Source organism: Salvia splendens, chromosome 7 (assembly GCF_004379255.2).
Source record: "Salvia splendens isolate huo1 chromosome 7, SspV2, whole genome shotgun sequence".
NCBI lineage: Eukaryota > Viridiplantae > Streptophyta > Magnoliopsida > Lamiales > Lamiaceae > Salvia > Salvia splendens.
The window spans coordinates 3,470,885-3,529,600 of NC_056038.1; the positions used below are offsets into that span (position 1 = coordinate 3,470,885).

Here is a 58,716-nt window from a genome sequence, read left to right on the forward strand (position 1 = left end):
ATTGGCCACCCACGAAGGATACTTCACTTCGAATAACACATCCGCCTTCAATAATTGACGGACTTCGTCATGGATGACTTGACTTCGTTCTGCCGCAAAGAGTCTTTGCTTCTGTTTTATCGGCCGGACCGAAGGATCAATATTTAAACGATGAGTGATTACCTCGGGGGGCACTCCGGTCATGTCCAACGGAGACCATGCAAAGACGTCTTTGTACTCCTTGAGGAGCTGGATGGTTTTTTCCCGAAGTAGAGGCGTTCCCGCGAAGCCGATCTTAACCGTTCTGGATGGATCGTCTTCGTACAGCTGAACTGTCATCGAATTCGGCTCCGGTATGACTTCGGTCATTGCCTCTGACTCCGGCTGCTGTGATTGCTATGCTTGGTGGTGCCGATCTGACTGCTCGGCACTTCTAAGCGCAATTTGCAGACATTCCTTTGCTCTCTTTTGGTCACCTCGGATGACCGCTATCCCTCCCTTAGTAGGGATCTTGATGGTGAGGTGATAAGTGGAGCAAATGGCCCGAACTGTGTTGAGCCAGTCTCTTCCCAGGATGACGTTGTACGGGGACCGAGCTTTCACCACGAAAAACTCAATCATCGTACTGGAGCTAGTAGGCGCTTTCCCCACCGTGATCGGAAGGCTGATAATACCTTCAGGGCGGGTGTCCTCCTGGGCGAAGCTCTTCAGGGGAAGCGGAGCCGGGCTGAGCCGAGCTGGGTCCACTTCTAGTTTGTCGAAGCACTCTTTAAAAAGAATGCTGACTGATGCTCCTGTATCCACAAACACCCTGTGGATCAGTTTGTTTGCCACTCCGGCTTGGATGACAATGGCGTCTTGGTGAGGAGAGATGGCCGGGACGGGATCAGCATCCGAGAACGTAATCACTTCGTCCTGCTTCAGCCTTTTATGCGTTGGCTCCTCTCGATTGGAGCCTCTGCGCTCTGACTTCAGGGACGATTTGGTCTTCCCGGCAGGGAGAGCGTCAATAGTCAGGATTACTCCATCATATTGCGGCTCGTCATCGTCTTCGGGATCCGGCTGCTTTTTCGGATCCTGAGGGGCGCAGTTCGCACCTCTCTGCTTCTTATTCTTCTTTGACTGCTTGCTTTGGTATTTTTTTAATGTCCCTGCCCTCACAAGAACATCGATACCTGCAGCCAAGTTTCTGCACTCCTCGGTATCGTGACCGTGGTCTTGATGGTAGGAGCAGTAGTTATCCTGGGGTCGGCGCGCGGCTGATTTCGTCATCCGCTTTGGCTTTTCGAACAGGTCAGAGTGCAGTTCGAAAATTTCCGCTCTCGGCTTGTTCAGCGGTACGAACTGAGCGGACGGCTTCTCGGGATTGAGACGGGGTCCCAATCTGTCTTGCACCGGAGTCCTTTGAATCCTTTCGAAAGGAGTTCGGCGAGGATGTCCCTGATCGCCAAAAGGAGTTCGGCGAGGATGTCCCTGATCGCTATGATCGGGCTTCCTCCTGTCTCCTCGGGACGATGAGCTGTCTAACGACCGTTTGCGACGGTCTGCCTCATCGGCCCGGGAGTACTGGTCCGCAATGTCCCACATTTCCTGAGCTGTCTGCGGACCGCACTCAACGAGCTTCCTGTAGAGAGCTCCGGGCAGGATTCCATTTTGGAATGCCGAGATGACAAGCAGATCGTTGAGATCGTCTACTTGCAGGCATTCCTTGTGGAATCTTGTCATAAAGTCGCTGATTTTTTCGTCGCGACCTTGACGAATGGAAAGCAGCTGAGCCGAAGTGATTCGGGCTTCCGCTTTCTGAAAGAACCTCCTGTGGAAGGCATCCATTAGATCTCGGTAAGATCTGATGCTGCCCTGGGGGAGGCTATCGAACCATCTTCTCGCGTTCCCGATGAGCAGCTCGGGAAACAGCTTGCACATGTGGACCTCGTTGAGACCCTGGTTCGCCATGTTATACTGATAGCGCCCCAAGAAATCGTGAGGGTCCACGAGCCCGTCGTAAGTCATCGACGGAGTTCGGTAGTTCTGTGGTAGGGGAGTTCGGGTGATGTCGTCCGAGAACGGAGTCTTCAGTGCTCCGTACACGGCGAATCCGATATCTCGTCGGTATGGAGGAGATTGAGTTCTCCTGTGATTCCGGTACCGAGGAAGAACAGGAATATGTCGGGGTTGAGGATTCTTCTTCCTGGAAGACACGGCACTACTGCGGTAGTGACTTTCATGTCTGGATGAGGAAGGAGAATCCTCCGTTTTCGTCTTCGGCTCTTGGCTCTTTTGCAGGAAGGCTAAGAACTCATCCTGCTTCTCAGCCAAGAACAGCTTGACAGCCTCATTCAAATCAGGCTGCTGGGAAGACTCAGTGGGACGATTTTTGGAGCGGCCTGTTCCTTCGCCATGAGAACTGGTGGTGGATTTATCCCTAGGCTGTTTTCCAGACCTATGGGATGGATTGGCTTCCTCCTGGTTCTCACGGGCAGGAATGCGGGTACTCTGCGATCTGGTATGCATTTTTTGGGTGGAAAAAATGGATCAAAAATTCGCTTTATCACAAATTTTGTTCTCTGATTCCCACAGACGGCGCCAGTGATGGATCCGCGAATTTCTGATGTTTGTAAATGCTGGTAGAGAATGAAGATTATGACACGAAGAATTTACGTGGTTCGATTTACTGAAGTAAATCTACGTCCACGGGAAAAAGGGAGGGCAAGATTGTATTGCTTGATCTGTTTTCTACAGCTTACAAATACAAACTTGCTATTTGCTATATGGTGTTTTATCTCTAGAGAGCTTAACCTTCTCATATCAGATCTAAGTTCTATTTATATCTTGGACTAAGATCGTGGCTTGCATCACCACCCTAAGTCGTGGATGTCGTGTAGGTCATGGCCTAAGATCGTGGATGTAGCGTAGGTCATGGCCTACGATCGTGGCCTGAGTTGACATCACGTGGTAGTGGGTGTGTTGGACATCCTGTATGGGTCCACTAACTCCTTGTTCGGTCGAATACTGAGACCGAACTGCTTTGGTTGCCGATCTGAGAGTAGAGCTTGATGCCGACCTGAGAGCAGAGCTTGATTGGTTGGCTTTTACCGAGCTGTAGGCTGAGGCCGAACTCTTTGGTAATGCCGAACTCATACTCCTGCTTTGGTTGCCGACCTGAGAGCAGAGCTTGATAGGTTGGCTTTTACCGAGCTGTAGGCTGAGGCCGAACTCTTTGGTAATGCCGAACTCATACTCTTCCTTGGGCTGATGGGCCGTCATTGCTGTTGGGCTTGTTTAGTACGCACCCCATCAATGGCTAACTTGTAATCATCGGCAAATACAACCTCTGAATATATGTAATAAAATACGATTCCCCTATGATAATTGGTATGAAGGTGTCAGAAAGATTAATGAAATACTAATAATGAGAACACCAATAAATCAAAATGAGAAGATGATTCTGTGATATAATATTTGGATGCAATGGTGGCCGGTGGGTTTAAATTATTTCTGTTTTGGAATCTGGGTTATTTGCAGAGAGAGATGTTGGAAATTGAGTTAAATGGAAATAAAGGAATCAATCATATCAGTGATTAATGGCCTCTAATTATTTAATGATAAAAAAAATAATACTTTCCGTCACAGCCCATGATGTTGCCTCCATATAACTATTGGTCTTATTGAAGAGCAAGGTCTTTGGATATGCGGAAAATGGTGGCAACAAAACCCACAAAATTTAAATCTGACTATTCTTTCTCATCTTCTTATGGATAGGGTCTTAGTTAATTATCCTTTTATTTTATTTTTATTATTTTTATTATTATTATCATCATCATTATGGAGAAGTATATAACTGCTTAGATGTTTTGCTTGTAAAATTTAAGTAGACTTGTGTTGCTTCTTGACTTACACAAGTGGCGTTATTCAAATAGCTCGTCCAACATCTCCACCAATTTGCCTACTGCAAATGCTTTCACATAAAATCATCAATAAAACTCTACATACTCCACATTTCGAATGCCCACATATGAAAAATATTGGTTATGAACATTGATATGATCTCTTTTTACTCCACTCAAAAAAGGTCAAACAAAATCGTAAATAGTAGTAGTATTATTCATAATTATTCTGTTAGTTCAAGGTAAATTATTAGGATTATAATATTAAAACACACGAAAAAACAATACGTCTCCACTGAAAAGCAAAACTCAATCTAGGTCCAAGAAGAACAAAAATAGAAGTTCTCAATCATTGAAGGAATTTAATGCATATAGATACAACATACAAGGCTAAGGCTGTGTAGCAAGCAGTCGAGCCTAACACTCATCATACAACTTTTTAACATAAACCATAGATAATTTCTAACAAGGGAGAATGAATTCAGCTTCACCTGAAAACGAATCGAGGGCTTAAATCAACAGCGCTGTTAGTATCCTGACAGCTGATCACCATTCCTATATCAGATGGGAAAAACACAACTTTCTCTCAGCAACTAATCAACTGTTCAGTAGAGTATCCCCACATTAACTTGAGCTGGGCCACAAAGAGGCAAGCCTAGCTGCCAGTTTTGCGCTCTTGTAGTCGTCTCTAAGCTGAATAAACCTGATTTTTGCAGCCATTTTAATTCGTTATAACAGGAAACAGTGATAAGTGAAAATTTAATAGCCATCAAATAAACATGTACTCCATATTAGTAGAAGTTACGGAAGTGTGGCAGAATAAGCCTAGTGAATGAGAATCCTACAGTAGGATTGGAGAATGCTTAGATACTCAACCCAACTTTGGGGCGATAAATAATCATCCAATTTGGATGATTAAAGTACATGTCGAGTTATCCAAAACATTTGATTGAATTGGATTATTTTATAAATTTTGCATCATCCTTGAAGTGATAGGATAGATTGATATAACAAGATTGAGTAATTAAACCATTATAATATCAATCTATGAAGGAAAATGGTGGATTAGCTTGGATTATTTGTATTTCATCATATCACTCCATGTAAACACCCACCAAAAGAATCATGTAAACAAAAAAGACATATACATAATACATGTGCAGTTATGCAATATCCAGTCATTTTGTTTTAGATATTGCTAAGAATAGTTGTTACCTTTGTGCATCCTTTCTGATGCTTGGAGTTCCCTCGAACAAAGTTGAAAGACTTTCGGGAGCAACAATAAAGACATTGGCCATGCTGGAGAGAATATTTGGCATTTTATAATTAGAAAATGTTGATTCAAAATAAATAAATACCATACTCTCAAGTCTGAACTTGCTTCCTTTTTGGTGTATCAACGAGAAATTTAAGTGACAACAAGTCAACAATGAAGTTACTTACATGCCCAGCAACTCAAACTTTTCATCTACTGTGGGAGCATTAAAACTGCGAACAAATTCACCATATTCTGTGATATCACGCTTAAGCCGCAGCCCTCCACTGCAGACACGGGAACAGATTAGGCAAGTGATAAATGACAGATGATATATATTTAGAAGAGGGACAGTAAAGGTAATTTAATCAAGTAAAGTAGATCTGTTTGCAAATCCTCAAACTGAATCCTCCCATTGCTAATCTGCAAGGTCAAATATTGCCACAATGTAGCATTCTAGTTCTCTCATTTTGTATCGATGGTATGATTTGGTTGAGAGCATTGACGGAGATGCTATTAACACTTCAGATGCAGAGAATAAAAAAAAGAATGTTATTCCTGTCGACTCAATTTACCCTTTCATGCTCAGGGCCATAATTAACGATTCTTGATCATAAAGTTTCAGGTTTCGTTTCTAATAAGCGATGACTTTTTACAAGTCCAATTTGTTAAAGGATTGGAGCTTGCTCATTGGATAAGCTTAGGCAAAGTGGCAAACCCATCTCAATATAATGAAAACTATGTCTCCTGAACACACCATTACACAGCGAGTAAAGCAACCATCTTGTAGATAGTCCTTCCTCCGTCTCATGTTACTCGCACTTTTCATTTTAGGCCGTAAATTTGGGATTGATTTTTTAGTGTAATTAAATTAGAATTTTAAGTGTAATGAGACATCACTTAATAAATGAGCTCTTAACTTAATCTAACATATTAATTAAATGCATTAATTCTAAGTTCTAACTTAAACTATAAATAGTGTAAGGAGTTTGTGACAAGCCGAAAAGCAACAGTGCAAGTAACATGGGACGGAGGGAGTACTACTTATTTAACCTTCAGAACTTATTAATTCCACATCTAATAGATTATAGAACACAACCTCTTTGAATAAGTGTCTGAAACAGGTACTCAGTAGAAGGTTCCTAGATGAAATATCCCACCAATTCACTAAAAGAGCTTCTCTAAAATGGGTAACCGGTTATAAGGGATGAGGCATGAGAATGGTATTGAGGAATGAAAAAAAGGTGGTTTATATATATGCCTATCAGTCAAGAACATGAAAAAAAATGTACAAATACAGAAGACAGCTCTTGACATGTGATCCAGGCATAAATCAAGACATACCTTGGGTTAAAAGTGAACTTCAGCCAATGATTCAGCATCCCCTTGTGCAAGCGATTCCCCTGAAAGCCAACAATTAAGTTACAATTCAAAAATGCCGTTGAATCCGATGACATACTGATGCACAAACAGTACATAAACTTCACATTTAATGAAATTGATTGGTACGGCATGCCACTAGTTCAATTGGTACAAGAGTTAAATATTCCATTGCAACTTATAACACTACTACCGTTCTATGACATAGCTCGGAGAAAATTATAGTTAGAAACATTCCCCAATAAAAGATATTTACTAGTATATAGCAGTAAGAAGATGATATATCATGAAAAAAGTTAAGGAAAATCTCATCTTTGAGATCTAACTACAAGCCAGATCAAGGGAAAATATAATCTCTTAGGCAAATATATATTTTTGTTACCTAAACATTAACTTCTTGTCTAAGGTCTCAACAGATCCACAATATTATTGCTATATTTAGCGGCCAACCTATAAAGTGATGTCTTAACTTAATATATCTTGTAATGCCCATTTTATTTATCATGTTCCCTCTTCATTCACTTTTCTTAGAATTGCTGCCTCGAAAACAATCGGATATATGCTCAAGTACAGTGAACTATGATTACATGCATACATAATGTAGAAAGGATGAGGGAAATGAAAACCATGGCATCATCCAAAACCCAGTGTTGCTTAAAGAACATATTCATACCAGCTCTGTCAGGAATGCTTGTTTGTTAAGACCTTCAAGAGCAGTGAAAGCAGACTCAAGAACCCGGGATAGATAAGCAACAACCCTGATATAAAAAAGAGATGAGTGAAATGTAATTTTATAAAATGGCATATGTAGTGGCCCCGAACTATGAAAATGCAACAGGAAGATAAACTTGGAAGATAAAGATCCTAACAGATATTAAAGAAATGCTATATCCAGAAATTTACTGCATTAACTAAATATGATTATGATTTTAAACCTTGTGCATGCAGTTGTTGGTCGGTGATCAGGAGCAATGCCATCATCAGGTGAACGATAATCTGTTGCTTTTTGTTCAGCTGATAGCAGTCTCTCAACCTGCACGAAGGTCAACATCAATTAGTTCAAAACTTCAAAATCAGTTTACTTGGAGAAATCCAGTGAAATACAATGCAACGAAATGAAGTGTAAAGGAACTTAAAGATCAGGAAGAAGTAACTACAAACCTCAGCTATCACTGTTTCAATGCACTGCTGGAGCCCCTTGTAAGCAGCACCTTCTGCACTGGACATTGCTGTAGCCATTTCTTCGCAGGAAGCGGCATGAGCACCATCCACAGGCAATAGAAGCCGAGAAATAGTGTTTGCAAAGTACTGCAAACGAGAGTTTAATGTTAATGAGAATTATACCAAATTTTAGGATTAACATCAGCAATGATAAACAAACACACAGCCTACTGACTTGCTGAACAATAGCTACACTACTTCCACAACGCTGTACAGCAACCATAAAAGATCTGAAACTGCTTTCTCCAGCTGCAGCAGCAGCTTCCGCCTGTTAGCATTACAAGATCTCACAATGGTTAAATTGATTAACAGAGCATACCTCAGAAAGCACCACCCCTCCCATCTCTTACAGAGAGAATACAAACAACATAATAAGGTAATAGAGAAAGTGATTACAGCTGAAGCAGCAGCAGCTGCAACTCTTCGACTCATACTAGTTCCTATAACAAACCGCTCCCTCAACGCGGCAGCTTCAGTCAGGCTGTCTCGAGATCTTTCCAAACCTTCAGTAATATATAGGCTGACCTGAAGTAGGTGAAAGGATGACAGATGGAACAAAAAATTAATTATTGGAACTCCTATAAAAGATAAGTAGGGGAAAAAAGGAGTGAGACTCCCAATGTCACCTGGTCCAAGAGACAAGTGAACACAGCCCGTACATTAGCAGCAAGTGCAGCAGGCTGCAGAATGACAAGGGGATATTCAATGATCAAGAACCTATTGTAATTAACTACAGAAACTAATAAGAACAAGATCTAGGACCTTAAATTTGAAAAATAGTTTATGATGTTAGTAGAGGACATTAAACTAAAGCTAGAATAACAATTAAGAAATATTGATACTGAACCTTTAAAACTCAGATGATATGGAAGCTTCAGAATAGAAGATTTATATACCTGTGATGAAAACAAAGTACATCTAGAAACAGCTTCTTCGTTCCAGCGTACGAACTCAGTCACCACAGTGACAGATATCTGCTGCTGTGAAGATGATACGGAAGCTCCTTTTGAACGTCCAATAGTCCCACTTGATTCCAATGACTGCTGGCTTTCAGCTCTCAGTTCCTCCATCTTAATAATACAAAACATAATTATTATTTGAAAGTTAGTGTAGGAATGTAGACATCAAACGAAATTGAGTCAATAAAATATAGGAGGCCTAAGAAATGAAGATATGGAATTTTGTAGTCCATGTATACCTTTGATTTATACATTTGTCTGAGAGAAGACTGCTCATACTCTATGTAAATATCTTTATGTGGAAGAAATAAGGACTCTGTTAAGCCTGGGAAACAGAAAAAAACAAAGATCACATAACTGTATTGATAAATGTTGATAATATCATATATCTGCAGCTCTAGTGCAGAGCATGCAAAAATATTCCAGAAGATGTTAAACCTCACGATTAATGGAGGGAAATAACAATTAAGATCCAAGAAGTGGTTGAAAGTTACTGGTTGTGTTTTTTCAGAAATGATTTATGCTTGCCTACATTGCTCATGAACTCTACGTTAATTTCTCTATCTAAATGTATGTTCTGCAGATACGAATATTCAAATTTATAGTTTCTAGAGTGCTTATGGGTTGCATGGCTTCAATACATATTTCTGAGCAAGGTCTCCTTCCTTAAGCTTTGAGCCAGTGAAACCTTGATGCTCCCAAACATGGAAAGTTGAGGACATTTTACCAGATAAATTTAGATTAGACAATATCAAGCAGATAAAGTGAATCATAGGGTCGTCAATAGACCATTCTATGTCTGTTCAATATATTAAGTAAAGCCTAATGTTGCAGTTAACTCAAATGATGAAGTCACTCAACTAAACAAGTATTATCAGGAAATTTCATATATACCTTCAATATCCAAGTCACCACATCCTACGCCACGTAAATCTCGAGCAAGATCCTGTGTCTTTTCATATGCCACTGCTAGTAGTCTCAGATACTGTTGGTAATTAACTATACTTGTTAACATTGCTCAAAACATTAATTTGTAAGAAGCAATTAGCAGCTAAAAATAGAACTTTACCAATATTAGCCCACCGTCTTCCATGGGAGGTGGATTAAGAAGGGATGGTTTCACCAATAGCTTCTCAAGGAGTTTAGGAATTCGGTCTTCCAAGACACGCTGAAATTCATAAGAAATCTCAAAATCAATTTTTAAAAATTTAAAATGTATACAATTTCGCAGTTTGCTGACTAGCCTGACTTAACAAATAAAAAATTCGCAGTTTACATAAATGGAATAACTTAGTCATTCTAGAAACCAGGAAGGCAGGAATTATTTCTTGAACCAGGATGTATTTCTTGATTGGCTTTATTTTTGCATGCATTTTGATACTATCTGCCAAAGCAGTCGCATTAATAATTTTAGAGCTCTTGGATTGTTCATTTAGTTAGGTATTATTTTTTTTCCGCCAATTGTTTCAATGTATGGCCTATCAGCCCAGCAAGCACAAGTTTATAAGAGATAGATTATTCTCTTGAGAAAAAATTACTGATATGCATTGAACTATCAGGAAAATGGCAAAAAGAGATTCCTAATAGATATAGGTTATTTTAGTCAGGCAAAAAAGAGATTCCTAATAGATGTGTATATAGTAGCATAAATCAAAGTAAAAAAACTCAAACCTATCAAATGCAGAGTGACTGAAAAATACCTGAACCAATATTAGCATGACATCATTTGGTGACGGAAACACTGCAGTTATTGTTGCAGCTTCTTTCCGTACAGTATCTGGTTGTCAATCAGGTGAATATGAGAGGAGCATATCATAACCTGAAACTTTCATGAAATAGGGTGGAATTCAAACCTGTAATTTCTTTGTACAGAGAAGAGAGCCCGCGTGCAACATTGCTTGGACTAGGTTGAGAGCCAGGGTCACCAAGAACCAATTTGGCATCTTCATTCATGACCTCCAAATCAAACATTGGGCGTAGACCCACATAGTGTTGCATAGCACTGTTTCCCCGGTTGAACTGAATTCCAAAACTAATATGTGAAGATTGGCATGAAGTCTTGTCCAGAGAGTCAGAGACTACAAGTTCTCTCTATCTCTCTTTTTATTTATCTAAAGTATTTGTATTTTTGGAATCCATTTGTTAAGATACACTATAAGAAGAAAGTTTCACAAAGCACAAACATATGGAAGTAATCAAAGATCAAACATAAGTACTAAAAGTTGATCAACACACTACCTAGTGCCTCCCCCCATTCCTGGAGGCCGCCTGGCAAAACAAATGAAAGAAAAACAGAAGAGAAGGACTAGACTGTTTTCTTATTTCAAAATCAAGGTTTGGTTCCTCGACTTGAAAACTGAATAAGTGTATCCAGCATGATCATGGTAAGACAATAACGTGCAAGTGAAATAAAACCAGCTACCTGTGACAAAATCTTAGCGCATTCTGCCATTGTGGACAGTTCCCGCTTTTGTGATGCAGCATCAAATCTGGCCAACAATCTGTTTTCCAGTTCTGGATGTCCATTTTTAAACAGAAGAAGTGTCATGTGTTTAGACATAAGATTATCAGATTGAAATTGAGAAACTAGATTGATGCATTAAGTACCCTTCAAGCAACTTATCACTATACGAAACACGTCTCATGTCTTTATACCAACATAGAGTAGGCATGTGAATCTAACTTAAATATGTAAAAGTCAATTCAAAATAGCATTCCAGGAAACCAAATAACAAAATGAAATACGAAAACAAGAATCTATACATGGAAAATCAGAGCATGATTGAATTTGAAGTAAGAAGGAATTTATCACTTTGACTTGACCTGAGTCATGTCCTACTGTAGTGTGAAGGATACTACACACTTTCTTATGCCCAAGGTGACATACAACAAGCCAATGGATTCGCCCACTTAAGTATAATCACTGCACCGGGGGGGGGGGGGGATGCAGCTTATGTTGTAAATGGTTCTCCTTTTTAAATATGAGTATCTGATTCCGATCTGATGTTGAAAATGAAGCTACGGTGAATACCAACATGACTTCCAGTCTACCCTTTACTAGAACCCTAATTAATATATGACTGATTTTGCTCTTGGAATGCATATCCTACGACTATGCATAGCTGCTGCTGGAATCATAGAACATGTTTAAACACGCTTTAGTTTGAACAAATTAATAGGTTGTCACCTCATCCTTCTCGCAACATTACATGGCAAAAAATACAATATAGGGGGCACATGTCCATGAATATTATGGCAGAAACTTCCAGTATACCCTTTACAATTGCTTTGCATCAGACTTTTTCAGGAAACTGGTTTGATTTTGTATACAAGCATAAACTTAATGCTTCTTCATTCTAGTTCAAGCCTATGATCATTTATCAAGTTGGCAAGTTGCTAATATTGTCCATAGTGTTAGATTAATAAATTAGACAAGATATCACACCGTTGCAATATTCTTGGAGATTAGCAACTGCCACTTCTAATCCTCTGCTTGCTGTCGCATTTCCTGTGACTGATGAGTCAATGCCTTGCCTTCCAATATCTTCCTCCGCAAATGATCCTGAAATGAAACTTGTTGGTGGACTTTTCACAGCATTACAAAAAATTACTTACAGAAAGACAGCATTACAGAAATCAAGATTTATTATTTCTATTGTCAAAACACAAAAGTACTATTTTCCAGGTAGTTCAGATATTTCTAAGCATTTCCACCTTATGGTGTTCCAGAAAGTATCACAGGGACCAAAATTTGATTCGACTCTGAAACACAAGTTTGTGTATTTCATGATAAACATAGCCTAGTTTATAATTCAAGCACTGATGAAAAAGATAATTTTCCAAGAAATGAAGGTCTTACAACTTCAAGAATGGCTAGAGAAAAGAATAGAACAGCCTGCTAAAAAATATTATCTTTTTAGTATCTTACTCAATTTCTGTGCTATGGAAGCTGCCTCTGCTACCCGGCTATCATCAGAAAATAAAGGTGATAGTTCCATTAGGTCACCAGGACTGCTATTAAACTCCATCAAGTACTGCATGAATGATCACATGCTACTCAAACGGAATACTGGATAGCCTATTACCTCATGCAGATAATTAAAAGGAACTTGAAGCCAAGCATAAAAAAAATACCTTGATGAGATCTATAGTCTGACTGGAAGTTTCTCGCTGAGCATCAGCACTCTGAAAAAAACAAGAAAGCTATAAATATGACACAAGGAAGAAATGAGCAATGCAACAATTTGAAATAGCATCAGTAGAAAAAAAATTATCTAGTATTGGACTAGCTTCAGTATCAGTATATTTAAAAACATTATATGATGAAGAAAATAAACATAAATGCTTGGGAAACAGGATTAGAATCTTTATGCAGACTTTACCTGCAGGTGGTCTCCTATCTTAGCAGCAGTTTGGCCAACGCTTGATATACGTGAATCCAACCTTGCAAAACTGTCAAACAAGCCGTCGACGCCTTTTTCCAGCTGCATAAAACCACTAGAAATAGTTAGAAGCATGTTGCATCCCTTTGCGATGAAACCAGAGTTACCACAAATAAGTACGTCCCAATCATATGGAAAGCATCAATATGCAAGGCAAGCCTTCATATAAATAGAATAAAAATCTATCAAATCAATCTAACTGACCTCAGAAAGTGTCTTCCGATGCTTAGAGTCTTGAGCAGAAACTTCACTTTTATCATTGTAGAGTTTCTGATCAATCTGAGAACAAACATCAATATTAGGGAGATCAACCTAGTGATTAACATAACACTGAAAGGAGATTAGCTGAAGTTCCACCTGTTTCCTAAGATCAACCAACTGCATACATGAATTCTTGAACAAAGATAATAAAGAATCAACTTCAGGAAAAAACGGGCTCGATGACGCTTGGGTTGCTTTTGCTGCATTCAATTGACCATTGGGAATAGCATCCGTTGCACCATTCCCTTCAGAAGCATCGGTTTCTTCTTCAACATAAGAAGGTAGCAAGTCGTTAACCAAGTTCCCAAATAGTGCATCGAATGAAAAGTCCCCCTAGTTGTACATATACAGCACACAGTAATTAGCACGCCTGGTAAAATCCCATCCGGTGTGCAAACAGACAGAAACACCCGCGCTCTCTATGAGAAACATATGCATAAGTCGTCACCTTAAAGTCATTAATGTCTAGAACAAGCGGGTAGGGGTCAGCTGATGGAGATTTTGAAAATCTACCAGTCCTGGTCCCATTCGTAGTCTCTTTCATCTGAGCCATATCTACACATCAGAAACCATGATGGATAGCGTGGGCACGAAAAGTAAATAACAAGCAGCCAATGTGAATTAGCTTAATACAAAAAGAATGTAAACAAAAACTGATGTGAACTAAAAGTTGTCCCGTTTAAACCACCAATAACCACAGATCGTAAGCAAAACGACTAAATAAACTTAGAAAGTGGCCAAAAATACACCAATTGAACCAACAGAATCCAGAATTCCGCACTGAATCACAAACCTAATGGCTCGAAATGTGGCAGAGAATGACCGATCAATTAAAAAAGCATGAATTAAACCAAAAATGAGAAAGTCGGCAACAAAATCGATATCCAGAACTTACCTCGGGTTCTTCCGATGTCCAACGAGCTTCACGGCAGAGAAGAAAGCAGAGCACAAAATAACTTGTGAGGTTACTGTAGAAGAGAAAGAGAGGCTTTGTGCAGATCGCAGAATGCGATACGTATATGAATTAGGAAAGCCGGAATGATAATATACAGAACTGCAAATAATGTAGAGGCATACAAGGTTGAATAATTAGACCCAGCTGTGCTTAAAGTAAAAGCCGTGGTTTGGGGGTTAGGTTTTACTGCCTTGAACTAACCGTCAGGACTCAAACAAGACTTCCATTTCACTGTAGAAGAAAGTAAAAGACTCCAGTGAAAATTTGACGGTAAAAAGGGATTTTTTTTTTTTAAATCCATCCCAATATATAAATACTCCACGTCTGAAATATTTGGTCTTCAACACGGAATTTTATGTAGTGTTGTTTTATAAATTAATAAAAAGAGAATAATGGCCCGCAGAGGCGTAGCGCAGTTGGCAACGGAGGGGCAGATCTTGCTGCAATAAAAAGAGAATAATGTATGGGAAAAGAAAAAGTAGATATGGTGTTGTTTCTATTTTATAAATATTTCATTTTTAATGGGACAATAAAAAAAGAAAAACGTTTCATTTGTAATGGGATATGTATAAGATGTTGTTCGGTTGCTGAGATAAATATATATAAATGGTATATGTACATAAGTATTATTCTAAATTTGGAAATTAAATTGAATTAAATTATAAATTAGTTTTTGTATTAGTTGTAGAGTATTACTATTTTATAGCAATAAAAAGCAATGATACAGAAATTTTTTGACAATTTTTCACATGATTCCGAGATTGAATGAAAATAAGTATTCAATAAAATAATTATTTTTTCTTAACTTTGTAGTTATTTAATTTTAAAGAAGCTTACCTTAGCAATACCTTTGGAAAGTAGAATCGCATGCCAACATGCGGTAACGGTAAGTATGACAAGCTTCTTATTCCACAACAACGAAAGCACTTTTTCACTCTTTCATATACAAAGGGATTTCACTTGGAAAAGAAAATGTTCCATACTAACGGATTCGGGTCCATATCCATGGAAATGTTCCATACTAAAAGATTTGGGTCCATAACCATGGGTTGCAATGCAAGTTCATACATTATTGAAGAATGATTAGTAGGTAATTTATATTAAATTAATTAATATTTATAAATTGATTTTTAAAAATAAAATCTATAAAATTCAATCATGTATAAGTACAATTTGTATTACATTTATCACTACCTTATAGTATTAGGCCTTTACTTTTGTTAAAGATAAGTCTGGTTTTCTTAATAAATTTTCGCACGGAAAGCTGTTAAAACTTGAAAGTTTACGTTCTTTACTACGATATAGTTTTCGCACAATAAGTTATAAACGACTATATAGCTTTTGTAAACTTCTATTCGAATCAATAAAAAATCTGATTAAATTGTAGTACTAATTTTAATAGAAAATAATAGTAGTGATTTTTTTTTGGCAGAATTCGCATTTTATTTTTGTTTACTTTGAATTTGGAGAATTAGTGATAACTGACACGCATCAACATATAAATTTCCTACAGGAAAATTATACACTCGACCAAACCTGTGCAAAATAATTCTAATAATAATAACATCGATAAATTTCAAGCCACAAGTGACAAGAAGAAGGTGCATAATGCCAAAATTATGAATTCAGTAGCCATCACCAATGATAGCTTAGTAGTGTTAATTTTCCGATGTTCTCCATCGGCCATTAATCTTTTCTCAAATACAAACACGACGTGCCTCTGGAATTTCAAATAACCTCTCCTTACTAGCAATACTTTTCTCAAATACTACCAGATCCACACAGAAACTACAAGCAATCTATCTTTTTTACTGAGTTAGTAACTTTGAGTCGCAGGCGACTATCTTGAGACAATCAACAGTTTCCTGGCCTTCCTCGCTTTTCAGCTGAGCATTTTGTAAAATGAAAGTCCACACATTGTCACAGAATCGATAGGTATGGAGATGTCCCTGTAACAACAAAGTCATAGAGAAAATGGAGCAGCTGTATCATGAACCCCTTTGTAGTATAGCACTACATGGTAACAACGAAAGAGAAGAGACACCAAAAATTGGAAACAAGAAATTCATTCAATGAACAACTGGCAACAGAAAGTTTGCTCCACGCCATATGTGAACATCAGATTGTCTTTCTAAATAGCTTATAAGTTCAGAAGAATTTACAAAGACAACTTCTTTATAGAAAACTCACAAAGACCATAAAGCAGTCGCTCTCTATGTGACATTATTCTAAGAGCTCAAGCAATCTACCTCCATACCACTAGTAGCTCAAGAGAACTCCATGCAACAAAAATATCTCAATCAAATAATAATTTCACATAGATAAAGGAGGAAAGGGGCAAATCCAACGGCAAACGACTGTAACCAGAGTATTATGTTTCTCTGGTAGGAGTTTTACAGATTATAATTGTATGCGCATCCCTATAATCTTGGCAAATTCTACCATATTACTATTATAAAAAAAATTGCTTTCAGATTATGACACTGAAAATCCTAGTAACCTGTAGAAATCGTGTTTACATACAATCAAACCACTGATAGCAATCTAACCAAATATCTTGACTATGTACATATTCTTCAAATTAATTTATTGTAAGCCATTAGTTTCTGTAAAAGTAACAGTACAGTCAACATGACATTTCCATCAAACTAAATGAAACAAAATAAAACAATGATCGCCAAGATAACAATAGCAACCACAACACTAATAATAGTAATGACAGTAATACTATCACTCTATCAGCATAGATTCAACCAATAGATGCACTATTAGCACAACCGAGAAAAAATATAATGTAAATAACGGCATAGAATGACGGAAATTGTAAGTGTCAGCTTTCACTATTAGCCAATTTCATTCAGCAGGCATTTGCAACGCACATGGAGAAAGTACTTTATAACACAAATCCATTCACCTTAATGGAAACCTTGGTCTTCACCTCAGTCTCCAGAGCTTCAGTCATGGACTGCAAACCAAGGTGCAACATTAGATATAATTCAAGTGTGGAGCATGCATGTAAGTATTAGAAATTCCAACAGTAAGTAACATAACAGTCTAGAGCTAACACCCAGCCATCAACTTACAATCACATTCCTACGAATCTGTATCAACTCCATGAAGAATGTAAAATTCTGAACCAATTCCTCCATGCACATATACGATATTTTACCAAGTGGCAGTTGGATTTTGAGCAACTTATCAACTTTGATAGAAAGCATTATTTCATTACTTGTCTCATGACATTTAATTACATGGAAAAGTAAACGAACGAAATGAGAAATTTTAAACTAAATAAATAATCATTGGAGATTAAAAAAAAAGGGTACTAGCATGAATGCTCACTTCAAAATCAGTCTTCCGACAGCCAATTGAAATTCCTCAATACTATTAACTAATCAAACCTCTTATCTGATAATTGAATTAACAGCCACGACTATGATCCCAAATCAGCTCAGAATAGTCAACAATTATCATAAATTATACAATTAAGCAAGAAACTGACAACCTTATCAAATTGAATCAAAACTTGAATGGCGAGTTCGGGGCTCAGAGTTCCACTAGAAACCATCTGATCCAAAGTTTCGGTCAAGCTCATACCAATCGTCGATCTCCTATACAGCTCGAAGGTCGCCATTCTTCTCCAACAACAGTACTACTGCACCTACACTAACAGAGTCCAAGTGGTAAAAAACAATCGCAATCGAAATTCAGTCCTCGACAACCTAATAAATCCGAAAGACAGAAAAAATAAAATATACGAATCAAGGAAACAAATTCACCCGCTTGGCCGAATGATTGATCGTTGCCGATCCAGAAAGTTTTGCAGAGATTCTTCGCGTGCAACGATGGAGAGAGACTGATGAGAGGTGGAAAAAAAGAGAGGGAGAGAATTGGGCCTTTTATACCCTAGATTTTAAGATGGGGGATTATATAGCGCCTGAATAGCAAGGAGAAAGCGAAAAGACTAATTTACCATTCACGGGTTTTACAATATAGCGGGGGTTTAACTGTAATTATAAGCACCTGCCAGGGTATATCTGGACTTGATGAATTAGTTGATGTTTGTTAATCAATTTGATGAATTAAATAAGTCGGTCGTTCTCATAGATTCAGATTAATATTTGATCTCATAAATTAATAGCATAAGAACTAAAGCCGATACCCTAGATAATGTGCGCTACCGGTAAATTTTCACAAGATGAAGTTTTGATGCGTCGTGTTCCCAATAATTTCTCGTAAGATTAAGTCTTATGATTGTTATTCAGTTAGAATCATGTTTTTAGTTTTTATTATAACGAGTAGATTAAGTTTTATGCATGTCATTCGATTAGATTCATTATTTTTTAACATTCAGTATGTAATTTTTAATTAATTATAACTGTTTGTGCAAAAAAGTTGCTGACTTTTTCCATAAAAAAAATATTGCTGCCAATTTAGATTTTCTAATTCGATAAATTTATATTTGATCGGCACACAATAGGCCCACCAAGAGAGAGTGGGCTCAATTTTTTATAGTGTGATTCAATGGATTATTTTTATTTTATTTTGAAATTATTTATTTTATTTACTTTATCCCTAGTAGGGATATGATCGATTGCTAGCTAATTAACAATCTAAAAATAAGATCAATTCTTAGTCATTAGATTAAGAGATTCAATGGTTAAAATAATAATAAGTGTATTATATTTTAAATTTAAATAATTAATAAATAAATTTAAAGGGTATTAATGACAATTCTCTCTCATAAAAATATATCAAAACTTTAGATTAACGTAACTCTCTCGATTTAAATTATTTTTTCACAAAAAATATATCAAATTAAAGATAATTTTACAAGGATTCCAACGAGATCTCAATTGCATATGTTCCGGCGATGTTCGGGTAATGAAATTTGATAATTTATACTCCCTCCGTCCCAAGATAAGTGATTCACATTCCTTTTTGGGACGTCTCAAGATAAGTGAGTCATTTCTTTTTTTGGTATTCTCTCTCGTACTTTTTCTCTCTACTTTATTTACTCTCTTACTTTATTCACTTTTCACTTTACTAACAAAACCTCATTTCCTTAAATCTCGTGTCGAAAAGTTTGTGCTCACTTATCTTGGGACGGAGGGAGTATTTCAATTTTCGTACATGTTGATAAACAGATTTTATCAACAAATGCAAAAAGAAATCTCAATATTGTGTATGTAAAATATCAATAAAATGTGTTGATATTTTCTTGTAATTGTGTTGGTATCCTCATGTCATATTGTTGATATTTGTAATACACTATGTTGATATAAAAAAACCCACGAACATTATCATATGATAACATAATGACGATATTACCCCTTTGTTGATATTTTGTCTACTATTTATTGAAATTTGTGAGCTTTAATTTCATCCACTTATTTCAAAATCTAAGAATGTAGATTTAGTCTTAATTTTAGATTATGGTGTTATAAGCATGAGAAGATGACCCATCGCTAGTAAATATATGTACGTAGAGGAGTGATCAAGGTCTAACTAATTTTAAGTGTATAACTAGAGAATAAATCTCAACCACACAATATGTCAATCCAAAGGCTAAAAATAAAGACAACAAACCTTGTCTATTTAATTAATAAAAAATAGAATAAGGGCATTATTGGAAACCAGATTTTATGGTAGAATCACTCAATCTCACAGGAATTGCTCACACAAAATCAAACTCGGCGACACCCTCCTCCGCTCTGCCACCGCTGGCAGCACCGGCAGACCTCCATCCCCGTGCCCTCGCCTCCTCCTGCTCCACCTCCTGCAACTTCATATCCCTCTCATCCATCACCGCTAGCCACTAAGAGGTCTCCGACGCCATCGACGTGGAGTGGCATCGCAACAACAGTAGAACCCCTCTCTTCCTCAACAAATTCCATCGCGTCAACAAGACGTAGCAAGACTCATGCTGATTTGCTGTAATCTTCATCGTTACGCTCACGCTCAGCAATATTCATTGTTAATTGCAAAATCTTCATCGCAAGAGCTGATTTCTCCATCTCACTTGTGGATTTCACGATCTACTATATCTGTATATCATCTCAAAAGATGATTTCTCCATCGTCAATTGTCGATTTCAGGATTTGCTAATTCAATATTTCATCACAAGAGTTTAATTCACCATCTCATGAATTGAATTATGAGATGATCGAAGATGGTGCACTTTAAGATAAAATTAGTTCACTTTACTTCACTGAAAGATCAAACATTATATTTAATTCACTATAAATAACATTTCAGTATAAATATTATATGCATCACTATATGCTCAATATACTTCACATAAATATACTTCATAATGTATGGATGTTGTCTTGGAATATACTTCACTATAAGGCTCTAAGCACAATATACTTCGCTTTAAATCCAATATAATTCACTATGTACACAATACAATTCACTATAAAGCAAATACACTTCACTGTAAACACAATATACTTCACTATGTATAGAACATATACAGTTCACTGTATACATAATATACATCACTATAATCATGTAAGCAATTCACTGTAATCATGGTGTCACTATAAAGGTAAAATACTTCACTATAAACATTAAATAGATCATTGTAACCACAATATACTTCACTATATGCTCAATATACTTTACTGAAATGAAAAAACATAACACTATAATCACAGTCCTTGAAAAAATATTGGTAAACATTTGAATATGCTCTATATGACAGTAAATGTGTTTTATAGTGAAGTAAATATGGATTATAGTGTACTGTTTTCCATTTTAGAGAAGTATATTGAGCGTGTTGTGATGTATATTGTGCATATAGTGAAATATATTCTACATGCCTATAGTTTATTGCTTTTTCATTCCAGTTAATTTCTTACATATATTTAGTACACTTCTTACATGTATTTAGTTCACTTTCTAATGACTTTTAATTCACTATTAATGAGTTTTGTTTCGTTGAAATCTTTTCTTTTCGTTCAACATACTTATTTCGTTACAAACTTATTTTTGGGTTCACTATAGGTGCGAATTATTTAACTGTTTTATATATCCCCTTCGTTCTATAGTAGTGAAGTCATTTTGCCATTTTTGTACGTTTCATAGTAGTGAAGTCATTTCCCTTTTTAGTAAAAGTCAACACATTTCTCGTTCTTACTTTTCCCTCTCTCTTACTTTATTATCTCTACTTTTTCATCTCTCCTACTTTATTATTTTTTATTTAATACGTTCCACACCTTTTTCTTAATCTCCGGGCTGAAAAGAAATGTCGTCACGACTATGGAACAGAGGGAGTAGTTATTTGTGAACTGTATATTGTTTAGATACATAACAAGTATTTCATTTGTGAAAAAAAATAGCTAGTAAAAAATCATCAGAAACTAAATAACTATGAACTAAATAGATAAAATTTTTATATAAAATATAAATGTTAGTTACGGACATACTATTGAATTTAAATTAACCGAACAGGGTTTACAGTGAACTAAATGAAACATGTTATGAATATATCAAATTGGTATCATCTTTGCCTTCATAGACGCCATGCTTCCAATTATCATCTTAGCCTCTGCTCTCATTGCTCTAGATCTTTCTCTTCGTCTTTCTTTAAGTATATCAACAAATTTCAAAAGATTAACAGTTGTCATATCATTTATAGAAACTATAAGCGTGGATCACAAACACTTCACTCTGACCATGGAATACTTCACTCTAAGTACGTTTTACTTCACTAAAATGAAAAAATAGAGCAATATAAGTATGGATCACAAACACTTCACTCTAACCATGGAATACTTAACTCTAAGCATGTTTTACTTCACACTGAAATGAAAAATCAGAGCAATATGAGCATGAATCACAAACACTTCACTCTAACCATGGAATACTTCACTCTGAGCACGTTTTACTTCACTGAAATGAAAAAATAGAGCAATATAAGCATGGATCACAAACACTGCACTCTAAGCATGAAATACTTCACCCTAAGCACGTTTTACTTCACTGAAATGAAAAAACAGAGCAATATAAGCATGGATCACAAACACTTCACTCTAAGCATGGAATACTTCACCCTAAGCACGTTTTACTTTACTGAAATGAAAAAACAGAGCAATATAAGCATAGATCACAAACACATCACTCTAACCACGAAATACCTCACTTTAAGCATGTTTTACTTCACTGAAATGAAAAAACAGAGCAATATAAGCATGGATCACAAACACTTCACTCTAAGCATGAAATACTTCACTCTCCGCACGTTTTACTTCACTAAAATGAAAAAAAGTGAACAATATAAGCATGGATCACAAACACTTCACTCTCAGCACGTTTTACTTCACTAAAATGAAAAAAAGTGAACAATATAAGTATGGATCACAAACACTTCACTCTAACCATGAAATACTTCACTCTAAGTACATTTTACTTCACTGAATGAAAAAATAGTGCACTATAAGCATGGATCACAAACACTTCACCCTAAACATGGAATTCTTCACTCTAAACAAAATATACTTCGCTATAAGCACAATTTACATCACTCAACTGCAAAAACAGTACACTAACGTGTGAATATACTAGTTCACTATAAACATAATATACTTCACTCAAATCTCAAATCAGTACACTCACATGCTAATATACTAGTTCACTATAATCACAATATACATAACTCAAATGCCAAAATAGTACACTCACATTCTAATATACAAGTTCACTGTAAACAAAATATACTCACTATAAACGTGATATACATCGCTCAAATGAAAAAAAATAGTAAACTCACATAGCAATATACTAGTTCACCGTACATACAATATATTTCATTAGAATCACAATATACATCACTCAAATTTCAATGTAAATACAATATACAAAACCAAAAATAAATTTCACTGTAAATCCATATAAGTTTATAGATATCTCACACAAATTCCTTGAATTGCAACATTTGCACTCCGTTTTCTTCTTCTCCAATGTAAATCATGTTCCGGCAACAAAATTCCGCATCTCCAACTTCATTTTCCCTCAGTCGTCGGATGGAGCAGCTGAGCGACGCGATCATCGCCTTTTTCTCCTTTGTCGCTCTCCGCTTTCCCAGTTTGAAGCCATTGTCGGAGGAAACGAATTAAGAAAACACGGTGAGGAATGGAGGACACAACGCCGAAAATTAATGGAGGAAAGCACGGTGATGAGCTCTAACTATGCGACGACGAGGAATGGAGGAAATGGCGGGTGGAATGGAAGAAACATGACGAAGAAAGGAGGTCACGGTGGCGGAACCCTATGTATTCAACGAAGAGAGAAGGAGATTTAGAGAAGAAGCAGACGGAAGTGAAATATTCAAATGAGGGAAAGAGAAGACCCACCTCATTTTAATTCATCAAAATGACCAATATACCCCCGAGTGAACTAAAATATTTATATAGTGAATCAAAACCTGAATATAATGCTAGAATTCTAAAAGGAATCATGACCATTGATTTCTTGATCTTAGATTTGTTCTCTAGTTATATACTTAAGGGGTATTTGTCCTATATCACTAGTCACTAGTCTATGTACGTAAACTACAATAAATAAACGAACATATTATTAAATATAGTCTATGTACGTAAACTACAATAAATAAACGAACATATTATTAAAATATAGTAAAGATTAAACAACGTGAAGTTGTCGAGGGTGGGCCGAATAAGCTTAACTTTTTGAGTCTCTACTTTGAAGGCCCAATCCAGCTTTACATATAGGCTTCACTATTTTCTTTTTCTTTTTCTTTTTCTAATTTATCTTTTACTACTAGTTTGTACGTACACAGAAATAAACGTGTATCGACATTCTCTCTCTCAACTCTTGCACGTTTAACAAGCATTGTAAAGGGGTTATTCATTATTGAGAAACAGCATGGTTTTAATGTTATAATTGAAAAAAGTGCTATAATTGCAACATTTCAAATATTTGTACAATACTTTTTCCAACCACTTACCACCAATCCATATATTCATATGATAATTGAATTCATTATCTTCATTACTTTCCTAACAATCTCGCAAATGCTCCACCTAAAAGGCTGCATCTACAAAATGAGATTCTTTTCTTAAATTTACAACGTTAATTCGCTGTCCAAATTATTCTCCAAAATAAGTAACACAATTTTATTTTATTTTTTTAAACTTTCAAGTTAAAGAAAGCCAGTTGTATGATCCAGCTAGAACAACCATGCACATAAGGTTGAGTTCAATTAACGTTTGACCTAAATATCAAACGCATTTATAAATGATTTACACGTTTCCTCTTAGTGGGATTTTCTCGAAAAAGGAAAAATGTTGAAAGATTACTCAATACTAGTAGTACTAGCATATATAAAAATATTTGGATAGAATATAGTTAAAATTTCTTGTACTATCATTATAGGCTGTACAATTGATTAAGACCACCACATTTGACAACAATGGATCTGGTCTGTATCCTTGTTTTGAGCTACTTATTATATACATATATATTCAGGTAGAGGATCAAATATTTTAGTTTTGCTCGTATATTAAGTAAAACTTAGTTTTGATTATTGATTTGAAATGAAATTTTCTATATTAAAGTAGCAAAAACTATTTTGCATTCTTGATCTTCTGTTGTCTACAATACAATTGCTATAAAATAACCAATACTATTGTAATGCATAACAGATTATAATCAATTAATCATAAGAAGAAGCATGATTGCGAGTGAATATTTATTAATATGATTAAAAAGCCATCTTCTCATATTAATTTGTTTACTAATATTATTAATATTAATATTTAGTGATAGATAGTCATGAACATATATGTGAGGACCATTTAGAATATGAAAAATCAAAAAGGATAAAGAAGCCAATAATTGAAGCACCACCAACTACTTGCCTTTATCATATTACTACATGAGCTACTTGGCAAAGTCCAATCTCGACATACTCATATACATACGACTCTATAAATATTAATTGACATAGTATTTTTTAAAAATAGTTGATTATATTGTGAGTAGTACAGTATGTGTTTAATGTTTATCCTGCATGTTATATGAACACCCATACAAAGTATATGGACTATTATTGCATTTCACTATTCATTTTCAGTTAAGTGTTAACTTTAATTGGTCGAAAATTCAAATCACTCTAAGTAGAAAATTACTACTCCTGATCATCAGTTTCTTGGATTTTTTTTATCGGTAATCAAATATGCATGTAAATTTCTAATTCAAGATTCTAAAATTTAAGTACATGTGTTAGGATTGTTAGGATCGTCAACTGCAGCATTAGTTTGATATTTTCCGCTTTGGGTCAAGCCCGCACGGATTTGATTTTGGGTCACTCCCAAAAGGCCTCAAACTAATTGGGGTTGGACAGGAATTATATACACCTTCCAACTTCCCTCCATCATCCGATGTGGGATGGGTTTGTAACCCAACAAACCTCCCCTCAAACCGAGACCACATCGGGAACGCAGTCGACACGAACATGGGTTGTTCCAGCCCTGGCCCCTGGGTCATCCTGGGCCCGACTCTAACCCGAGTCCTTCAGGGCCCGACTCTAACCCGAGTCCTTCAGGGCCCGACCCTAACCGGGGCTCATCAAGGCACAACCCATAGCCACCTGGGCTCTGATACCACTTGTTAGGATCGTCGACTGCAACATTAGTTTGATATTGTCCGCTTTGGGTCAAGCCCGCACGGATTTATTTTTGGGTCACTCCCAAAAGGCCTCAAACTAATTGGGGTTGGATAGGAATTATATACACCTTCCAACTTCTCTTACTCATCCGATGTGGGATGGGTTTGTACCCCAACAAACCTCCCCTCAAACCGAGACCACATCGGGAACGCAGTCGACACAAACATGGGTGGTTCCAGCCCTGGCCCCTGGGTCATCCTGGGCCCGATTCTAACCCGAGTCCTTCAGGGCCCGACTCTAACCGGGGCTCATCCAGGCACAGCCCATAGCCACCTTGGCTCTGATACCACTTGTTAGGATCGTCGGCTGCAACATTAGTTTGATATTGTCCGCTTTGGGTCAAGCCCGCACGGATTTGTTTTTGGATCACTCCCAAAAGGCCTCAAACTAATTGGGGTTGGACAGGAATTATGTACACCTTCCAACTTCCCTTACTCATCCGATGTGGGATGGCTTTGTACCCCAACAACATGTAGAAAATCAAATATACGAACTTGCACTTTTAAATAGTGCATATCACTTTCAAATTTGGCTACTCTAAATTTAAATTATAATTTTGACACTAAATTAGACTTTGAAGTCTCATTTATTTTGAAACTCGACAAGCTCTATTCGTTGGCTCCACTCCAATTTAGTGGTATTTAATGGCTAGCTCAATAATTTTATTCTAGTAATATATCCCATGAATTGAACTCAATTCCTAAACTTACGTACCTATTTAATGGCGAGTTTCTATCATTTTATTCTAGAAATATTTTAAACATGACAGAGAAGTTTATAATTCAAATCTCATCATTTCTCCATGACTCCAACTCTAAGTCCCAAAAAATCATGATAAGCATTTATAAATGCATGGTGAATGAATAGTATTCTCTCCATCCGCGAATAGGAGTCTCATTCCTATCCGGCATGGATTTTAAGAAATGTTAAGAAAAAATGGATGCAAGGAAGTTAGTGGAATATGAGTCCCACTTGTTTATATTAATTTTAAATGATATGTGAGTGAAGTGAGTTGGTGGAATGTGGGGTCTCTTTACTAAATATAGTAATTATAAACCGGGACTACTATTCGTGGACGAACCAAAATAGAAAAACGGGACTCCTATTCGCGGACGGATGAGTAATTGATTAAATTCTACTACTGTAACTTAAGTAGGAGTACGACTAACTGGTAAAATATTGACCAATAAAATGAAGTACCCATTTATTGTTTACACGTAGTCATCGAGTTGCTATTAGTTTCGTCTACGCAATAGATTGCTGAGTTTGATGATTTTGCTTGCTCAAAACATTCTGACAACTCAAACCAGATTTCGAGTAATTTAGTATACCATAAAAATCACGACCTTTTGCAACAATTCTGTGATCCAATCATATATACACCTTTTGAATTTATTGAACTCACAAACTATATCTTTTGATCTGGCAGTATTTTTTATTTATTTTTAATACTATAAATCTGTCACTTTTTGAGGCACATAAAATTGTGAAATTAAATTGAGTTCACACTTGTAATTAAATATCAATGTACACTTGGCAAAATCACGATAATTTTGGTTTGGAATAAAAGCATGTGCAAAACGCAGTAAAGTCGTAAGTATTTATGGAAGTCAAATATAACTCAAATTGACAAATAGTGATATTTTCGAATTGGAATAAGATGCAACAATAACATTTAATTATTTTAATAGATAGACATGTGGGGTATCCATATAGCTCTTGAGTGGAACTTGAAGAAGGCCAAATACATTTGACTGGCAGGTAGCCGCCTACCCCCACCCCACCCCACCCCACCCACATAAATAAAAGTATACTATACTCCTATCAAAATGCAAAGTTTGATTTGGATAATGTCAAAAATAGGATTTTCACATAGTTAGATTTTTCAACTTTGGTTTGGATCTCTTTAATTTTGCCATTGTGTTATAAGCAAATGTTTCGTGTCTTGTACTAGTACTTAATTATTTAGAACATCTAAACTTTTTCCTCTTGTTTTAACTAACTGAATCAAATATGAATAGTTAAGGTGGATGAAGTAGTAACATAAACTAAAATTAAGGGTCTAATTAACTGATTTAAATTAAAGTTGGAATTGTAATACCAAGCATACTAAAATTACTCTATATATCGAAAATTTGAGTTGTTTATATTTTATTGATATTTTATTTTTATCTTTTGATTTTGGGGGACGCGTGGCATTGTGGGTCCCACCATAAATAGATTAATTCTGGCCGTCCCAGTTGAGCACTGTCATTTTCGAGCTGTTAGTTACTACTACTAAACTAATCAATCAATAATTAATTATACCAAATTAATGGTCTGATGCCAATACTACCGGACACAGTTTTCCTATTTTCAGCCATGTCCGTATTTTAATTCTTATATTAGTGGTATCATTTAATTATCTCATGATCATATAATCGGCACTCATAATATTGAAAGAATTGCAACATGATACATGTAATAGTTCATTTTAACTAACTTGTTGGTAAATTTTTCTGAGATAGAAGGCATATAAAACGTTCAAATCTCACTAACATCTGCATATTTGTATTTATATGGTATTCATCCGTAGTTATAGAAATAATGCATATCATTGGCATAGTCAGGTAGATAGAATGATTAATTACATGAAGTTAAAGATCTCATTATGAATCTTCAATTTTATCTCCCAATTTCTGAAGTGTGGACACATTGTAAATAAGCATGAGGCCACTATGATAGATTATACTATTTGCAAACTTTTGACTAAAGCATCCTTGTCAAGCAAATAGATAGTAGTACTATAAGATTATCAACTCGGATTCGTTAATACTACTATAATAAATCAATTCATTTAACCACAAAGCAGCGCCTCAGCCATTATATATACCACACACACACACATACCCCAAGTCAAAAAAACCAAACAAAATGCCTTCACTCAAAAGTATGAGTAAGATGGCTTATCCATACTCCTCTCCACCACCACCACCACCACCACCATCTCCTCCATGCAACCCCCCTCCTCCTCCGCCCCCACCGCCACCGTCTCCTCCATGCAACCCTCCTTCTCCTTCTCCACCTCCGCATTCGCCAGGACACCACAAACCGCCCACCGCCCCTTCTCCGGCGCCATCTCATCGTCACCAACCACACCACCACCACCACCACCACCATCACAAGCCCTCATCCCCACCAGCACCCGCAGCAGCACCAAAGCCTACAAAGCCACCGCACACCCCGGCCACACCGCCACCATCATCAAACTGTCCACCACCACTACCCAAACCTGAAAAGCCTTCTCACCCGCCGCAAAAACCATCATATCCTCCCAAAACACCACCCAAATCTGAAACACCTCCTCCCCCACCACCACAACCAGCATATCCTCCCAAAACACCACCACATCACCACCACCACCCACCCTCACCCTCACCAAAACCTAGTGTTCCAACAACACCACATTATCCACCAAAATCACCACCACCACCTTCATCAAACTGTCCACCATCACCACCACCAAAACCCGAAACACCTATCCCCCCACCACAACAACCAGCATATCCACCCAAAACACCACCGCACCACCACCACCATCCACCCTCACCATCACCAAACCCTAGTGTTCCAACAACACCACACTATCCACCAAAATCCGCGCCACCACCAAAGTCCGAAACACCTTCTCCTCCTCCACAACAACCATCATATCCACCGCATCACCACCACCACCCACCCTCACTACCACCAAATCCTAGTGTTCCAACAACACCTCATTACCCACCCTCACTACCACCAAAACCCGATGTTCCGGCCAAGCCCCCAACGCCACAAACACCTCATTACCCACCAAACGGCCCGGCAGCACCCCCAAAATCCCCATCCAAGCCGCCGAAGCCATCAACACCTTCTTATCCACCAAAAACACCGCCAAATGGCCCGGCTTCACCACCAAAGCCCGGCCGACCGGCTAAGCCGCCAAAGCCTTCTCATCCTCTAACACCACCAGGTGGCCCATCATATCCGCCATACTATCAACCAGGTGCTCCATCATATCCGCCATACTATCAACCGGGCGCTCCATCATATCCACCAATTTACCCACCAGCTCCAGACTCCCTTACTCCATTTTCGCCGCCCTCAAACACTATCTTCACACCGCCTCCTAACGGCGGAGGCGGAAAAGATCACACCACCGTGATCGCAGTGTGTGTCTCTTTAGGTGGATTGTTCTTCCTCGCATTCATAGCAGTCGGCCTTTTCTGCTTAGCTAAGAAGAAGAAGAAACCTATCATGGTTCCTGCCGCCGCCGCCGCTGAATGTGAGCCAGATGCGCCGCCAGCGGGACATGGTCATGGCGGAGGTGCGCATGGTGGGCCACACTCCCAAGGTTCTTAGCCAAAATGAATGTGTGCTTGATCAAAGAGAGTGGTAATTGTTTGTTTTTTTATATTTTGATGCAGTCAAAGTATTTGTTATTTGTTGTTCCAAGATTTCAATAAATTGTTGTAAGTGAAAATTTGTTGAGTTTGTGGGGGTGTTTGCATCAATAATTGTGACCACTGTGTAATCTTCACATTCATAAGATGTTCAATTATAGTATATATTTTGTTGTAATTTATTGATCTGCCTTATTTACTATCTCTGCTCTTGTAATATGTACTCCATATGTCTTTTATTATGGAAATAAATGTAAACCATATTGATCTTTGAAAATTTACGAAAAGTAATATAGCAACTTAAAGTTTAAAAATTATGCATATATATAAATTTTTTATGAGAATGTGACAATTTATAATACTCTATCCGATTACATTGATTGCAGTTGATGACGATGATGACGACGATAATATTCTAAAACTTTGGATATTTTATTGATATTATTGAAAAATTATAGTACTGGCTTTTGGTCCAAGTTAAATAATTTTTGAATTAATCCAAAAATAACCTATATATATAGTACTGGTTGAAATTAAAGATCATACAAGTAGTGATGAGAAAAGACACTATGGAGGGCGATATTTCTCTACCTCTTTTGACAAACTCTACCGGCTCTTTTGAAAAAGAGTCGAAATCTCAAATAATTCATACAATAAATAATTTGAACCGACAATTCAATTGCAAAAAGAGATTAGATTTATGAAATTATTAATTTAACGCCTGAGCTGTCATCAAATATGAACGGAAAAGTCGTATATTCACCTTATTTTTTTGGATCCATCATGTGCAGGAATTATAATCAGCATGATGCCCAATTGACATTGATTTTAGTATGTACTCAGCTTTGTTATTTAAATAAATCAAAATACTGATCAGATCATTTCACAGATGCTTTTAATAGTTAGAGAATTTATAAAATAAAAGAAAAACAAAGTAAAATTGAAAGGGACACTCTTATCAATTACCACTATTATATAAACGACAATATTTCTTAATGTTTGGTAGTGGGTGATAGCTTTAAAAAGAACGTTTTGACAGCTACAAAACATAAAATTCTAGTAAGGGCCCCACACCTCGGCCAGAAAGAGTAGTAAGAGGTAAATTACGATTAATCTCAGTTGATAAAACGTCCCACGCAACTGCTGCCGGAATTTGATGTGTCGAATTGAATTTAAACTATAAAATAAAACTTATTCTGAAATTAATATAAAACTTAAAATTAAAATATCATATCTGTAAAATAAATATATTTTATTAACCAGGAAGGAAATTATATAACAAGGAAAGATAATATCTATACTAAAATATTCTTAGAAAATTATGAAAAAATTGTTACATGGTTCATGCCCTCGAATATCCCAAGTATAACTTCGCTACAAACTTGAAAGTGGAGTACTATATTTTTGGGTAACTTCCTTTAATATTAAACTAATTACATGCACACTTTTTGGACCGATTAATATGTACATATCACATGTACTGTTGTTTGGTGATAATAAAATATGAATAGTATTCTAATGTACTAGTGAGTAACCGTGTCGGATCATAAGAGCATTTAATGAGTCCATCATCAATTCGTTAAACTTTGGTCAATGGGCCGGGCCGTAGCCAAAAATTTAATGGGTAATTCTATTCTTATGTTTTATTTTTCGCACCTATAGCTCTCACACAAAAAATATACTACTACTTCTACTACTTTCCTAATCCTTCAAAATTATAGTGCAAGAATTATATTGGTCATGTCCCCTATTTTAACACTTCATGTACAAGAATATGCATGACTTCATACTCTATACTATTTTATATTTTAATATTCTATATAATTCTTATTTACTAAATAGTAGTATAAGATATTTTCTACATATATAACCGTAATCGGACCTATATCAGTACACAACTAGCAACTATCTTATCAAAATCCGTGCAAATCAAATTCGTGCATATCCCGAACTAATAGATATCCTGATTTTGAATTTTATATAGAGAAACTCAAGCCCGCGATTGCCAACCTAAACTTTTTTTGGGATAGATATCCTGATAATTAACAATAAAATTATCAAGCTCATTATCAACTTTAACCGAACTCTAAAATTTCCTACAAACTTGAAATTTAATCATAAAAATCAAACTTACACGTACGTAGTATTAACTTGTGTGGAAAGCCGAATTATGCAAATACATATTGATCTGCTAGTCCAATTTGGCATTCCTTGACATGAATATCAAATTTCATCAATAGACCCAAATAAATAGAAACCCTAATCCTCGTAAACAAGAACTGACAAAAAGTTATCATTAATTGATCGAATTAATAGAAACCCTAGCTGCTCGAATAGAATACAACAGTACAACACAAACAAATTAAACAACAGAATCGATATATTAACACTCTAACAAGTCATCAAGAAGTAGAAAGAATGAAACATTGACAACAAAATTAGGTTAATTTCAACCAATAACTAATCCTACTCCGGGGGCGGCGGCAGCTTCAAGTCGAACATCAACATCCGTCTAGCATCTGGAGGAGGCGCTTCCGTCGTCAGAGCTGCTCTCCCGCTGCCAGAAGCCGAGCCACCGCCTTTTCTGGCGAGTTTGGATTTATCAAAGTGCTTCTTTCTCTTGTGTCCGCCCAACGCCTGGCCGGAGTCGAACGCCTCATGGCAGACCAAGCACTCATGAACCCTAGCGGAGTTGTGGTGGTGATCATCCGAAACGAGGACAGTGACGGCGATGGAGCGTCATGTGTCCGCCCAGCGCCTGCGAGCAATTGAAAACCCTATCGCACATCGAGCACGCGTAGGCCGGAGGCGGCCGCAGCAGCGTGTCGGGGGAGGCTGTTTCTTTCCTTTTGATTTTGATGATCAAAGGGGAGCGAGTCGCGGCGGAGGGAGGGGTTTCTTGATTTGGCTTGGGAGGGGAGATTTTTGGTTCAGCGGTGGTGGAATTGCAGAAACCGCCGCCGGACTCGGAGAGGAGGAGAAGGGACAATGCGGCGTCGTATTCATCGTCGCTCCAGTGGGGCCGTGGTCGCTTGGAGCGGCCCGATTTCTTGATCCAACGGAGAGGAGCAGCGTTGTCCATGACTGTGCGGCTGTGTGAGCGTTGCTTTAATTTATAGGCGGTATAGCAAATTCTTTCCTAATTACAAACGGATGGAATTGATAATATGGTAATTAATGTATAGTTTGATCTTAGTTTGATTGGATTTCCTTCCTAATTTTATATATATATATGGTAATATAAAATAGTTACTTACCTAAAATATATATATATTCAGATCCCCTTACGATATGGAATAGAAACATCAATTACGATCGTTAACCCGCCTACTTGCTATTTGCAACTGAATTAAAACAGTAGTAAGAAATGCATGAAAAGATAAATAATGATAGTCTCACTAGGGACAAAAAAATTGAGATCCATTTATTTGTGTTGAAAAATTTTAATTTAGAATGCAAAAAAAAAAATGTTTCTAAATTGAGGACAAAGTACTTTTAGATAATATTAATTCTGTAAAATGCTTACAATTGTTAATATTCGAAACCCGGCTTTAAATTATTAGTTTCCCAATGATAAAGAATACATCTCATTTTTGAAGATAAAATGAAAATAAATACAGATAACAAAACTACAAAATTAAATAACTGGTTGTAATGCAAAGAATTTTAGAGGATCATAGATTCTTTGAAGTTCCGGACGACTCCAACCAGTCAATTTAATTCGTATGATTGTCTAAGTAAAATTAAAAATATGATCAATTGCTATATTTGCAGAGTACTAATTACTAGTACCAATTGTTAACCATGAGATTGAAATGATTTAGTGGTATCAGGTAGTGTCACGTGCATATTCATTTATATTATTTAATTCAAAAATGATTTTTAGACATTTTTAATGTACAAGATGGTTTTTATGATTCTCATGATGTAAAAATGGAACAGTAAAAATGTTAACTCAATGACTTAATATGTCAATTAAACTTGATTGACACTGTACATGCATCCAGATGACACTAATGTGTTGAGATTAACCTATTATAAAAAATATTGAAAATTCAAACAAAATTATCAAATTTTATTATATGAGCATATGCAATTACGATTTCGTTGGAATCCTTGTAAAATTACCTCTTATTTGATACTGTGTATTTTGTGAAAAATAGTTTACATCATGATAGTTGTATTAGTTCAAAGTTTGAGATATTTTTAAAAGTTGGTTATAATTAACAACTTAAATTCAATTTCCATTAATATCTCTGATTGACATTATTTACACACCGAGTTAACATTTATAAACTTGATTGACATTGTTACAACTTACAATTGCTAATTGACATCGCGTGAAAATTATTCTTGACCGTTTATTTTCAGATAGTATGAACTAGATTTTGTACCTAGTTATCAATTTAAGGTATAGTTAGCGGCCTAATAAGACTCCTAAATATGTTAAAGTGATAAACTATTTATTTGATATTTAATTTGATAACGTAGGGATAATAGTAAATTTAATATAATTATTTTATTTAATAGGATAATTCATACCTATCTCAGTACCCGTTTGATTAAATGGATAATTCTCTTACCGAATTAATAGATATCACAATTTTCAATTTTAATTTATCTGCAGAAACTCGGAAGCCAGCGATTGCGTACTTTATATTTGTAGAGATTATATAAGAATAACAAAAAAAAATTATGAAGTTACGTTCATTACAAATTTTAATCGATTTTTCATGTATGAACTTAAAACTTCATTGTTGTATCTTGGATATCAAATTTCATTACTGGACCCTAATTTTTGGAAATAAGAACTAACGAAAATTATTACTATTGTACTGTATTGTGAAAAATTAATTAGGCAAACTAAGGATTGTTGTAAACCCTATAATTATCGAGTTCATAATTCAGCTCGAATTAAACACCACACAGACAAATAAAAAAACAAAATCAAATTAATAGAAACAAAAAAAATTAAAACTCAAATAGAAAACAACAGAGACAAATAAAACAACAGATAATAATGAATGTTGAAACAAAAAATTAATTTGAAACAATAATCCTATTCCGGAGGGGGCAGGTTCAAGTCGACGTCGCAGGTGGAGGCGCCTCCGTTGGCAGAAGTTGAGGGTTTTCCGGCGAGTTTGGATTGATCGAAGTGGTTCCGCAATGCCTGCCAGGTGGCGAACGTCTCATGGCAGATGGAGCACTGGAGATCCTCTGTATCAACGGCGACGGCGGCCGCCTTTCCCTTGTCGGCCGTCGTGTGGTCGTCCAGCGCCAACGGCGTACCGGGAGAGGCTCTTTTTTGTGTTTCGATTTTGATGGTCGAGGCTTCTTCATGTGTAGAGATTGTTGGATTACAGAAACCACCGTTGGACTCGGAGAGGAGGAGTAGGGACGATGCGGCGTCGTATTCGTCGTCATCGAGAGGAGCAGTGTTTTCCATGACTATACGCTGTTTGTTTGTGTAAAGTGTGGAAATTATGGTGGAGATTGTTTGTTCTAATAATGATGGTCATGGAAGAGTGTTTATGTTATGTAGATTGCCTCCTAATTGGATTAGTGTATGGATTGATTAATATTGTATGTAAATATTATTCAGTTGGAACATAGTTCAGATATTTATTTCCTGACTTAAATTACGGGTGAGTGTAACAATACGTGGTACTAATGTATAGCTGGTAAATCCGAGTTACACATGCATTTGGATTAGAGATATCGATGAAAATAATTATACATTCATAATAATCCACAGTGAATTCATAGTAAATCCGGTTAGTTGTCATAATTAAGGGGCCATTATTTCAGCTAATTATTCTATAACTATATACTCCTAATTAATTATAATATCTAATAAAATATAGTTAATGTCATATGAAGTAATACTATATTGATTATTCTGAAACTATGTACTAATGATTAACATATAACTCTATACTAATTTTTCTGCAACTAGATGCTAATGATCATACAACATTATATTCATTATTTTGAAACTATATGCTTATTATTCCTTCCGTTATACTGATATTAACGTTATATTGGGTTTTTTGTAAAGTCCACACACCCTAGAACTGAATATGGGGAGATTCAGTAGTAATTTGTTGGGCCAAAAATGAAGTGGACATGCTGCACAAACCTAAGGTGGCCAAAATTGCCCTAAATTACTCTCCTCGTATTTAAGGAATATATAGGAGTATTATTTAGGGAAAATTGTCATTTCATCAAAATTTTATAAGTTGTATGGGACAATAAATTTTTTTACAAAAGTTATGGTTCAATTTGCTACTTTTGAAAGTTACCCCTTCCATCGGCGAATAAGATTCCCGTTTTTCCATTTTAGTTTATCCGCGATTAGAGTCCCGGTTTATTTTTTACTTTAAATGGTTATATGGTCTCACATTCCACTAACTTTTTTCCACCAACTTTTTTTTAACAATTTTAAAAATCCATGTCGCCAAGAAATGTGAGTCTTAATTAATGATGGAAGACGGGAGTATAAAACTGATTTGAAGTTAACTGAAAATTATGATTCAAATGAAAATTTTCCATTTTATTAACTATAAACAAATATGAATATATGATTGTAATTGATACTAACATGTGATGTAAGAAATCACAATCATAGTATACAATATAATTTAATCACAAAACCATTGCATTGTTACTATCTAATTACCAAAATCAAACCTACAGTTAGGCTTAATTGACTTGAAACTCATGGTGAAGCTCTTGGAGCAGCAACATGGGATTGATATTGTTCAAGTACCTTATAAAGAATCAAATGCACAGACATGTAATAAAAGTTTAAATAGAGGAAACAGATAGTAGCAATGAGACATATATATTCCAACAGGATAAAAAGGCATAGCAATAGATTGATAGGAAATTTCCATCTTGGAACCCCACCATGATAATATTTCACAATTACACTGGCCTCAAAGCAAATTTTTCAATGATATTTTGTGTATTTCACAATTCTTGATGAAATACAAGTCCGATGTGTTTGTTAAGTTTCAGAACTGGATGAACTGGATGAAGCTTATAGAAAACCAAATTGGAATGAAGATTGAGACTCTGAGAACTGACAATGGTTTAGAATTTTGCAATTCTCATATTGATGATTTGTGTGTGAATGCAGGTATCAAGAGACACAAGACAGCTCCTTACACTCCACAGCAAAATGGGGTGGCAGAAAGGATGAACAGAACCTTACTTGAAAGAGTGAGGTGCTTGTTGTCCTTGAGTGGTCTTTCTAAGAAATTCTGGGGGGAAGCCATTAACACAACAGCCTACTTGGTAAATAGGTCCCCCTCAGTTCCCCTTAAGGGCAAGTGCCAGAGTCTGTGTTCACTGGAAAAAATGTCAGCCTCTCACACCTTAGAGTCTTTGGGTGTAGTGCTTTTATATACCAAAAGACAGATAAACTTGAGCTCATGTCTAGAAAGTATGTCTTCTTGGGGTACCCTGAAGGGGTTAAAGGGTACAGGGTTTGGCTTAGAGATGAGCCAGGGTTCAGAGTTGCTATTAGCAGAGATGTTATCTTTAATGAGTTTGAGTTTCCTTGTCTCTCTAATTCTGCTACCTCTGAGGCTTCAGACTCCACTGGTGAGGTGGAGGTGACTTCAAGTGAGGTGGAGGTGACATCAAGTGAGGTGGAGGAGCCTCTGATCCAAGAGTTGGTTCCTACTCCAGATCACCCTCAACCTGTTATTGAAGATGCATATATCAACAATCGTCCAATCAGGGAACAAGTTCCAGTTACTAATGATCAATGTATAGCCCCACAACATGAACTGACTTATTACATTTTGTGCAGGGACAGAGAAAGAAGAACAGTCAACAAGCTTAGGAGACTTGCTGATGAAATGAACTTGGTTGCCTTGGCCTTTAATGTACATGAAGCTGATGAGGATGAGTCCCAGTCATACAAACATGCTCTCAAGTCAATATTTTACCCCAAATGGCTCTTAGCTATGGAAGAAGAGATGAAGTCTTTGATTTATAATAAGACTTGGATTCTTGTTCCTGAACCTACTGACTGTACTATTGTTAAGTGTAGGTGGCTATTCAAGTTGAAACAGGAGGTCAGTGGCCCTAGGTACAAGGCCAGACTTGTAGCCAAAGGGGGTCACTCAACAAGAGGGGGTGGATTACACTGAGATCTTTGCCCATGTGGTGAAATTTACACCTGTGTGGTTGTTATTTGCGTTGTGTGCTATTTTCAACTGGGAACTCAAGCAAATGGATGTCAAGACAACCTTCCTGCATGGTGATCTTGACAAGCCCATATACAAGAAATCTCTCTATGATTTGAAACAATCACCAAGGAGATGGAACATCAAGTTTGATCAATGCATGCAATCCTTTGGTTTCATTAGGAGTGCTTTTGATCACTGTTTATATTATAAAAATCTTGATTTTGTTCCTACTTTTCTTCTCTTATATATTGATGATATGCTTATCATGAGTCATAGTCCAATGCTGTTAAACATGTGCAGAATATGCTTTGTTCTAACTTTGATATGAAGTACTTAGGAGATGCACAGAAGATTCTGGGAATTGATATTGTTAGAGACAGAAAGAACTCCCAGCTGACTTTGCACCAGAGTTCCTATGTGAAGAAAATATTAAGCAAGTTTAGTATGGCTGATGCTAAGCCATATACTGTTCCTTTGGCAGCTCAGTTTGTTCTTAGTAAAGATCAGTGTCCTAAAAATGAAGATGAGGTTCAGAAAATGAAGAAGATTCCACACTCTAATGCCATAGGATCAGTGATGTATTTTATGGTGAGTACAAGGCCAGACATAGCCTACTCCATCTCCTACCTATCAAGATACATGTCCAATCCAGGACCACCTCACTAGGAAGCCTTGAAATGGCTACTCAGATATCTTAAGTATACTGCCCATTATGGTTTACATTTTTCTAAATATTCAGATATGACTAATCTGTGTGGTTTTGTAGACTCAAATTATGCTAATGATAGGGACAAGAGGAAGTCAACAACATCTTATGTCTTCACTCTGGGTGGTTCTTGTGTAAGCTGGAAGTCACAATTGCAACATATTGTGGCTCTCTCTACTACTGAGTCAGAGCACATTGCTATCACTGAAGCAATGAAAGAGGCCCTCTGGTTAAAAGGGGTTGTGAGTGAGCTGAGATTCCTCAAGCAGCCCATTGTTGTATACTCTGACAACCAGTCAGCTATCCAAGTGTGCAAGAATCCTGTATTTCATGAAAGGACAAAGCACATTGATGTCAGGTTTCACTTAATCTGAGATGTTGTGGAGAAAGGTGAAGTACTGCTGGAGAAAATTCACACAGACTCCAATCCAGCAGATATGGGCACCAAGTGTTTGTCTGTGGAGAAGATGCTCTCCTGCATCAGGAAGCTCCACATTGACAGTGGATAGGTAAATCTGGTACTCATGTTTTATTTCCTTTGATTGTGTTGTTTACTTTGTTTGGTTTTCTTACAAAGGTTTTAAAACCCAATTTGTGGGATTGATGCTTACTAATGTCTGAAGACATTGTAGGCATCTTCTTGGCAATGATGAAATACACATGATCAAGTCTAAGTCTCTCTTGATAAGGCCCAAGGTGGGGAATGTAGAATTATGGTCCATATGCAGGAGGCCCAAGTGTGTTAGTCACTGGCCCAATATCCGCTGCCCATCTATGCGGACCTAGTTCCTAACCCTAGCTACGTGTCAGTGTGTGATTTGGTGTTGTTTCTCTTTCACATATATATATATATATATATATATATATATATATATATATAGGGTTTTGATCTATGCAAAACTAGATTTAAATACAGAAACGCAGAACAATATCATAATTAGGTCACTTTTAGGTCATAATTAGGTAATTTTTAGGTCATGCTAACAAAGCATGACCTAAAACGATCTTAGCATGACATTAAACCTAAATATTATAATATGACCTAAAATTACTTAATTATGACCTTCCGTGTTTTTGGTTAATTATTGACCATTAGATCATCTAATCCTAGGGCCAAGATTTGGTCTGCATTTCTGGATTTAAACACATACTTATTTTGATCATCTCCATATATATATATATATATATATATATATATATATATATATATATATATATATATATATATAGGGAGATGATCAAAATAAAAATGCATTTAAATCCAGAAATGCAGCTCAAATCTTGGCCCTAGGATTAGATGATCTAATGGTCAATAATTAACCAAAAATACGAAAGGTCATAATTAAATAATTTTAGGTCATATTATAATATTTGGGTTTAATGTCATGCTAAGATCATTTTAGGTCATGCTTTGTTAGCATGACCTAAAAATTAACTAACTATGACCTAAAAGTGTCCTACGTATGATATTATTTTGCGTTTCTGTATTTAAATCTAGTTTTGCATAGATCAAAACCCTATATATATATACTCCCTATCTTCTGAACCGCCTCACTTTTTACTCTCATTCTCACTCTCTACTCTCTCGGTGTAACTGTTTCTTTTTCCTTACAATCTAGAGTTTCTTCCCTGAGATTGGGTTGGCCTTCTCTTTGTGAAAGCTTGAGAGATCTTACCTCTTCCTTTGTCTCTGGCGTGAGTGCAAGGTGTGAGGTAGTGTGGGGCTGTGTGTGGAAACCTCTGGTTTCTGGTCTTGTCACTTAGACTAGTTGTTGGTTTCTGGTTGGAAGGAGATCCTCCGAGAGTTGAGTGTTGTTGTTGTAGTAGCCGGCGTGAAGCGGTTGGCTGAGTATATGGTGTGCGGTGGTGGATCTAGGGTTCCGGTGTGACTTGCCTTGATTGACTGCGGTCAATCTGTGTTCTCCCTTGGTGCAAATCGGAGTTGGCTGGATAGTTGAGGGCCGGTTATATAGATCTGTGTAGTTGTAACTGGTGCAACTTGAGCCACATCAAAACTTTGTTTTCTCCGTTTATCTTTGATTCTATTCGATTACTTTACTTCTTTGATAATTTTCTTGAAGTTACTAAACCTTAACTTAGTGTTTCAGGATTGTTTGCTACAGCCTGCAGCTCTAGTAATAGTTTCTGTATCAGATCTGCAATCTGAGGGTTGATCTCCTCAGAATTGTATTAGCTATATACCCGAATTATATCAAGCCTTCGGCTAATCTATACCTAACAGGAAGAATGGCCACAATAATCCTAGAACTGGGCGCACAAGCAATATCACTTCCAAGAAAGGCGCAAATGTTGCTAGGCATGGGTCGGATGTTGATGTTCGTGTTGCTACTGATGATGAGCAGGATGTTAAAGCGGATGGTGTTGGAGATGAGACCGTGGATGCAGCTAATGAGGATGTTGAACACGTGAAGGAGACAGCTGATGATACATGTATGTCTGGAATCACAGATCCTGGTGAGGGTAAAGAAGATGATGAATCAATAAAGATGGAAAGTGGTGATGTTGAGGGCGAGAAAGAGAAAAACCTAACGGAGGCGAAGAATATGGTGGTTGGATGTCCCGCTCCACTTGAACTGGTAGATGAGGAGAACTTGGATGAGTATAATAATATGGATGGCAATTTTAATCCATTAAAAAGAAATAAGAGAGTTGGTACGTATGATAATAAAACTCGGGCTCAAGGAAAGAGCTCTAATTTCAGTGTCGTTGGTGCATTGGTGAAGATTGAAGCTGATGATTATTAGTCGTTAGAGAAGGGGAATGAAAAAGATGTAGATGAAGATGAAGCCAAGGAAGAAAAGCTGAATTTGGAAGAAAAGCCAAGTGATTCCTACGGTGGATCATGTGTCGTTGGCGAAGAAGAATATGAAGCCTGGGGCAAAAGCATTTAGTGGTGTCTTTGATGATGTCACTAAAAAGAAAAATCTAAGTAAAAATAGAAGAGGTCAAGGTGAGCAGGTTAGGGAAGGGATGGGTGGTGCTTTAGTCAACAAGGTAGTTGATAACAAGAATATGATCAGATCCATGGTTGAGGAGACCCATGCAGGGAATAAGAAAAGTTGTGATCAAGTAGAAAGGTTGAATGATGAAGAGAATGAAGAAACCGAGCATGGAATGGGCGAGATGTCTTTATTCGTTGAGTGCTTTGGCGAAGAATATAGAGGACGGAAAGCAGCAACACTTACAAGAGAGGTGCAACAAGACTGGGAAGAATGGCCGCAAGCATGCTAAAGATGGGCGCGAGAGCCACATCAATTAAAAGAAAGGTGCAGCTCAGCCTCAGTGTGAGGATCACATTGGTGACAAATTACAACCACCGATTACCGGAGGTGATTCTGCTAAGGATGAGCAGGATGTTGGTGTTGATGATGCTGCTGAATATGACACAGCGGAAGCTGCGGCCGATGATGATGATGGTGCTGGGCAATGTGGTACTACTACCGAAGAGGATTCCCTATATAGTGTGCAAGCCTTATGTTGATTGTACTTTTCTCTTATGTATTGTGTGGTTTTAAATAGTGTGCTATGTATTGGATTGCAAGTCTTATGTTTATTTTCCCAGTACTTAGGTGGTGTGGGACTTTTGTTTAACAAAAATAAAGAGTTGGCCTTTTAATACTTAAATAGCATACAAAAGTAGAATCCACATTATACTAACTTTTTCAACTCACTTTTCATTATATTTTTGAGTAAAGGCCGAAACTATTCATGAACATATGCTTATTTTATGGTTTTGATCATATACTTTATCTTTTGAATTTTTGCATCATGAACATTTCAACTCGAATCACAATTGGTCTTACACTAACAATTCTATCAAATTTTAACCCGATTTTAACCAATTTTTAAACGATTTTAACGCGAGTGATACTGTTAAAACCATCAAAATTATTAAATAACATTATATTAAGCGTTGGTAATTAAGGAAAGCGTGTACGCAGTTGTATAGTGTGTGTAGGGAATAAATGCTCATCCATACGTGCAAAGTAAACATCTACACTTCTAGAAAATCACTACTTCCCCCCACCGCCATTGCCACGTCACCACCCCTCCCTTCCTTATATAAACGCAACCCCTTCCCCAAAAGTTCAAACTCAAACACTCTCTCTCTCTCTCTCTACTTTCACTGTTTCACACACACACAAATTCGATCGAGGATGCCTCTCGAAGCTCAGAATCCAGCGGGGCCGCCGCATCGTCGCCGCCTCAACGATTACAGCTACGATTCATCTAGGAAAGCGAAGCGCTCCAAGCGCGTCTCCGACGACGAGTACCTTGCCGGCTGTCTCGTCGCGCTCCGAAGCGGCGGCGAGGCCTCTTCCTCCGCCGCGGCGGCGAAATCGCCTCGGATCTACAATTGCATCGTCTGCGGCAAGGGTTTCTCCTCGCACCAGGCTCTCGGCGGCCACAAAGCGAGCCACCGCAACAAGCCGGCGACGGTCGGCGCGGCGGAGAAGAAACCGTCGAATTCGACCTCCACCGCCACCACCGCCGACGATGATTCAATCGGTGGTCCCCACAGGGTTCACAACTGCTCCACGTGCGGAAGGAGCTTCCCCAGCGGCCAAGCTCTGGGTGGCCACATGCGGAAGCATTACGGCGGCGTAATCGGCGGATCTAAAAGCGGCGTGAACTCTTCTGACGGTGGTAACGGTGATGGATTCAGCGTTGTCACGTCCTTCTCCGGCGGTGGCGGGACCAGCTCCTCCTACGGTGACGGCGTCGGCGACGTCACGCGCAATTGGGAATTGAATTGGATATCCGAAGAAGGACTTGATTTAACGCTTAGGTTGTAGAGTTCCTTTTTTTAGGGATTTTTGGCCCCTGACAATTTAATCTGTTTGTAGCAGTGTAGAGATTGATATGTTGTTTATAATTAAATATTTCCTAGTTGTGTTTTATTTTCTAGATTATGTTGCCTTTTTAACATATTGATATATACATAAAATTTTCTTACTATCCACGACTACAATAGGTTCAGATTTTCGCAATCTAGGAGATAAAAATAGATTTCAATTTTGTTATGATTACAAACAAATATTTGCGCCCTAGTTTAAAACGGTTGAGACAGAATCTTTAATAAATAATGTGTGTAATATATCTACTACCGCATTTTATATTACATTATTTACTAATTTGTAAGTATCAACTAATTTGACTTAACCAGTCGATTTTAAATATACAAAATAAAGAATTTTAGCAAACACCCACAATTATAAATGTTCCCTTTACATACGTGATTTTATAATTCAATTGATTTCTTAAATATGTGCAAGGATTCAAGAATCTGTTTTCCCGGCGCACGTAATTTGCATTCCCTTCAAAACGATCGAGGTTTGTTAGATTCTGTTAAAAATTCAACTGCGACAAGAAAAATTCGAAATTAATCTATCAATAATATTAAATGTAGCTTATGATATTGCTTTGCTTAGTTGGTTGACTTCAATACAGTTGGATTGGTCAATGAAATTTTTTTTTACTCTAAACCAATATCAATGGCATTGATTATAGGGCGCTGCTAAATAGGTTGCGCCTGCAAAAGTCTCAAAATTATAAATTCTTATATATATAGTAGTATAGAGTTAAGTAGTAATTTTTAGTAAAAATTTAGAACTTTACACTAAACTTACTATGTGGTAAAAGTTAATTTTTAACAAGAATTTTGAACTTTACATTTAACTCGTAAAATAACAACATTTAATGTATTAACTTATAAAAGAACAGCACTCAACGTATAAAGTAATCGTTGTTTTGCAAATATGTAAATTGTGTTTTCATTAATATGCAAATCAAATACTATACGACTATATATAGAGGTAGCTATCCTTTTAAACTATGAAATTACGTAGATACGCGTATATTAGATCAAAGTAATTTAATATTGTCTACCTTTATGCACACCACAAATGAACGTGTAGATAAATATAAACGCATGTTTTGTGGGTTGAAATATATTTTGAAATTTAATTAAATATTGACAAGACGATGAGCACCTCTTCAAATTAAAAGGAGTAATTTAATACAGTTGATACAATGAAAAGCTGTGCCTTATCCAGAAAGACACCTAAGTTTCATGAACGGGAATGCGTAGCCACGTGTGTAATGATTGGTCATAAATATCCTTCCACTCGTTTTCTAGAACTTTACGGAACTTTGTTAGGCCATCCACAACGCTGTTCCTATACCGTTCCTAAACCGTTCCTTAAACTACTATTTGCGGGCCCCACTGTACTTTTTTACTCCATTCCTTAACTAAGGAACGGAACCTGCAACCCTCCGTTCCTTAACCGTTCCTTAACCGTTCCTTAAATTACTATTCATTCAATTTCATTTTTTATTTTTATTTCCAACTCAATTCAATTAAAACAAACACACTTTAATAAAATTAAAATAACATTACAACTTAAAATTCAAAAAAATAGAAAAAGACATAATTAAAATCCTAAAAAAATAAAAATTGACATAATTTAAAATACAATTTTATAGAGACAACCAAGAATAAGTTTGTTCCACATCGAAAGTGGAACATAAAACATTCAAGGATGTCTCTATTTTATAGAGACAACCAAGAATGAGTTTGTCCCACATCGAAAGTGGAACATAAAACATTCAAGGTTGTCTCTATAAAATAGAGATAACCAAGAATAAGTTTGTCCCACATCGAAAGTGGAACATAAAACATTCAATGATGTCTCTATAAAATAGAGACAACCAAGAATGAGTTTGTCCCACATCGAAAGTGGAACATAAAACATTCAAGGTTGTCTCTATAAAATAGAGATAACCAAGAATGAGTTTGTCCCACATCGAAAGTGGAACATAAAACATTCAAGGATGTCTCTATAAAATAGAGATAATCAAGAATGAGTTTGTCCCACATCGAAAGTGGAACATAAAATATTCAAGGATGTCTCTATAAAATAGAGACAACCAAGATGAGTTTGTCCCACATCGAAAGTGAAATAAAAAACATTCAATGATGTCTCTATAAAATAGAGATAACCAAGAATGAGTTTGTCCCACATCGAAAGTGGAACATGAAACATTCAAGGATGTCTCTATAAAAGAGAGACAACCAAGAATGAGTTTTTCCCACATCGAAAGTGGAACATAAAACATTCATGGATGTCTCTATAAAATAGAGATAATCAAGAATGAGTTTGTCCCACATCGAAAGTGGAACATAAAATATTCACCAAGATGAGTTTGTTCCACATCGAAAGTGGAACAAAAAACATTCAAGGATGTCTCTATAAAAGAGAGACAACCAAGAATGGGTTTCATAAATTCGCAAGCCCATCAAATATATATGGGCTAATACGAATTTCTAGTATTCATTTATTTGTAAAAATTGTTTTTAAATATAAAAAACAATTTTTATAAATAAAAATATTTTTTTTATTAAATTCGATTTTTTTAAAAAAAAAATCGAATTATTGCGTCACCGTGACGATGCCCACTCGCGGGGCAGCGAGTGGGCGTCACGCGTCGAATGGGAGGCCGCCACGTCGCCTCGGCGCGTGGCGGAACGTGTCGTGCCGCGTCTCGCGGGAACGGCACCCGGCACGGCACCGGCACGGAATGGCGACGACACGGGCGGCTGCAACGCGTGCCGCCGGGTTCCGTTCCTCCGGAACGAAATAAGGCACCGCAACGGCACGCGTTGCGGATGCTCTTATTCCACTACACTTAAATTACCATACATGCCCCTCTTAATTCTAACTAGGAGTAAAAATTGCTCCCTCCGTCCCGAATAATTTGTCTCATTTTTTCATTTCGATCCGTCCCACGTAATTTATCTTATTTCACTTTTTTACCATTTTTTGCAGTGAACCTCATATTCCACTAACTCATTCCTACTCACATTTTATTATAAAACTAATATATTAAAGTAGGACCCACATTCCACTAACTTTTTCAACTTCCTTTTTATTACATTTCTTAAAACCCGTACCCTGTCAAAGTGGGATGAATTATCCGGGACGGAGGAAGTGACGATATGTGACTGACTAAGGCCACCCGCAACGCGTCACGCGGGTGGCTCGTAACTCGTCACGCCGGGACGAGACGGGGGCGAGACGCGTTGCAGCGTCTCGTCTCGTCCCCAGCCCGCCGAGACGCCCGTCACAACGAGACGGATGGCGAGCCATCTTGCCACGCGCCCGCGCGATGTGGCGCGCTCCGGCGCCATGCGTGACGCCCACTCGCCGGCCCGCGAGTTGGCTTCGTCACGCTAACGCAATAAATCTTTTTAAAAAAATCGAATTTAAGAAAAAAAATAAAAAATCAAAAAACGGTAATATTTCCATTTTTTATTATTTTTTTATTTCTTTACTCTATAAATACTCATATTTCATCCTCATTTCACACACAAATACACATCAAATCCTCCAAATCATCTCCATTTCCTCTCCAATTTTCATCTAACCTCTCATCACAAAATGTCCGGCGAAGGAAACTCTAACGGTGGCGGCTCCAGCGGGTTTGACATCAACGCGTTCGGCGACTGGGGGCATGTACAATGTCCTGGGTGGTGGTTCTGGTTCGTCGACGCCGGGCACCCAGGGTTCGTCGACGCCGAAGGGGTACCAACCACCCCATTTTGATGTGGAAGCATACGCCCGTCCCTCCGCCCCGAGGTATTCGCGGAGATTATCCCAGATTCGCAATGATATGCCATGTCTTGACACATTTAAACTTGCTGAGTGTCCACTGCTATTCAGTCTGCCTGAAAAACTTCAATCACTTCTTCCCACCTCACATGTTAGCAACTGACCATCCCTTCAGCCTTGATGTTCAGCAGATCACACGGGTAATCTCATCTTTCGTTATTAAAATATACTACTACTGTATTTGAGAGGCTACAATGATTAATGTATATGCATGCAGGTATATTCTGGGACTGTGCAAACATCTGGATTCGCAATTGTCTGTCTCTACACCCTTGTCACCTACTCTTGTCTCTCTGTGGACCATATTCACCTCCTTAGAAACCTATTATTGTAATGTTTGTTAGTACATCTTATCTGTTCTAGCTTGAAAGACAGCATTAAGAGAAATTGTGGACAAGATCAGAAATTTGCAATGTGTGTTTGTTGTTTTTAACTTCAAATTGGAATCGGTTATGAATATTTTATTTTCATATGAATCAGTGTGTTTCATGATACCCTTTCTCGCCTCTCAATTTCCATTCGTTGCACGCTTGAGTACAGGTTTATTGGCTGTCCCCATCCTTTTTGCCTTTGTTTGCTGCTCGGGTGTGCTATTTTGGTTGTAGTCTTCTTGGTGTTTTGCTGTATCGTGTCCTTGTGTGCCATGGGTGCCCTCGGGCTGTCTTGTTACCGTTGTTTTTTTGCTTTTGTTTCGTTGTTGTTTGAGGTGGCTCGTCGTGGCAGGTTTCTGTGAGCTTCTTCTAGCTCTTGTTGCCCTGTTTTGCTGTTGCTGATTTGCTGCTCACCATTGTTTGAGCATGTTTGATACATCAAAAGAAGTGTGTTTCATGATATAATTCTTACATGTGAACTGCAGACTGCATGCAGTAGTGGTGTATTATAGATTAGTGAAATTGATTTATAAAGTGATGAGAGGGAATTTCATGCATTTTGTGTTAGTGTCTTTTCTATACTTTTGATGTTTGGTAACATGATTGGGTTTATGAAAATGGGATACATTGTGTTTGGTTTATTTGTGGTTTTGTAAGAAAAGCAAAATTAGCAGTCGAATTTGGCCCTTGAATTCCATTCCTATCCAGAAGTGCCAAATGGGTGTAGAATAATTACTCAGGATATGAATAATGAAGACAGTGAATTAATAGTGTAAATTTCTGCAGAATTATTGAATATTTGAGGTTGATATGCTAACATACCACATAACAAGGAAAACATGGAATAACAGCCTTTATTACATCAAAAAATACAACTCATTTCGATACTGATCTTAATCAGTATGGGTGTCTCATCTCATTAAGCTGAATGAACTTCGGTGGCTAATCCACGGTCTACATCCCGATAATATACTCAACTTGTGGCTTCTCTGGAAAATTCGAAAGCAGACTGCAGCCACAAACAACACATTTGACAGCAGGATCATAAATTTTGATTCATTACCATGTTCCTCGTTATGCATGTCATTTATACTTATTATCATTCTTGTATAAACAGAACGGACTCCCCATATTAAGAAGACGACGTAGACCAGCAGGCCGCATAAATTTCCTGGAGAAAAGGAAATGATGCAAAAGGTTGCATTGTAACTGAAACATAGAAAATACTGTTTTGTCTTCAACTACAACCTCAACATGCTTCTGATCGATCAAAACAACCCATTGCAAAGAATAAACGACATATTATAAGCAAGAAAAATAAACAGCCATAGATGCTCATGTCACATTGTATACGCGAGAAACTAGTTTGACTCTGAGAAGAACAAAACTACGAGCCCCTTCCTCTAGTTGCCAATCGAAATCATTGGATGCAATTTTGGATTGTAACGACTTTCGTTTTATAAGCAAGCTTGCAACCACAACTGATAAGGAGGTCTCATAAGGTGATTAGATTTGAAATACGTACATCTACAACAAACTGTGTCCTGGAAATAAAAAAGTTTAGTTTAGGAAGAAAGACTCAATATAAAAGAAAGAAAAGGAAAAGGATAAACCAGTAGCTCAAGTTATTGATTATTCTACAGGTATAGAGAGAGAGAGAGAGAGATCAGGGACTATGTCCACAGAGCTATTTGGGGTTGACATTATATAGTCAATTGTGTTTATAGAGAGGTACACAGCTACAAAAAGAAAACATAAACACAGATGAGTTGATGACCTAAAAAAGCAAGGCACTATTAGTATCAGATCATTTCAGTTTCTTGATATTAATTTGGATACAGTTTGATTTGAACTTATAACCCACATGTATCCTTATCACATAGTAATACTATTTTCTCTACACTTCTCCAGTAAAGGGAAGTCAGGAGACCAAGGGGTACTGAATCTAAATAACATATCGCTCAACCGGAAAAAAATAAGTCAATTTCAAATTTGGTTCATGGAAAATAAAAATATCACCTATGTTGGAAATCAAATACTATAGGTTCACACTCATTTAGGAAATCAAATATATTAGCTTTGAAATTGTATTCACGTCCATTTTAGATATAAAATGTGTAAGGCTTTATTTTTTAAATGGGTGCCATGCATAAATTTGCTTGCCTAAATAGAATGTTCTTGTTTAAAATTTTGAAATTGTGACAAGCACGTTCCCATACTACATCACATAAAAGACGCATATATTGGTCAAATGGTGGTTCATGACCCCCTAGACATATGTGAATAGCCTAATTTTAAAAAATAATTAATTAAATTACATATAACATAAAATATAGTAAATTTTAGTATTTATAAAAACAGACTAAACTTATGAATATAATAATAGTATAACAAAAGAAAATGTAATACAGATTTGACAAACTTGGGCTGATAAAATGAGGAATTGAGCTGAATAATTAAGCCCAAACCAACGGGTAAATTAAGCCCAATAACTAGGATTCATAATATACTTTGAATTTCGTAGGCTTCATTTCGCAATTTCAATGGCGTCTTCTTCTCTCCTACTCTCGCCTCTCTCATCCACTACTTCCTTGGACAACCGTGACCAGGCCGCGAGCTCTGCTTTTCTGCACAATCCCAAGCTACTATTCGCAGCTAAGACCCGTAAAAGCGCGATTCGGAGATGCGGATTCAAGTCTCCGGTAGCTCGAAAATCTCTCGACCATATACCCAAACAGTTTCGCCAGGAAAATCTCAAAGATGGCTGTATGTGATGCTCTTCTCTCAGCTCCTTTTCCATATTTTTTATTTTTATTTTTAATTTTGGCGTATTGTTGTGCTTGTTAGCTTTTGTGGGAGGTTCATTGGTAATCCTTGTTCGTTGGAGTTTTTGGGGATTTTTTTAATTCGGAGGCGTGTCTTTGTATGTGTGTGTGTGTGGAGAAGAAAGAACTAGCGGATGTTATGAATATTTTATGTATGTAAGGAAGACTAGAAAGTAGATTCTTACAGATTTTCCCCCTTTTGTTTTCCTCGTGCATCGTGCTCTAAGCTTTTTTTCCAAATTTCAACCGCTAATGAAGCTAAGTGAGAAGAGAAGATGATGTTTACATAACAATAAACGTAATCCAACCTTAGTTAAATGTATTAGCTTCCCAATTGGATAATGGCAAGTTGTTCACATATTAATTTACTGCTAACAGTGTCAATGCTATCTGGTTGCTGCGTAAGCCTACTCTGAGGAAGGTCGTTATTTATAGCTAGGTCCTCTGAGCAGCAAACGTGCTATTTGATGAGATCATCTGTGGTTATTTTCATTTGAGATAGAATAAATTTAGGATAAGTTTGATTTCTATTTCCTAAGTGTAAAGACTGATCCATAGAGTTCAGACCTTGATATATTAGAGCAGAGTGTGCTCTCAGAATCAGTTACTAACATTTCCAATACTGGTTAGTTTTGGTTTGAATTTAGCATTTAGGTAGTAACTTGTGATTAATCGATTAGTTAAATGAAGCTTTTACATGTTAAGACTTAAGACAATAATGATCAGACACATGAGGTCATGTTTTTCTTTTTGTCTATGTGTAGTATTACAGTACTGTGCACTACTTTTGGTTGAGTTCTTTATTTTGAAATTTGAATTACTTCATCATACTATGCTTTGTTGAACAAGCTTTTATATTGCATCAAAATGCCTCAAGAATTCTGCAGCCTGTAACTGAGGTACCATCTCTTTTGTAGTGATGGAAAATTACAAGAATGCGCCTCAGTATCTATATGGCCTTTCACCATCGCAGATGGATATGTTCATGACAGAAGATAACCCTGTCCGTCGACAGTCAGAAAAAGTCACAGAGGTACAAATCTCTGCGTGTTCGCAACACCATATATGTGATATCTCTTTCCTTTCCTTGTTCTTATCGCTGTATTGCATCATATGGCTGCAATTTGCAAGTATCATAGTTATACGGTATGAGGAAACAATTTTTGCTGCTTGAGGAATCTTTCCCCAAGAGAATACTGATTAGTTTTTGTTTATTTAGGAAAGCATTTCATCAGCCTGCAATTACTTGAATAATGGTGGAATGTGGAGCACAACTGGCATGAATGAAAGAGGACCCTCTAAGTATAGCATGAGCGTAAGCATGTACCGCGGAGGGGCCAGAGGAGCTGGAAGGCCTAGAACAGCTCCTCCTGATTTACCATCTTTGCTATTGGATGCCCGGATCGTCTATCTGGGGATGCCGGTAGTGGAGCTCTTGCTTTATTGACCTTGTACACAATACTTGATTCTTTCAAAGTCACATTTCTTTATTCTTACTGTTTGATTCTGTTTGATGCAGATAGTACCAGCTGTTACCGAGCTTCTTGTTGCTCAATTTATGTGGTTGGATTATGACAGCCCAACAAAGCCAATATATCTGTATATCAACTCTTCTGGCACTCAGGTAATCAATAACCACCTGATATAATTTGTTTTTCAGTACATGTGTGCACACACCCAATTGTCTTGTATACAATAGTACTCCATATATATTTTTTATATCTTACATTTTTTTTTCTGGCCTTGTTTGTTTTCCCAGAATGAGAAGATGGAGACTGTTGGATCTGAAACTGAGGCCTATGCAATTGCTGACACTATGGCTGTAAGCTCCTGATTATAAATAATGACTTAAGTTTATGAGTTGACAGTAAGCTTCATGATCCAACTGTGGAGCCTCTGCCTCTTTTAATTGTTTTGTTGGCGCCTGGTGTTTGACATTTCCTCCAACTGTTCTGTCATTAGTATTGCAAAGCAGATGTCTACACTGTGAATTGTGGAATGGCATACGGACAAGCAGCAATGCTTCTTTCTCTTGGAGCAGAAGGCTATCGCGGATTACAGCCAAACTCATCCAGTAAGATATGACCTGTATATATCACTCTGCTTTTTGTTGAGATATTTAGATTTCATATTATGATAGTAATTGTTCATTGTGTCTCAGAGAAACTTTTTTTATTATTACTACTTTTCTGGGGTAGTTCATCATAAGCTTATCTCTCCTTCTCTAGGCTATCATGGACTAACACAATATATAATGTGAGTTGATAGATTGATGAAGTGAATGATATATCGTCTGTGTATTTTGAAGTCCCTAATGATTGATTATCTATGAAGCTAGCTCCTTTTCTGCTCTAGAAAAATATGAAAGTCTTTGGCTTGCTTTTTATCTTTGCCTGGGGCCAACCTCACATTACCCTCAATCACTAAGAGGAAGAACATGCTACTCTCTGTTGCTACTGATTAAACACATGAGTTTTCCAGCTTTGTGAGTTTGTTTCTTGGCTGTTTGCATCCTGTTGGTTTGGCAAACATTTTCAATTTTTATACTTTCATGTAAGTTACAATGGCAATGCCATAGGAAACTGCTTGTGCTTTGCCTACTGAATTGGCTTTGATAGTTGATTTGTTTGGTGCTTTGGTGACTTGTAGATTCCATGCTCACCGTAAACTTGTGGGTTTTTGGTTTTTACGGTTTTACTTCTTGCTGCAGCAAAACTGTACCTTCCAAAAGTAAATAGATCAAGTGGAGCTGTCATTGACATGTGGATTAAGGTCTCTCTCTCTCTCTCGCCCTTTCTCTGTGATAGCTTGTTGCATCCTTAAGGTCATGTCTTCTATGTCCCCTCAGGCAAAAGAACTAGAAGCAAACACAGAATATTATCTCGAACTCTTAGCCAAAGGAATAGGAAAACCAAAGGAGGAGATTGAGAAAGACATCCAACGCCCAAAATATTTCCAAGCACAGGAGGCCATTGACTATGGCATTGCTGACAAGATCATTACTTCTCAGGATTCTGCCTTTGAGAAACGGGTAACATACATAACTCATTATTTTATTTCAGTTTTATTTTTTGTTGTACATAGCAGCGTAGTAAAAAACACACCATTTGTATCCTAACAATGAAATCGCCTATTGTCAGAACTACGAAGAGCTGCTAGCACAGTCGAAAGCAATGAAAAGAGCTGCAGCAAGCCCTCAAGCAGCTCCATCGGGGTTTAGGTAACTTGTGAGATATTTGTGGCAAGGTTGGCATGACAATGCTGTTCTAGGATCTACCACTCTTGATGATGTTGCTGGCCCTTATATATTGCTTGTACTTCACGAAAAACATATGCCACAAGTATTAGAGCTTTAATGCTCATCCTTTACAACTATTGTATTTTGAATCGAAGAAAATAGAAATATAAGATGTAACGACTGATAGTGAAATGTTGTTCGAAAATTGTGTATATGACTCATTTTGCCTATAACCATTTGCAACACTTGAAGTGGGGCATCTTTTGTTTGGTTGTCTGTGAAGAAAATTGTGTATATGATCCATTTTGATTTAAGTATCATTAACATATCTTAATTTACTCCTGTCGTACATGTTCAATTGAAACTAAGCATTTTTTGCAATGTAATCAAATTATGGAATATGGTAGTGAGACAAACAGCTGCGGAAGCAGCATGCTTTAGTTTTTACTAAATCACTTGTCAATTGTATTCGTAGCACACTACAATATTAGACATATTCGTACCATTAAAGACTAGACATAATCGTCCCATTAAAACTAGTCATCAATGAGTAAATGATCACAAAATAACACTCACTCAGGAAACAGCACACAAGCAACTTCACTCTTGCCTAACTCATGAAGCGGGGTTGGGAAGCATTTTTGGCTTTGGCTTGACTTCTACTTCGTTCACACTGCGGACATATATGGCATCTGGCTCATGGCTGCAAAAGTGATCAGAGTTAGAAATGTGAATTTATCGAAACAGGGAGAGAGGGGGAGGGTCCGTTCTCACAGTTTATCTCCTTCTTCGTATGTGTAACTGGATGCGACAGCCAGCAGTCTACCGTCTCTGCTAAAGGACAATGCTGCAATACTTGTCGGATACTTTGTGTACTTCACAATGTAACCAAATAGCAGCGGATAGGAGCAACTTAGTAATCACGTCTTTTGAAACATGGCAATTGAAGTTAAAAAAAATGAGATTGTGTCTTATACCTGATACAGCCTCTTCTTGTTGTTTCCATCCCACATGTTGACATAACCATCACAACCTCCAGTAGCAAAGGTACCATAGCTGCATGCAGCGTTATCAAGCGAAGTTAGAGACTCCGAAAGTTATCTTAATTCATGACTAGCCAAATTTCTAACTTTGTTCTACATGTATGCTTGCCCTTCTCCAACTATAGTGCAAGATGACAGCAGTTTCTACTTCTATTTCCTTTTCTTTGAAAAGTTAACTTTAACAACAGACTCAGCCAAATTAAGAATATGATCAAGTAAGATATACTGATCAAGGACCACAAATTCAATATTTAGAGAGAAAATCAACTTACATAGGGTGAAACGCAATGGCATTCACAGGGTATACAATATCTCTTCCTGCTTCAGACTTCCTATGGCACTTAAATGCATACCTGCAGATGAGAAAATTAACAAGGATATTATGAAACAGTTAAAATTATGCAGCGAAGTGAAACTTCAATAAAGATTATTACACGCTACCAAGATAAAACATTGTCCCAACAGACCAGTTTATAAATAGTCTTGCAGAAAATTAAATTAAGCAAATTGGTTATTTGTTATACGACTACTGTAAAGATAGTGGCACAAAGAACAAGGTAGACATCAAAAGAAAAACAAAATAGAAGTTTTCTCCCAAAGTTATTTAGTCATGTATCTTCAGGAAGTTTTTTCGTATTCCTACATCCTCAAATATGGGGCATTTGATACGTACTTTTTAGATTGCCCTGCCTCTGACAGATCGAAAAACTCCATGGCTACTCGCCCTTCAACAGAGCTAAGAGCATAACCTGAACATCATAAACTTACAGTCAGAAAGAGCAGTTATGAGATTACAGTTTCAAAAAATTTAGTACTCAGTATTATCTATTAACTTAATGTAGAAATATTTAATGTAACTCTTTTCCATAATCCATATGGGATCTACCAAGCAGCATAACTCCATTGTTATAATATAGCAGAGGTTTCACGATTCCTTAGCAACTGTTAACCAACAGTCACTAATAAAATTTGATATTCTATTTTCTGTATAAAGGAATTCAATCTACTTAACAACTGGTCATGATAGCTAAAAAGCTCTGGACCAACAATTCGTTTTACTCCACAGCAATCTATGGTGATAGTAAGTTAAGAAAGCAGCACCTGTCCCATTAGGATAACATCGGACACATCTTGTTTGGTATTTTAAAGAAGATTCCCTCCGTTGTTCAGGTTGAGACATGTTCCGAAGATCATACACATTTACATGTCTTCCAGCAGTAGCAACCACTACGCGGTTGCCCACAACAGACATAGAATATACACGCTCAGGTTGAGTATATGTTCCAACAAGAGAACGATCCTGCCCACTGGAACTTCTTGGATCCCAGCACTTCAAGGTTTTGTCCCAGCTACCCGTGATTACTTGACCTAAAAGAAGATAATGTACATTCGTTAAAAGAAATAGAATTATCCATAGCTCCATGCATCTGCAGTGAACCAAGGCGCCAAGCTGAAGTTGAATATTGGATAATTCAGTCAGAGACTTCTATTTGAAGTATTCAACTTTCTGACTTCTGCACTTATAGTTTGTTCAAATTCAAGAATGGACATATACAACCTCAAGAGCATGTAGTGGATATCAAGTAGCCATATAAGTGCCTCTTTGGCAATCACAGAGTTCAATAAAATTCAAAACTTTATAACAAGCTTAAAAGTATAGGTAGTGGTCCAATGGATAACTGAACTGCATTACATCAACTTGCAAAAAAGGAACGAGATTTCAAATTTTCATAGGCTACAGCCTATGTTGACATGCAAGTACTGGAATATGGATAAGAAAGAAAGTAATACAAATATTTTGCTCAAGTATCATCTCAAATGCACTGAACAAGGGATAAAATAGTAGGCCTTTTATGTGTACATTAGTCTTAACAACTATATGAGCATACATGCAGTTATCATTTTCTCAGTCCTAACCTGTTCAGCTCAGGCAAAATGTGCTCCACAAATAATCAAAATTATTTTTACAGCAAAATAAAAGTCGTTTTTTGTGGAATTCATTAGAATACATAAATGTACGAGAAAATTATAGCTTTAGCTATAGACAAAGAAACAACAAACGGTTGTGATGAAAGACCAACCAGTTGCGTAGGAGTATTCAACACATCGCACAGGCCCATCGTGCCGCCCCAAAACATCCTCCCTGTTGTAGTTAAACACGAGCCTGGAGAATAACAACAACCAGTAGCCACATAAATCAACAGCAACCAAAAAAACTCAAAAGGAACTAAGGTCCATCACACTATCAATCCTTTCATGGAACTAAAATCAATTAAACTAATAAATCCTACCAATTACCTAAAACATTATAGTGTACCATTTTATAACAAATTACCCAAAAAGCTTGCCTAAAAGGAATAAAAATGGAAAATCACCTTCTAACAGTATGGTCAGCAGAAGCACTAAACCCCGAGGTATCATCATGGAAGCAACAATCTAGCACAGCGCCGCCGTGCATAAACTCCCCTCTGAGCGCATTGGCACTAGCATCATACAACCGGACACTCTGATAGATAAGGAAAAATAAATTAAATCGAGATATCAGAACGAAGAAATGCAAAATTAGAAAACGAGACTTCGCATTCTAAGCTTAATGAAATAAAGTGATAACCTTATCCCATGAGGAAACAAGGAGGTGGTCGCTGTGGTTGGAGAACCGGAGGTTGGAAACTCCGTCGGTCGGGGGGCTCAATAGCTCCCTCCCCGTCGAAGGTGGTGGCGCCGCCGTCATGATTACTGCAATTCGCAGTGGGGATTCGGCGGTGAGAGAGACGAAATGGACGTGATTTGATATTTGTGATGAGAGAGAGAGAGAGAGGCGGAGGAAAAGGGAATTCAAATTCAAATCGATGAGCAAAGCTATGTATCCGTTTATAAAACAGTTTTAGGTTTGGCAAAAAAATCCCTAAAAGTGTAGTGTTTTTGGATTTACATCTTCAAATTTTCAATTTGAACACATTAGTTCCCAAACCTTTTTCTGTGAGTATTTACTATAGTTTTCTAAATTTTCATTTCAATCTTTATATTTAAATTACTATAAGCTTTTTGGCATAGATTGGACAAAATAATCATAAATGGTACATGATCATTCACTTTCGCACATAAATGGTAACTGATCTTTATTTATATCGTTTTTGGTACCTATAAATCACATTTTTGGTACCTGGTGCAATTTTCACCCCAAAAT

The 58,716-nt window shown here is 37.1% G+C and overlaps 8 protein-coding genes across 11 annotated transcripts; 3 read left to right on the forward strand and 5 right to left on the reverse strand.

Annotated features, from left to right (window-relative positions):
- Positions 1-4,191: 4,191 nt before the first annotated feature.
- LOC121742148 (exocyst complex component SEC10b-like) lies at positions 4,192-14,464 on the reverse strand. Of its 2 annotated transcripts, none has more exons than XM_042135199.1 (25): positions 14,277-14,464; positions 13,830-13,925; positions 13,478-13,714; positions 13,325-13,399; positions 13,061-13,162; positions 12,813-12,863; positions 12,607-12,712; positions 12,124-12,240; positions 11,101-11,192; positions 10,532-10,697; positions 10,379-10,455; positions 9,748-9,846; positions 9,573-9,663; positions 8,918-9,003; positions 8,616-8,789; positions 8,346-8,399; positions 8,116-8,244; positions 7,895-7,987; positions 7,660-7,806; positions 7,434-7,531; positions 7,172-7,256; positions 6,463-6,521; positions 5,307-5,405; positions 5,079-5,162; positions 4,192-4,566 (listed from the first exon to the last, which is right to left on the reverse strand). In XM_042135199.1, exons 2-25 carry the CDS (start codon positions 13,923-13,925, stop codon positions 4,488-4,490), a joined length of 2,496 nt encoding a protein of 831 aa, XP_041991133.1. In that variant the 5' UTR covers positions 14,277-14,464; the 3' UTR covers positions 4,192-4,487. The 2 variants fall into 2 exon arrangements, with proteins under 2 accessions (XP_041991133.1, XP_041991132.1); XM_042135198.1 differs by having other exon boundaries at positions 13,830-13,936.
- A 1,460-nt stretch (positions 14,465-15,924) lies between these two features.
- On the reverse strand, positions 15,925-18,229 carry LOC121742321 (transcription initiation factor IIA subunit 2-like). Of its 3 annotated transcripts, none has more exons than XM_042135431.1 (4): positions 18,116-18,229; positions 17,842-17,997; positions 17,251-17,301; positions 15,925-16,285 (listed from the first exon to the last, which is right to left on the reverse strand). In XM_042135431.1, the coding sequence occupies exons 2-4, from the start codon at positions 17,968-17,970 to the stop codon at positions 16,145-16,147; spliced, it is 321 nt and encodes a 106-aa protein (XP_041991365.1). In that variant the 5' UTR covers positions 17,971-17,997; positions 18,116-18,229; the 3' UTR covers positions 15,925-16,144. The 3 variants fall into 3 exon arrangements, with proteins under 3 accessions (XP_041991365.1, XP_041991363.1, XP_041991364.1); XM_042135429.1 differs by having other exon boundaries at positions 17,839-17,997; XM_042135430.1 differs by having other exon boundaries at positions 17,839-18,002; positions 18,116-18,227.
- A 10,742-nt stretch (positions 18,230-28,971) lies between these two features.
- Positions 28,972-30,411, forward strand: LOC121741696 (extensin-like). Its single transcript, XM_042134578.1, has one exon. The coding sequence runs from the start codon at positions 28,972-28,974 to the stop codon at positions 30,409-30,411; it is 1,440 nt and encodes a 479-aa protein (XP_041990512.1).
- Positions 30,412-32,918: 2,507 nt separating this feature from the next.
- LOC121741697 (zinc finger protein AZF2-like) lies at positions 32,919-33,534 on the reverse strand. The gene is made up of 2 exons (XM_042134579.1): positions 33,239-33,534; positions 32,919-33,135 (listed from the first exon to the last, which is right to left on the reverse strand). Exons 1-2 carry the CDS (start codon positions 33,532-33,534, stop codon positions 32,919-32,921), a joined length of 513 nt encoding a protein of 170 aa, XP_041990513.1.
- A 1,977-nt stretch (positions 33,535-35,511) lies between these two features.
- Positions 35,512-35,898, reverse strand: LOC121741699. The gene has a single exon (XM_042134582.1). It carries the CDS (start codon positions 35,896-35,898, stop codon positions 35,512-35,514), a length of 387 nt encoding a protein of 128 aa, XP_041990516.1.
- Positions 35,899-43,488: 7,590 nt separating this feature from the next.
- LOC121740871 (zinc finger protein 1-like) lies at positions 43,489-44,339 on the forward strand. Its single transcript, XM_042133519.1, has one exon. The coding sequence runs from the start codon at positions 43,538-43,540 to the stop codon at positions 44,174-44,176; it is 639 nt and encodes a 212-aa protein (XP_041989453.1). The 5' UTR covers positions 43,489-43,537; the 3' UTR covers positions 44,177-44,339.
- A 6,623-nt stretch (positions 44,340-50,962) lies between these two features.
- On the forward strand, positions 50,963-54,768 carry LOC121742339 (ATP-dependent Clp protease proteolytic subunit-related protein 1, chloroplastic-like). The gene is made up of 9 exons (XM_042135452.1): positions 50,963-51,189; positions 52,166-52,281; positions 52,468-52,671; positions 52,768-52,872; positions 53,008-53,070; positions 53,211-53,322; positions 53,959-54,020; positions 54,097-54,279; positions 54,389-54,768. The coding sequence occupies exons 1-9, from the start codon at positions 50,967-50,969 to the stop codon at positions 54,470-54,472; spliced, it is 1,152 nt and encodes a 383-aa protein (XP_041991386.1). The 5' UTR covers positions 50,963-50,966; the 3' UTR covers positions 54,473-54,768.
- A 125-nt stretch (positions 54,769-54,893) lies between these two features.
- LOC121811291 (mitotic checkpoint protein BUB3.1) lies at positions 54,894-58,383 on the reverse strand. Its single transcript, XM_042212119.1, has 9 exons — positions 58,141-58,383; positions 57,905-58,035; positions 57,611-57,693; positions 56,631-56,897; positions 56,203-56,278; positions 55,802-55,882; positions 55,464-55,542; positions 55,261-55,361; positions 54,894-55,189 (listed from the first exon to the last, which is right to left on the reverse strand). Exons 1-9 carry the CDS (start codon positions 58,258-58,260, stop codon positions 55,102-55,104), a joined length of 1,026 nt encoding a protein of 341 aa, XP_042068053.1. The 5' UTR covers positions 58,261-58,383; the 3' UTR covers positions 54,894-55,101.
- Positions 58,384-58,716: the final 333 nt, after the last annotated feature.

Bases quoted from the DNA above. Each gene is read 5' to 3' on its own strand.
- LOC121742148 (XM_042135198.1), bottom strand. From the start codon at position 13,934: ATGGCTCAGATGAAAGAGACTACGAATGGGACCAGGACTGGTAGATTT. The intron at 12,713-12,812 runs GTATTTTTTTTA...TCATTCATGCAG, and splicing joins AGACTATAGATCTCATCAAG to TACTTGATGGAGTTTAATAG. The intron at 8,245-8,345 runs GTGACATTGGGA...CACCTACTTCAG, and splicing joins TCACTTGTCTCTTGGACCAG to GTCAGCCTATATATTACTGA.
- LOC121742321 (XM_042135429.1), bottom strand. From the start codon at position 17,970: ATGGCGACCTTCGAGCTGTATAGGAGATCGACGATTGGTATGAGCTTG. The intron at 17,302-17,838 runs GTCAGTTTCTTG...CTTGGTTTGCAG, and splicing joins TGATTCAATTTGATAAGGTT to TCCATGACTGAAGCTCTGGA. The intron at 16,286-17,250 runs GTGAATGGATTT...TTGTTGTTACAG, and splicing joins AGACCAAGGTTTCCATTAAG to GGACATCTCCATACCTATCG.
- LOC121741696 (XM_042134578.1), top strand. From the start codon at position 28,972: ATGGCTTATCCATACTCCTCTCCACCACCACCACCACCACCACCATCT.
- LOC121741697 (XM_042134579.1), bottom strand. From the start codon at position 33,534: ATGGACAACGCTGCTCCTCTCCGTTGGATCAAGAAATCGGGCCGCTCC. The intron at 33,136-33,238 runs GTGCGATAGGGT...CAACTCCGCTAG, and splicing joins CCGGCCTACGCGTGCTCGAT to GGTTCATGAGTGCTTGGTCT.
- LOC121741699 (XM_042134582.1), bottom strand. From the start codon at position 35,898: ATGGAAAACACTGCTCCTCTCGATGACGACGAATACGACGCCGCATCG.
- LOC121740871 (XM_042133519.1), top strand. From the start codon at position 43,538: ATGCCTCTCGAAGCTCAGAATCCAGCGGGGCCGCCGCATCGTCGCCGC.
- LOC121742339 (XM_042135452.1), top strand. From the start codon at position 50,967: ATGGCGTCTTCTTCTCTCCTACTCTCGCCTCTCTCATCCACTACTTCC. The intron at 54,021-54,096 runs GTCTCTCTCTCT...ATGTCCCCTCAG, and splicing joins TCATTGACATGTGGATTAAG to GCAAAAGAACTAGAAGCAAA. The intron at 54,280-54,388 runs GTAACATACATA...GCCTATTGTCAG, and splicing joins ATTCTGCCTTTGAGAAACGG to AACTACGAAGAGCTGCTAGC.
- LOC121811291 (XM_042212119.1), bottom strand. From the start codon at position 58,260: ATGACGGCGGCGCCACCACCTTCGACGGGGAGGGAGCTATTGAGCCCC. The intron at 58,036-58,140 runs GTTATCACTTTA...CTTATCTATCAG, and splicing joins TTGTTTCCTCATGGGATAAG to AGTGTCCGGTTGTATGATGC. The intron at 56,898-57,610 runs GTTGGTCTTTCA...ATCTTCTTTTAG, and splicing joins TGAATACTCCTACGCAACTG to GTCAAGTAATCACGGGTAGC.